At 37.6% G+C, this 72,089-nt stretch overlaps 3 protein-coding genes across 3 annotated transcripts; 1 reads left to right on the top strand and 2 right to left on the bottom strand.

The window, feature by feature from the left end:
* Window positions 1-24,934: 24,934 nt before the first annotated feature.
* Window positions 24,935-42,105, bottom strand: LOC134671447 (cytochrome b5-like). Its single transcript, XM_063529304.1, has 4 exons — window positions 41,896-42,105; window positions 41,645-41,733; window positions 39,081-39,152; window positions 24,935-26,852 (listed from the first exon to the last, which is right to left on the bottom strand). The coding sequence occupies exons 1-4, from the start codon at window positions 42,001-42,003 to the stop codon at window positions 26,771-26,773; spliced, it is 351 nt and encodes a 116-aa protein (XP_063385374.1). The 5' UTR covers window positions 42,004-42,105; the 3' UTR covers window positions 24,935-26,770.
* Window positions 42,106-43,458: 1,353 nt separating this feature from the next.
* LOC134671445 (probable methyltransferase-like protein 25) lies at window positions 43,459-56,227 on the top strand. Its single transcript, XM_063529303.1, has 9 exons — window positions 43,459-43,600; window positions 43,929-44,152; window positions 44,827-44,999; window positions 45,820-45,928; window positions 46,335-46,414; window positions 46,527-46,683; window positions 48,427-48,615; window positions 55,319-55,428; window positions 55,861-56,227. The coding sequence occupies exons 2-9, from the start codon at window positions 43,939-43,941 to the stop codon at window positions 56,209-56,211; spliced, it is 1,383 nt and encodes a 460-aa protein (XP_063385373.1). The 5' UTR covers window positions 43,459-43,600; window positions 43,929-43,938; the 3' UTR covers window positions 56,212-56,227.
* On the bottom strand, window positions 53,730-54,810 carry LOC134671541 (uncharacterized). The gene has a single exon (XM_063529401.1). The coding sequence runs from the start codon at window positions 54,564-54,566 to the stop codon at window positions 53,730-53,732; it is 837 nt and encodes a 278-aa protein (XP_063385471.1). The 5' UTR covers window positions 54,567-54,810.
* Window positions 56,228-72,089: the final 15,862 nt, after the last annotated feature.

The raw sequence follows: 72,089 nt of genomic DNA, 5'->3' as shown, positions 1-72,089 counted from the left end.
ACATCGGTGGGGTTTCACTTTTCTCCCAGATGGGGTCACACTCTGCTGTGAAGACCTGTAATAAATAAACACAATAAATACGAGTACGGTATAATTACGTACGTAATTTACGTACGTAAGTCACGTGTTATATCCCAAAAGTAGGTGATGATGATGGTACCTACTTGGAATCGCCACTCTTGACAGAGTGGACGGATGATGCCACGGAGCCCCGACGTATATCTCTGCGAAAAAAAATATTTTTTTAAATTCTAGAATTTTATTGTCTAATAATGTGTCACGCAACACAATTACAATTAAATGCAAATTGTATTAATGTAACATTTTTTTAATATGAAGTAAGATACCTTTTCAGAGATGCCTAATATAATGAAATATCTCAAAAGTAGGTAAGTACCTATTAAGTATCTCTCGCGTCGAATGATGGGGTCTATCAGTTTATTTTTAGGGTTCCGTACTCAAAGGGTAAAAACGGGAGTATATTACTAAGACTCCTCTATCCGTATGTCTGTCATCAAGCTGTATCTCATGAACCGTGATAGCTATTAGACAGTTGAAATTTTCACAGTTGATTTATTTTTGTTGCCGCTATAACAAAAACTATTAAAACAGAATAAAATAAATATTTCAATGAGGCTCCTATACAACAAATGTGATTTTTATTGCTGTTCGTAATGGTACGGAACCCTTCGTGCGCGAGTCCGACTCACAAGTAGTTTTTTAAATTTGCCTCCTTTTTCTACTGACAAATGGACTGTGCCATAGTATAAATTTAAAGCGGAATTAAAATTATCTCGTTATATTGTATCTTTTAATTCTATAATTCTCGTGTTTTGTTAAAGTATGCAAATTGCATAATTCTATAATAATTGTCTAATAGTCATGGAATGTAAAATGCAAGGGGGTGGAACGACTAAGGGCGGCGGGGAAGGTGCGGGCGGCAGGCGTACCGCGCAGGCGAGGACTCATTTAAGCTGTCCGTCTATAATGTTAGGTATTTTTTTTTTAATGAAGATACATCTTCAGAGATGCCTAAGAAATAAAATATAATTATATACCTATCCCAAAAGTAGGTGATGGTAGGTACCTACTTCGAATCGCCACTCTTGACAGAGTGGACGGATGATGCCACGGATGAACGAGGTGTATCTCTGCGAAAAAATGTTTTATTTAATTCTAGAATTTTCTAATATAGTGTGTCACGCAATGCTAAATTACAATTAAATTCAAATTGTATTAATGTTACATTTTTTTAATATGAAGTAAGATACCTTTACAGAGATGCCTAATATAATGAAATACCTATCTCAAAAGTAGGTACCTATTAAGTATCTCTCGCGTCGAATGATGGGGTCTATCAGTTTATTTTTAGGGTTCCGTACTCAAAGGGTAAAAACAGGAGCATAATTATTACTAAGACTCCACTGTCCGTCTGTCTTTATGAGTTACCAGGCTGTACGAGTATCTGTGTCACCGTGACAGCTGTTGAAATTTTCACAGATGATGGTATTTCTGTTGCCGCTATAACAACAAATACTAAAAGTACGGAACCCTCGGTGGGCAAGTCCGAGTAGCACTTGTCCGTTTTTTTTAACTAAGCCTAACCAAAGGAGATTAGTTACTGTTATACGAACCTTCATTCGAGGTACTAGTAGTTATTAAATAAAATAAACAAACCTTGAACTTTTGCCGGAAAATATATTTCCCATCCTGAAGGCCAAGGCACACTGAGAAAAAAACGGGTTTATTTAACATTTATTCCTCCGTTAGAAAAAGAAATCAAATAAAAAAGAAATCAAGAAACATTAGAATAGAAGCAATACAATGATCTCCACACTATTACTTTATAGGCTCAGCCTGTATCGTGGGAATCTAGATTCTAAATCTGAGAGCCTATCGCGAACACCGTCTCGCCATCTCTCACTCTGTCATTCTAGATAAGTACATCTTAAAATTGGAGCAAAAAAGAGAAATGTCCGCAATTTGCGAACTTCGGTTTTCGTGGTACTTGCCATAAGTACACAGTCGTCAAAAGCCTCGCGCAGAGTCTGGAAATGAAACCGACCTAATCGGAGAAGAGCGGTACGAGACGAGTAAAACGAGGAAGGAGCAGTGTGTACACTCTCATTCTCGGCCTGTCTCGGGGTCGCTCGACGAGTGTGTACAGCCGGCATAAAAGTAAAGAAAAGATAATATTGCGATCCACAAAACGTTATAAATTAAAACTTCATGCGGGATCTACACACGCGTTGAAAGACCCCGAGACAGGCCGAGAACGAGCATGCTGTACACACATGCTGTTCTTTTCTCGCCTCGCCGTTACTCATATCGTCTCCCCCTTCTGCGATTGGATCGGAGTGGTGCTGAGACTCTCAGCTAGAGGCTTTCGAAGAGTGTGTAATAGCCGACATTACATTTTAATTTTGAAAAATTGGTGGCTACTTCCAGCCACACACTCGTCCTCACAACGATGATGACAGAACGGTGGGGAGCGACCCGCTACAGCCGTCGCAGCCGGAAGGCCGACACGGCCTCTCATTCCTCCCTTAAATGGGAGGTATCGAACGACATCCATCATCATGGTGGCTACTTACAAATGTGTCCTTTTGGCGCTTGCGAAGGTATACTTTATAATTTATTCCGATACATACTTATATTATTTTAATCACTTTTTTGTATACATGTTTATTTCGGTAACATTTTCGTTTTTTACTTCAATTTTGCCATATTTGGTCGATTCCAAACTTTGATATTGTTAGTTTTTGTAAAAATTTATGTTATCGATATTATATCATTTTCTTGTCACTGTCAAGCAGATTGTCATAGCGTTTTGATTGTGCTTTTGCTCAATCAAAAAATTGCATACCTAATTTTTTATAGTTGGTCAAGCAAATCTTGTCAGTAGCAATGTACCTACTGGTACCTACACCTACAGCAAAGTAAAGTAGGGCAACACTCAAAGAGCAGTAAAATGAGCTAAGAAAAGCAGCAATTTGGCAGCAATGTATATTGAGCCAAAATATGTAATTATCATATCCTCAAATTTTACAAATAGAAATAGAATACGATCAACAAGCACGACTTTATATTGTAGGCACCTTTACTTTGCTTAAGTTCATGCACAATCTTTAATATATTGGTATTTAAAGGTGACAGCAGAAATTTCTCTTGAAATAGCAACGATTCAGGAGGGGGCTGTTATAGTTCGTAGGTTTCTAAATTTTCTAATAGAGCCCGACGGCTAATCCTATTGTCTATTATTTTTAAGTAAAACCGCTCGTGCCACGTGCCACAACCACCTGCATAAAAAAAGCGGGCAAGTGCGAGTCGGACTCGCCCATGAAGGGTTCCGTAGGAGGAAGTAACTTAATAAAATTGCGGTTTACGATTTATGACGATTAAAAAAAAACTACTTACTAGATCTCGTTCAAACTATTTTTTTTTACATTTCGGTGGAAGTTTGCATGGTAATATAAGTAAAGCCTAACAAGTTCCTTTTTAGCCCTCGCCACGTTGCGGATTTTCGATGGAACTAATTTATTTTAATGGCAATTATTTTGTTTGACATCCGACATTGAAAGTCATTGAATGTCACCGATGTAAACAAATCGAAAATGATTGTAAATATTTCAGGATAATAATAGATTTTGCAATCAAAATGCCCAAAAAAATTCACACCGATGCTAAACAAATAATTTTAAATACATTAAAATACTTGCGACAGAAAAAGGATACGGGATTCAGTAGCATTCCATTAAACAATGTTGTGAAATTATTTGTTGACATGACGGGTACTGATTTTCATAGTGAGTTTGTAATAAACTGGTTAGTTTTGTACTAAATATGAATATTAATTATTAAATTATTATTTTTCTCATTTAAGGCGTCTTTAGTGCTATAATCAAAAATATTTATTATAAGAATGAGCCATTACCACCACGAGTGACTGAATCTGGTAAATATATACCGGGTGTGGCCTGTAACACGAGCAAATAATTAAAACATAGATTGTACTCCTCAAACGGTGACACTTTTGTTCAACAACTTTTAAAAATTATGAAGTATTTAGACTCGCTATTTTTCATACAAACTAAATATAATTTTCAATGGACGCCATCGCCACGCCATATCATTGTGATTGACGTTGCTTGTCACTCCTTAAACATAACAAAATTCGCAATACATCGCGTCTTAGAATAAACTTTAAAGTGTATTAAAAATCAAACCACAAGTTATTTTTAAAAGTCGCTGAACAAACGTTGGTCAGTATGAAGAGTACAGCCTACAGTTTAATTTTTTGCTCATATTACAGGCCACACCCGGTATACGGAGGTCGAATATTTAGAATCAAATTATGGCGGATAGGTAAATTATTCATACTTAATTATCAACTAAACATGCTCTTTCGATTGGGAAACATACTTCTACAACTCACATGTACATAATTGTATACCCCACTCGCTCTTGCACGATGCCAATACACACTGTCCCGACTATTCATGACGTACACGTATTGTTGCTATATGTAAGCTGTTTGTAGCGACATTATATCAGGGCTAAAAAAGAACTTGTCAGGCTATATCATATATTTTTTTTCGTTTTATCATTCTCTTATTTTAGAAGTTACAGGGGGGGGGGGCACACATTTTACCACTTTGGAAGTGTCTCTCGCGCAGACTATTCAGTTGAGAAAAAAATGACATTAGGAACCTCAATATCATCTTTGAAGACCTATCCGTAGAGAGAGATACCTCACACGTATGCGTTTGATGAAAAAATAATTTTTAAGTTTCAGTTCTAAGTATGGGTTCTTTCACCAAAATTTATTGTTTTTCTTTTTCTATTTTTGTGTGCGGTTCACAGAATACCAAAAACTTGTTTCAAAATCCAAAACATGCCAGCCTTATTTGAAATTCCCGCCAATTCTCAGGCCGAGATTACAAACTGTATTCTTGGCGAAATAAGGTCTAAATAAAAAAAAACTACTTCTCTTCAAATACATTTTAAATTTGTAGCTGAGCGCAGATGCTCTACAAAATTCAAGGATGCATTGGACCGACCTCAAAACAGCTGCTGGAACTGGAGCAGCGGGGAGTGACCCCTCCTATCCCCGGGAAGCTGGCTGCTGACCTGGTTGGAGCCGGCCAGTGCAGATGGAGTGGGACAGATCCCACAGCATTTTAAAAGTTCCAAACATCTTCAAAATAAATTTCATAAGAAATCGAAAGCTCTTAAAACATCTTGAAACATCTAGAAGCATCGAAAGCTTCTAGAAACATCCCGGCTCCTGTAAACCAAGAAATGGATACATTAGCCGACGCCTTAACCTGTCGGATCCCAAGACTCAAATCTGAGCCACAAAGGTTAGTGACCTTTCATACAAACAACATTTTTTTTGTATGAAAAGTCACTAACCTTTTGTGGCTCAGATTTCAGCCGTGGGATCCGACAGGTTAATGGCCGCTAAAGAAAATATGAAACAATTGGAAATTTAGCTCACCGCACTGGAAGTTGTTAGGACTTCTCGCGGAGCACTCCAACCCTCGAGCAGGAGTCAACTCTGTAAAGAACCAAAACCTGGTTAAGAAAAAACCCACAACGTTTCGCGCCATTGTGGAATCGATCACAACTAAATTCCATTTATACTTACTCAGTGGAACACACCGAAGGACTCGAACTGCTTCCACCATTTTGACCACCACGTGGAATGTGTGGTCTTAAATCTAATAATGTTTCATTCCAGAGCCACTTTGTCAGTCTGTAATTTCTATGTTTTGTTTTACATCAATATTATTTTTTATCTAAAAAAGTCATACCTAAATCATACAAAGTTTTCCTGGAGTGACAACATAAATATCTCAAGTTTTACTTATTTTTACCTATATGACAACCCCGACAACAGATAAGCATCAAAAGGTGCATCTGAATGCAACAGATTATGCAAAGAAGTGCAATCAATCGAGTTAGTTTGGGATATTGTTAAAAACGTTGAAATAAGAAAAGGAATTCAACCAAAAAATATTAATTAAAAATCTAAGAAAATGTCTACGTTACAATCTACTTACCAAGTTTCAACAGTATAGTTCTTATAGTTTCGGAAAAAAGTGGCTGTGACATACGGACGGACAGACAGATAGACAGACATGACGAATCTATAAGGGTTCCGTTTGTTGCCATTTGACTACGGAACCCTAAAAAGTACAGTACTTTGGTTACTGAGTTTCGGCGAGTCGAACGCTACAGAACCAGTCGAAATGTGTCATCGAGATGCGTAACAAAGGCGCATTATCGGAGAGCCCACCTACACTGGTTTTTGGAGCGTTGGACTAGCCCGCGCTCAGGTGCCAAATATAATAATTAAGACCCTTTTTTGCAGGTAAGTACTAAGTAGCACGTGCGGTTTTACTTAACAATAGACCATAGGATTAGCCGTCGGGCTCTATTAGAAACCTACGAACTATACCTATTATACTTACTATACTCTTTGGGTTATAGCCCGAGACCAGCATACCAACCTAAATTTTATTCATTCGGGTTCATTGTTGTCTACTTGTCTACCAATACAGCCGATACGTCTATCGTTTCTATAGGTACTTGAGGGCATTTTGGGGATCAGTTATCTTTTTAGCAGTCTATATAATACTAATTTTGAATAATTTTACGGTTTAGACTCACTTGTTTTCTCGGCGCGCGCGCAGTGTGCGACGCGACGAGCTGCAGTGCGCGATACACGGCCGTCGTGAACGCTGCTCGCACTGTTAGTGCTTGAGAAAGGAGACCTAAGCTCTCCGAAACATGTCGCGCGAGTGACTAAAAAAAACACGTGAGTCTAAACCGTAAAATTATTCAATGTTAGTATGTCTCACAACAGTTTAAATTCGATCTATACTAATTGTTCTTTGTTTGAGGACTACACTTAGGCGAGGGAAGAAAATTTTCCTTGCATCAATTCCTACAGTTCCGAAAGCTTTTTCTAATCAATATTTAGGGTTTACTCGTCCACGGTACGATAACCCCCAGTGCCGTAATTTAACTCTTTAGGAAATTAATGGGTTTAATGACCCTAGGGTCAATATCTAGAACGCTATACTGACAAAGTTCTTTTTTATATACAGGGCGCCTGCACACTTAAAGGTCGGGCGAAGCGCGATATTCAGCGCGCGGTCTTACATATAGGGTGCCTGCGGCGCCCCTCACACTTAAAAATCGGGCGAAGTAAAATAATTTCGAAATAAAAAATAGGGTATTATCACTAGACATAAAATTATGCAAAAACTCAGATATATTTTTTTATTGATTTTCGCTTATATATATATTCATTAGTTATTATTTTGATTCCATCTTAAAAGTACATATAAGAAAATAATTGTAAAATAAAAATAAATATAAAGTTCATTCTGGACCCTGAATTATGTAGTTCGATAATTTTTAAATATGTATAATGAAATTCTATTGCACTATACATATAAGTATTATAGGTATAGCCTGTCCTATATTCATAATTATTTCTTGACTTAATCGCGTAAAACATAAAACAGTACATTTCATGTATACTGATTGTGACGAAACGAGACAGGAATGGTTCATTAGGGCCAGCACAACCACTTTTTCATGCCACGAATATATTACATAAGAAAAAAACTTCATGAATTGATTTTGTGCAAAAAGTCGGTGGAATATAACTATTTACACTGATTATATCGCGTATAATGAATTTAATCGCATCAGAAATGATGCCATCCGCAGCAGAACCAAAGTAACCGATGTAGCCCTCCGAATCGCTAAACTTAAGTGGCAGTGGGCGGGACACATTGCCCGTAGAACCGATGGCCGTTGGGGTGGAAAGGTTCTCGAGTGGCGGCCACGTACCGGAAGGCGCAGCGTGGGTAGAACCCCCACAAAGTGGACTGACGACCTGGTAAAGGTCGCGGGAGTCTGCTGGATGCGGGTGGCGCAAGACCGGTCATTGTGGCACTCTCTGGGGGAGGCCTATGTCCAGCAGTGGACGTCCTCTGGCTGATGTGATGATGATGATGAATGAATTTAAAATACATCCCGACTTTTCAAGCCCTTTACTCATACCATCGTTCGTGGTCAACGGGTAGATTGAAAAAATTTGATAATAAGTATTTGTAGGTATTACAATGCCTAGTGACAAAAAGTTCGAATGCTTAGTTGGCAAAATGTTCGCTTTCTAGAAGAGTTTGCTTTAGAGAAAGAGATGACTCCGCCTGTGGCGATATACAGTTGTGCTAGCTTATAGCTGTAACAGACGACCGTACCGGACCGTCTTGGTGAGGTACGACGTCTGTTCGACCGAGTGAAAGGTCCGCAGGTCCGTAGGTCCGTAGGTACGTTAAAGAAGCAGCTACAAGTAGGAGGGAGAAAGAAATATGCAGACCGAATCGTCCGTCCGATAATGCCCGTCTGTTACAGCTTTTAGATGTTTATGAGCTCTTCTTATACGCCACAGCGCCCACAGCTATAGCGCCGATTATGAGTGCTGCGAGAGCGTACCATTTCTTTTTGCTGAAAGCAAAAACAGTCAATTAGTACACTCGAATACTATTTCTAAATGGATACTTTTGGGAATAAATTCGGGAAAATCCGAATAACGGACCTACACCAAATATGAATGTAACATTAGGTACGATCGAAAGAGCTCGTTATTCTGAGTAGAAATAACACAAAAGTGGCAAAAAAAGGTCACAATACTCACAATATTGATATTACACGGTAGCTAATAAGCTAGTCAGTTCACGTCGAGCCAACCCACATTAGCGTCTTCTGAGCGTCGGCGTCTAGTCAACTCTATGGGTGCTGCTCGACGCAACGGGGGAGTTACGAGGTTTGCGACTATAAGTATTGTTGTCCAAGGTAGCAATTACTAATTTCCTTGAAATGAAGATACGAGGTTTGCGACTTGGGCCGACGGTACGTCAATGCGCTGACTAGACGCGCCGACGGTAGAATAGTGTGAGGGTCAAAGAGCTAATTAGAGGTATAGTTAGGTATATAAAAGAACCTGGCTGGCTCGCGACGCGGCGGAGGCGCCGGTAAAGGCGATGGTATTTCATCTGCAGGCGATTTGGGTTCACATCGGTGGGGGGTCACTTGGGGGGGTTGCTCAGGCCTGTAAGTAATAATAAATTATGGTATATTTACTAGAGATTATTCAATATGGAACGGGCGCAGGCAGGTGCCATTGTTAGATAGTAATTTTTTGCCAAATATTTCATTTTTGGTACAATTTTCATTCCACAGGCAATTACTTATTACTAGGGATGTACCGACTAGTCGCCGACTAGTCGCCGACTAGTCGGGAAAGCCGACTATCCGGCCACATTTGTAGTCGGCGATTAGTCGGCGACTAGTCGGCAAAAATGGCCGATTAGTCGGCACTTTATTAGTGAAAGAAAAACAGAAAAAAAAGAAACCAACAGTCAATATTTACCATATGTTTTATGTCTATTGTACTAAAATACTTCTTCAGGGTGCATACAAAAACTTTTGTTCAATATAATTGACCGTTTGATCGTTATTTTATGGCCGATGCACACTGGAACCCGCCCATACATTGCTGTGTTTAAAACTCAACTTAGCAATTATGGGTATTTTGTACTGAAATTGAAATATATGTATGACCAGGGAAGTATTGTACCTCATTGCAGCAAAATACCTTCATTATCAGTTGTCATTACGTAGTTGCATTATGTCAAAGGTCTAAGATTTCATATATCACGTTCAGTGGTAATTAGCATCGATTATTAAATAAACTTGTTTCAAGTTATAGCAGGAATAATAACTCAAAATCCGCAATGTCTCATCTTGAGCAAGGTATGTTGATTACGTTTTACGTATTTTATATTCTAAAAACACTTTTGTGTTTGTGATATTTGGACAATAATAACTTATATTGTAATTTAATAAAAATGGTCATAATTCCTATAATGGAAAACATCTTTTGATACTTTTTAGGCACGATAGCTAAAAAAGTGGTCGTTATTATTATTCTTTATTCGAAAGCAAAAGATGTTGTCCATTTTTCGAAAACGGACGAAATTTTTTGCTCTGACTATTTGATCAGGCGTTTTTACTGTAGCGAAAATGTAACTTTTTCGCACTAAAACAATGATTTAGTGCGTAATATTTTACCCTAAGGTTACTTCTATTCATTTCGACGGTTTCAGATGAGAAAAGCGATTCAATTTTACTTCAACGACGAGAATTGTGCAACACGATATTTAAAAGTAAATACAAAACAATGAAAAACAAATTTGAAGACCTTTATAAATTTAAGCGAGGAATAAGGATTTTAAAAACTATCGAGAGAGATTTAGTCGTAAAACTTCCAGAATCGACAACATGACGGATGTTTTTAATAGGCTCTTGGTTTCCTCTGATCCCCTCATCACCAGCATACGACCTCTGCCAATTATGAATACAAAAATATTTCACCCGGAAGCTGTCGATATGTTTATCGATGAATATGTACCTTTATCATAGGAATATTTTTTTTATACAAATATAATGTAAATAATAATTATTATAAGCACTACTTGACATTACGAATGCAGAATGGTACTTTTTTTGCTTAATTTTACTTTTTGTAGTTTTGAGCACAGCAATGTATGGGCGGGTTCCAGTGTGCGATGTTTGAAATTCGGCCACTCAATTTCGTGTATTTCGTTAAATGATATCTCCACTACTAGGCGTTTAAATTCTAGTAATAGAATTGAAATCGAGTGGCCAATACCACTAGAATCACTAGATTCCAAATTTCGATGGCTCGTATTTCAAAATATTGCATTTCGCGGTTTTCCACCGATTTTCGAGTGACGAAATCGAGCGATCGAAATTCAAAAATCGGCCCCCAGGTCGATCTCAATTCATTCTCGTGTAATTTCATGGCCAAGTTCGATAGTTAAATGATTTTATTATTATTCAGTTTTTTTTAATGGTGGAGACATGGAAAACTCTTCATGTTATTGCAAAATTGGTATCGTCTTGGGTCGTCCCATTCGTTTTTCGTCAAGTTCTTAAATTAGTCCTATTCTGCTTTCGTCACTCATTCTATATTGAAAGCCACCGACGATTGTGACGAATGTAGCATGAGTGACGAAAGCAGAATAGGACTAATTTAAGAACTTGACGAAAAACGAATGGGACGACTCAAGACGATACCGCAAAATTTAGAGACTTAGTTAGGGCACGTTGTTCGTAAAGACGCTGACCACAGGTTATTAACTGGCGACTACGTACGGGAAATAGAGCCTTGGAAATACCTCCTACAAGCTGTACTGACAGTCTGCTCAGGATCCCAAATAAAAGAAAGACAGAAATTGAACGAGGATTCTTGTAATAGGTCTTTGAACCTGTAGAGAATACCCTTTAGCTAATATGATGAATAGCGCAACCAAAGGAGCAAAACTATTGTTTTTCACCTGAACTATATCACCATATAGACTTGTTTAAATCATATAAAACTGTAAATAACTATGTACCTACTATTGTGTGACTTTACAGGGTGTCATGAACTGGCCTTTTAATTTGTAACACCTAATTACGTACATGACAATGCAATATTGAATAAATTACTAAATGACTAAACTTATACGAATGATCTGGCCGACTAGCCGACTAGTCGGCCGACTAATCGGCCATTCGAGCGCCGATTAGTCGGCTAGTCGGCCAAATCAATAGTCGGTACATCACTACTTATTACTCATCGTGCCAATTCTAAAAACCACAAACACAATAAAATTAGGTTGCGTTGTTTTAACATAGAGTTCCTACGGCTACCTCGTGTCTCCATCATCAGATCAGCTCTATGGTAGGTACCATAATATTGCATTGTCATCTGAATTGCATGTGTAAATTATCAGCTTCAATATTAGCTATAATCTAAAATTAGAATTTTAATAAATATACAACGCGCTTAGTCGTAAATGTACAAAGATTGATATTATACGCTAGTCAGTTGTTGTCGAGCCAACCCACACTAGCGTCTTCTGAGCGTCGGCGTCTAGTCAACTACATATATGGCTGCTGTCGACGCAACGTTGGCGCCACTGCGCAGCGATGTCTTTTCCATAGCGCTGCTGCATTTCGCTAGACGCCGACATTCAAAACACGCTAGTGTAAGGTGGCTTTAAAAATGTTTGCTGCTGCTCAAGGCAACAAAGTGCACAAAGACCCCATTTCCACAGCGCTGACTAGACGCGCCGACGCTAGAATAGTGTGAGGGTGTCAAAGAGCTAGTTAGAGGTATAGATATATCAAACCATTTGTATGAAGACGGCCGAGGCGTTGGTATTTTGTCTGCAGGCGATCTGAGATCACATCGGTGGGGGGTCACTGGTTGCCCATATGGGGTCATACCCAGCCGCGGAGCCCTGTAATAAATAATAATATTTACTAGAAATCTTTTGATCAAGTATGACATTCTGTCTCTGGAGGACCGATGAGCCGTTGCTGACGCAATGATGCTGCGTAGCCGATGTAGACTGCCCGCAGCTCCTCGCGGCCCTACAGTTCCGCACTCCGCAGAAGTTGACCAGGTCCAAACACTTATTTAGTTTCCCGATTACGCGTTCCAACGCAGGCAAACGGGCTCCCATACATAGAATTTGCGACCACCACAACAAGCTACTCTCTAATGTTGATTTATTCTCATGCTCCCGCACCTCATTCAAGGCTGCTGTCACAAAATTGTACGAAAAAAACAATAAGTAAACAGTAAGATAGATAATTATAGATCGTAACTTTCATACATACCTAATATAAATTATTATGTTTAACTGTAAATTAAAGTAGTTTTAGTAATTGTTGTTAAAATAGTTAAAGTGTTTGTCCCATTAAAGAACTAAATAAAATAACAACATAAAATAATAACATAAAATAATTCTTTCAATATTAGGCGCGAGTGCCGCCTTGTCCTGCTGACAAAGTGGCTGTGCCATCATAGTTTTGTGGCGAAATTGTCCCTTTACATATATTGTTTTATTTAATTCTAAAATTGTCTAAGTGTGTCATGGAATGAAAAATTCAATTTCAATTCAATATTTTGTTTTGCTTACTACCTATTATAGTTAGGTTTGGTATAGGTCCTATACCTACTTACTAATTGTATTAATGTTTTTTTTTTTTAAATTAAGTAAGTTACTTCTTCAGAGATGGCTAAGAAATAATTAAATATCCTAAAAGTAGGTGACAGTACGTACCTGGAATCGCTGCTGTGGACGGATGCCGTGGCAGGAGTAACATTACTGCGAAAAAATTGGTTTATTTAGTTGTAGAATTTTCTAATAATGTGTACACCTACATTACGCAATGCAAAATTATAATTAAAAGCAAATTTTATTAATGTTACATTTTTTAAAAACCGGGCAAGTGCGAGTCGGACTCGCGCACGAAGGGTTCCGTACCATAAAGCAAAAAAAAAAACGGAAAAAATGCAAAATGAAAACGGTCACTCATCCAAGTACTGACCACGCCCGACGTTGCTTAACTTTGGTAAAAAATCACGTTTGCTGTATGGGAGCCCCACTTAAATCTTTATTTTATTCTGTTTTTAGTATTTGTTGTTATAGCGGCAACAGAAATACATCATCTGTGAAAATTTCAACTGTCTAGCTATCACGGTTCGTGAGATACAGCCTGGTGACAGACGGACGGACGGACGGACGGACGGACGGACAGTGAAGTCTTAGTAATAGGGTCCCGTTTTACCCTTTGGGTGTGGAACGTCACATATATCGCCACGGCACTGTCAACGATTTGGTCCGTCCTTTCCACCGTCTCTGTGCCTGCAGTTAAACCAGTGGGCATGGCTAGAGACGACGACCAGCATCCCAACGGAGCCACATTAGTGCCGTATAAATTAGGAAGAGCCCTGGTGTGGGACGCGACGTGTGTTGACACCCTTGCACAGTCCCACATCGGGGCGAACCGCATCCACGCTGGCGCTGCGACTGACCAGGTCCAGGCATTTTTCTCTGTCACTCTAATTACGCCTTCATTGGAGTAAAAGAGAAAGATCCCAGCAATTTGCGAATTTCGGTTTTCGCGGTAGCCCCTCTGATTCTCAAGTGCCGCAAATACTCGACCTTAGTTATCGACTATGAGTTTGCGGCGCTTGCAGTTGAGAGTCTGGGACGTTGGTCATCCGACATGAAGGCATTTACGAGTATGAAGGCTTTGTCGGCGCGGCTGGTCGACTCCACAGGGGACCGTAGGGCTGGCGCGTACCTCTCTCAGCGTATCGCCCTAGCGGTACAGAGAGGTAACGCCGCCAGTGTAATGGGGTCCATGCCGCAGGCCGAACTGTTGGACGGGGCATTTCTTTTATGATTGGGCCCTTTATAGGTTTTTTATACTGTATTTATATGTATACTAATTTATTTAATTTTTTAATTCTAATGTTGTTTAATGTAATTTAATATAAGAATAAGAATAATTTATAAGAATAATTTATTGAGAAAACCTTATTGCTAATGTTGCATTATGCGTGAACTTTTACATATGAATACAGTTTTCACATTTAGAAATAATTAAATATCCCAAAAGTGGGTGAAAGTACCTACCTGGAATCGCCAGTGTGGGCAGAAGCGAACGATACCGTGGCAGGAGTAACATCTCTGCGAAAAATTTTTACTGGAATGGTCTAAAAGTGAAATTTTAATACTGGAATGGTCTACAAGTGTCTCACGAAATGCAAAATTATGATTAAATACAAACTGTATTATTGTTACATTTTTTGAAAATGATGCAAGATAGGTATCTACATCTTCAGAGATGCCTAAGAAATAATCAAATATCCCAAAAATAGGTAATGGTAATTGAAGTAAGATACTTCTTCAGAGATGCGTAAGAAGTAATTAAATATCCCAAAAATAGGTAATAGTAATTAAAGTAAGATACTTCTTCAGAGATGCCTAAGAAGTAATTAAATATCCCAAAAGTAAGTAATAGTAGGTACCTACCTGGAATCGGCAGTCCGGATGGTTACAATGACACGAGCACCATCTCTGCGAAAACAATTGTTTTATTTAATTCTATAATTGTCTAATAGTGTGTCACGAAATGCAAAATTATAATTAAATGCAAATTGTATTAATGTAACATTTTTTGAAAATGATGTAAGGTACCTTCTTAAAGCACGCAAAGCTCTTTATGCAAGGAGTAGACTCCGGTTGGAGCAAAAGCTTTGGAAACTTAGCAAAAGACAACTCCAAATCATAACGGGGGTGTTTACTGGCCATTACGGGGTCAAAGGAGTTCTGGCCAAGATGGGACACTCTGACAACACCGACAGTCGTATGTGTAGTGGTACTGGTGGTATTTAAAACGCTACCCATGAGCTCCATCATTCGACACATGGATATGGTGGGAAAAGCTCTTGAGTAGCTGACGGATCTTTTCTAGGGGGTAATTGCACAAAAGATCCCTATGGGTCGAAGTGTATCCGCAAGGTCCCCCGAAAACAATAAGATAAGATATGATACTTCTTCAGAGATGCCTAAGAAATAATTAAATATCCCAAAAGTAGGTAATAGTAGGTACCTACCTGGATTCGCAAGTCTGGACGGATACAGTGGCACGAGTAGCATTTCTGCGAAAAAAGTGTTTTATTTAATTCTAGAATTGTCTATCAGTGTGGTGTGTCATGCAATGCTAAATAATAATTAAATGTATTTTTTTTTTATATGAAGTAAGGTACTTCTTCAGAGATGCCTAAGAAATAATTTAATAATCCCAAAATTAGGTAGCTATCTCGAATCGCCAGTGTGGGTGGATTCAGTGGTACGAGTAGCATCACTGCAAAAAAAAATTTATTTAATTCTAGAATTGTCCAACAGTGTGTCACGCAATGCTAAATTACCTAAAGGGTGAGTACTATTAAATTGTCGCAATTTGAATAAAATTTTATACAATAAAATAATATACAATAAAATTCAAAAATGTTTATTATTGGTAAGTTTATGATAAAATAGGCGAGCTAAAACCGTTTTATTGTTTGTCTAGAGCACGACGTGAGAATTCTCGGACTTTACTCTTGACCCGACTCATAGAATTTTGCACGGAATCATTTGTGATAAGTTTAGTACATTTAATCCACTTCCTTTTGAAATCGGGCAATGATGTGGCCGGTTGGCATGTTTTCCGCAATTTTGTTTTTATATTTGCCCAGTATTTTTCTATCGGCCGTAATTCTGGGCAATTTGGCGGATTTAATCCCTTTGGTACAACATCGACAGAATTCAAATTATACCAATCCATAGCTCTAGATGAATAATGGCAACTTGCCAAATCCGGCCAAAATAATGTCGAACAATTGTGCTTTTTAATAAGTGGCAACAACCTTTTCTTTAGGCATTCGGATATATAAATATCTGTGTTAATTGTGCCAGTGGTTACAAAAGGCGAACTTCTCATACCGCACTGGCATATCGCTTGCCACACGAGGAACTTTTTGGCAAATTTCTCGACTGGAATCACTTTTTCTGATTCAGGCAGACCCGAGACGTTGCGGGAAGAAAAGTATTGATTGCCTGGTATTGAATTGAAATCAGCCTTTACATACGTTTCGTCATCAATGATTAAGCAACCTGCTGTATTTTGAACAAACAAGGCGTACAATAATCTAGAACGTCGAACTGCTCGATTATACTGATCAACCGTTCTTTTCGGAGCTTTTTGTTTTTTGTATGTAACAATACCGCAGTTTTTTTTTATTTTTTGTACATTGCTTTGGCTTGTTCCAACTTTTTTGGACACATCTCGGGACGAAATAGCCGGATTCTGATCAAACAGCTTACACACCTTTGATTCCAACTTTTTGTTCCGTTTTCTTGTCGGATGACCCTCTCGCTGCTTTCTTTCAGTAGTTTTACCTCGTTTTAGCTTTTTTATGGTCCTTTGCACTGTTCTCCGAGTTGTATTGCACGATTTTGCAAGTTCCAAAGTAGATATATAGGGATTCATAGTAAATTTTTGCAAAATTAAATCGCGCACGCTTTTTTCTTTTGACGACATCTTGAAAGACAAATACAAGTAAATGTTTTTTTTTAAGAATAAAAGATGCCTATACATTCTAATTTTGATATATATAATAAGTTTTACCAAAAAGGTTGAGAGTCTAGAAAAAAAACGGAATATGTTAGCGACAATTTAATAGTACTCACCCTTTACATATAATTAAATGCAAATTGTATTAATATTACATTTTTTGAAAACGAAGTAAGATACTTCTTCAGAGATGCCTAAGAAATAATAAAATATCCCAAAAGTAGGTACCTACCTGGAATCGCAAATGCGGGCGGAATCAGTGGGACAAGATGTAACTCTGCGAATAAAAATTTTAATTTAATTCTAGAATTGTCTAATTGTGTATCACGCAATGCTAAATTACCTATATAGAATTAAATGCAAATTGTATTAATGTTATTTTTTGAAAACGAAGTAAGATACTTCTTCAGAGATGCCTAAGAAATAATTAAATAACCCAAAAGTAGGTACCTACCTGGAATCGACAGTGTGGGCGGAATCAGTGGTACGAGTAGCAACTCTGCGAAAAAAAATATTTTATCTTATTTTAGAATTGTCTAATAGTGTGTCACGCAATGCTAACTTATAGTCTGTTCGAGATCCTGAAAACGGTGAAAAATAAAGATAAAGCTCCTAAAAATACGTGTGATACCTCATTAGATTCGTCATGATGTCTAGAAAAATGTATACTAAGCGTGTATTAGCACACAAGAAATATCAAAAGTTATAAGCAAAAAAAGGGAGAAAAAAGAAAATATTGGTTATTTCCCCAATATCTCAAAAAGTATTCATATTTAAGGAACGAAAATTCATATTATTAAAGACGAGGATATTTCCAATAAAACATTCCATACTTGCAGAACTGTATCTCCATTATTTATACTTTTTATTCACCGCTGAACACTGCCCTCCACGCTCCATTTTCGGGAAACGCGCGCGACGCGGTTACGTATTATTAAATATAATTTAAAAAGTATTAAATATTCATTGAAAAATTAAAAAAAAATACGGTGTATTAAAAACATAGTAACAAATGTAGTTCTTTTAGAAATTTATCAAAATTATATTTTCAACAAGTTGGGCAATTGTTAATTACCAAAATTTTCTCAAACTTCCGGCTTTATTCAAAACGACAAAAAATGTATAAATAACTTATCGTAAAATTTTGATTTTGAGCCCTTCTCATATAAATGTTTAATAAGATCACATTTTAAAAGTTTTAATAAAGTTAATACTTTGCTTAAAATAAGTTTTAGAATAACATAGAAAAAACAACATTATAACCAAACTATTATTTTTTTTTAACTTTTATAACGTAATCTTATTAAGCATGTATATGAGAAGAGCTCTATAAGGCGACAAAATTTTACGATAGTTATTTGTACATTTTTTGTCGTTTTCAATAAAGAAGGAAGTTTGAGAAAATTTATAAAAAAAATATATTTAAGATACATTTCTACGAGTATTACATTTGTTGACATGTTATAAATACACTTTATTTTTAATTTTTTAATGCATATTTAATACCTTTAAAATTATATTTAATGTTACGTAATCGCTTTTTCATGCTGCGCTCGTTTCCCGAATATGAGGCGCGAAGGGCTGTGTTCAGCGGTGAATAAAAAGTATAAATAATGGAGATACAGTTCTGCAAGTATTGAATGTTTTATTGGAAATATCCTCGTCTTTAATAATATGAATTTTCGTTCCTTAAATATGAATACTTTTTGAGATATTGGGGAAATAAAAAATATTTACTTCTTTTCTCCCTTTTTTTGCTTATAACTTTTGATATTTCTTGTGTGCTAATACGCGCTTAGAATACAGACATCATGACGAATCTAATGAGGTACCACACGTATTTTTAGGAGCTTTATCTTTATTTTTCACCGTTTTCAGGATCTCGAACAGACTATTACACATAATTAAATGCAAATTGTATTAATGTTACATTATTTGAAAACGAAGTAAGATACTTCTTCAGAGATACCTAAGAAATAAGTTAATATCCCAATAGAAGGTACCTACCTCGAATCGCCAGTGTGGGAGGAATCAGTGGCACCAGCAGTAACTCTGAGAAAAAAATATTTTATTTTATTCTAGAATTGTCTAATAGTGTGTCACGCAATGATAAGTTACACATAATTAAATGCAAATTGTATTACTTAATGTTACATTTTTTGAAAACGAAGATACTTCTTCAGAGATGCCTAAGAAATAATTAAATATCCCAAAAGTAGGTACCTACCTCGAATCGCCAGTGTGGGAAGAATCAGTGGCACTAGTAAATCTGAGAAAAAAATATTTAAATTAATTCTAGAATTGTCTAATATTGTGTCACGCAATACTAAATTATAATTAAATGCAAATTGTATTAATGTTACATTTTTGGAAAAAGAAGTAAAATACCTTTTCAGAGATGTCTTATTCAGCATCTCTCGCGTCGTATGATGGTCCCTATCAGTTTATTTTTAGGATCCCGTACTAAAAGGGTAAAAACGGGACATTATTACTAAGACTCCACTGTCCATCTGTCCAGGCTGTATCTCATGAACCGTGATAGCTGTTGAAAGTTTCACAGATGATGTATTTCTGTTGCCGCTATAACAACAAATACTAAAACAGTACGGAACCCTCGGTGGGGGAGTGCGACTCGCACGTGTCCGTTTTTTTTTTTAAATTAAGTCTAACCAAAAGAGCTTACTTACTGTCTTAGGGACTATTATTCGACGCGAGAGGTCCTAGTAGGTATTAAATAAATAAACAAACCCTGAATTACTGCCGAAAAATATATTTCCCATCCTGAAGGCCAAGGCACACTGAGAAACAAACCAAATAAAAAAATATTTCAAATAACATTACAATAGAAAAGCAATACAATGATCTCCACACTAGGCTCAGTCTGTATCGTGGGAATCTAGATTCTAGATCTGAGGGCCTACCGCGAACACTGAAGTTCCCAAATTGCGGGCATCTCTCTCTCTGTCACTCTACTTACGTCTTAGTTAGATTACAAGAGAAAAATGTCCGCAATTTGCGAACATCGGTTTTCGTGGTACTACACAGTTGCCAAGAGCCTCGCACCGAGTCTCGAAAAAAACCGAACTAATTGGAGAAAAGCGAGACGAGACGAGTAAAACGAGAAAGAAGCAGTATGTACACTCTCATTCTCGGCCTGTCTCGGGGTCTCTCGACGAGTCTGTACATAATACAGCTGGCATAAAAGTAAAGCAAACAAGAAGATATATTGCGGTCCACTCGGAAGCCGGTGTTGCTCGAAGGGTCCACTAAACGTTTTAAAAATAAAATTTCATGCGGGCTCTACACACGCCTAGAAAGACCCCGTAACAGGCCGAGAACGAGTGTACATGCTGTTCTCTTCTCGTCTCGCCGTTACTCGTCTCGTCTCGCCCTTCGGCGATTGGATCGAAGCGGTGTCGAGACTCGGCGAGAGGCTCTCGACGAGTGTGTATAGCCGACATCCAATTTTAATTTTAACTGGCTACTTACACAGCCTAAGCTGCCAATTGCCTTCACTGCGGCCCCGCTCAAACGGTATCACTAGGCTACCAGGCTACCAGGGGTCGGGGGGTTTGGATAACGGCCGGTAGTGACAAAGCAGGCCCACACCAAAGGGCCTACCGCGAACCACGTTCGACGAGCTGCCTCTCTGTCGCACTTGTAAACGTTTTAAAAATAAAATTTCATGCGGGCTCTACACTCGCGTTGAAAGACCCCAAGACAGGCCGACAACGAGTGTATATGCTGTTTCCTTCTCGCCTCGCCGTTACTCGTCTCGTCTCGCCCTTCGGCGATTGGATCGAAGCGGTGTCGAGACTCTCGGCGAGAGGCTCTCGACGAGTGTGTCTAGCCGACATCCAATTTCAATTTTAACTGGCTACTTACACAGCCAGCCTAAGCTGCCGGTGGCCTTCACTGCGGCCCCGAAACCTGAACGGCTACCACGAAAACCGAAATTCGCAAAGGGGATCTTAAGTAAATATGTAGCTACACCCACTGGGTAAAATTGTATTGATTCTCACTGTATTGCCTAACATCAACATGTACACATACAATTTATGGCTTATGAATTAAAAAAAAAAAAAAAATCTTTCTCTTTTACTCCAACGAAGGCGTATTTAGAGTGACAGAGAAAAATCCCCGCAATTTGCGAACTTCGAATTTCGCGGTTATAGCCCTGGCCCCGCTCAAACGGTATCACCAGGCTAGGGGTCGGGGGGTTGGATAACGGCCGGTAGTGACAAAGCTGGCCCACACCAAAGGGCCTACCGCGAACCACGTTCGATCGATCGATCGTGGTTCGCGGAGGCTCTCAGACAAACAGCCGTCCCCAATACGACGCGCGAACGACCGCTCCATAAGGTGGGGCGCAATTAGAAGCCGGCTCAGCAGCAGGTATGAAGAGGTTGGAAGAGCCCCCTCACACCCCCCCTCAAAAGGGTGTCGAACAACTACACTACTAAGTACTTACATGTATCCTTTGGCGCTTGCGAAGGTATACTTTATATTTTTTTCCGATACATACTTATATTATTTTAATTCCTTTATTTCACATGTTTGTTTCGGTAACATTTTCAGTTTTTTACTTAAATTTGGTCATATTTGGCCGTTTCCAAAATTTGATATTGTTGTTTTTTGGAGAAATTGATGTTATCTATGTATCATTTTCTTGTCACTGTCAAGCAGATTGTCACAGCGTTTTGATTGTGCTTTTGCTCAGAGAAAATGATAACAGACAAAAAACGTCTGCAGCGGATTTGATAGCCCACGCAGTGCAAGTGTTATTTATACGTCATAATTTCATAGAAGTTTGACGTTTAAAATAACACTTGCACTGTGTGGGTTATCCAATCCGCTGCAGACTTTTCTTCGTCTTCTTTTCTCTTTGGGCTACGCTACGGGCTATTGAGTATTATACTCTTTGGCTCAAAAGTAGGTATAGAGTTGCCATACGTGTGAATAAATAATAGTACTATAAGTTAAGAAACAGAAGACTCACTCTCTAACAAAACGCGTCTGTTACGATTAGGACAGATATGACCGCTAGGTGGCGCAAGCGTCACACGCGGCTTCTAGCCACGAAAATTGGCGTGATATGAGACGGATGTACTTGTAGCTACTTGTTGCGATACGACGAAATCGCGGAGTGAACCACGCCTGGTGAGGGGCAGAGCAAAGAGTAGGTAACATCAGTATAATAGCTAGGTCAGAGGTTCAGAGGGTTTTACACCAATGAAGGCGTAATTAGAGTGACAGAGAAAGATGCCCGCAATTTACGAACTTCGGTTTTCACGGTTATAGCCCCAACATTATGCAATGAAATGAAATCAGAAATACGTTTTAAAATTCGTGACTACACTGACAACATAACTAATAAACTACCTAATTAATTCGAGTTTCAAAATTTCTAACTCTACCAATACGTCTATCGTTTCTATACATGGGGGTCAGTTCGTCAGGTCACAAGTGTCAGGTTCGCATCCCGATACATTTTTACTTTTCGTTTGGCGTTTTTCGATGTACGATTGTCATCTTGGAAAGCCCCCCTCGGCCATCTTGTTTGCACAGCACCGTCGATCTCCGTCATCCACCACTTGGTTCTAATCTTAAATAGGATGGCCAAAAAATACGTTAACATTTTTTTTTGTAGAAAAATCGGCAAATTAAAAAAATATAGGCACAAGGTTATGATTTCATAGAAAATTTGTTTTCGCGCCTTTTTCTACTGACAAAGTTGTTTGAAAGACTATAATTTTAAGACATTTTGTAAGACTTGTGAGTAAAACAAATATCGCAAAAAAATTTTTGTTAATGTATTTTTTGGACCAACCTGTGTTTTAGAAATTCATTCGGATGACATCCGAAAATTATAAAGATCTGTCAAACAACTTCGGATGTTATAGGTAAACCAAAGATTGAATACATGTTGAATACAAATAAAAAAAAACTGGTCAAGTGCGAGTCGGACTCGCCTTTCAAGGGTTCCGTACATCACAGAATTTTTAACATTTTTTTTGTACGTGAAATGTCTTGAAAAACCCGAATGGGTCAATCAAAAACCAGATGTAACATGAAGTTTTCTGGCGTGGTGGCTTATATCTTTACATCTCTGAAGATTAAATGCCGAACAATAGTACAAGTGTCCAAATGCGTAGAGCTGAAAACAGTGAAAACTCGAGCGTCCGGGTCGGGAACGGGTCGCGCTTCCTACAACTTCCGAAAGTGTTTTAAAAGCGAAGGCCGAAGAGAGATAATACCTACAGGGTGGCCAAAAATAAAAGTATATTTCCGTAGCCAGGGAGGTTTTGGGATTATACTGAGCAACTTTTAGGGACCAACCCCGAAATCGCGAAAAAAGAAGTATCCTCCCATAGAAAACGGACCAGCCTAAATGTATGAAACAGCCAAATTTTTCCTCGCGATTTCAGGGTTGCACGTTGGCAACGGGAATACACTTAGTTTATTTTTTAGCCACCCCGTATACCTAGTGCTTTTTAAAACACGTAACAATAGTAACCTAATCAATCAGTAAAGTCAGCAACAGAAGTTGCTAAGTGGGTGAGTGGTTTAAAATGATCTGGACGCGACTTTATAGTTAAGACAATAAGAGCATGTCAAGGTAATTTTGAACACCTCGCCCGCTTAGCAACTTCTGCTGTTGACTGTACTACAAGTACCATTGCGGCTATGTGCCAGTTACAGCCTAGTCGAATTTTTTGTCTTCAGTCCGACTCACGCTTGAAGCTAAAGGCACGCCACTTTGGGACGCTTCGGGCCTTCGGCCTTTTGCGGATATGGGCCTATGGCCTTCGCAATAGCTGTCTACATCACGTTTCACTTAAACCATTGCGGCTGTGTCCCTAAAAAAATGTTAACCGCATTTATGTTCTTAAATCCGACTCACGCTTGACTCTAGATTTCTAATAGGTTTTCCTGTCATCTTTAGGTAAAGGACTATTTTATGTATTTTTTTCAGAATTTTAGACCCAGTAGTTTCGGAGATAGAGGGGGGGAATGGTCATTTTTTGTCTATTTTCTTGAATAACTTCTAAACTTTTTATCCTAAATTTATAACAACAATATATTTGAGATTCTCAAAATGAGCTCTTTCGTTTGATATGTAACACGATATAGTTTTAAAAACTTTGTTTTTTAATTTTATCGTTTACCCCCCAAAAGTAGCCCCTATGTTTAAAATTCATTTGTTGACGTTACATATTCGTCTTTGGGTCACAGACTTACATATGTGTACCAAATTTCAACTTAATTGGGCCTGTAGTTTCGGAGCAAATTGGCTGTGACAGACGGACAGACAGACGCACGAGTGATCCTATAAGGGTTCCGTTTTTTCCTTTTGAGGTACGGAACCCTAAAAAATCGGGCAAGTGCGAGTCGGACTCGCGCACGAAGGGTTCCGTACCATAAAGCAAAAAAAAAACGGAAAAAATGCAAAAAGAAAACGGTCACCCATCCAAGTACTGACCACGCCCGACGTTGCTTAACTTTGGTCAAAAATCACGTTTGCTGTATGGGAGCCCCACTTAAATCTTTATTTTATTGTTTTTAGTATTTGTTGTTATAGCGGCAACAGAAATACATCATCTGTGAAAATTTCAACTGTCTACCTATCACGGTTCGTGAGATACAGCCTGGTGACAGACAGACGGACAGACGGACGGACAGCGAAGTCTTAGTAATAGGGTCCCGTTTTACTCTTTGGGTACGGAACCCTAAAAATCAGGTTAATTTTGTTTATTGTCACATTCAGACGATCTAGTTGCATCACATTTCTACTGAGTAGACTGAGGATTATAATTACGTAATTATAAGCTCCATGTAAGTACCTATTGTGATTATTAGTATAAAATACGAGTAAATTCTCTTTAATTGTACCAAACTTATCGTGCCGTCGAAAATTTACTCAAATTGAGAAAATAACAACAATATTTAATTACACAAACGGGTCTACCGCGCTATACTTTCATCGGAAACGTCGGAATTTGAGGTAAAAGTAATGAAAGTACGGTACACCCGTTTGTGTAATTAAATGTCTACAAAACAGGAAAGTTTAAAGTGTTATAATTGAAAAATTTGTAATATGTCCAATGAAAAATTTCTTTATCTCATATCTTTGTATAAGGTGTATTCGGGTAATACCGAATGTCGGATACTTAGTTCCGAAATACAGATGAAAATCACCCTTAATTCCATCATAATAAAAGTCTCTTTTCGGAATTATCCGACAGTTTTCGACATTCGGAACTACCCGAGTAAACCTTACCTATCAAAATAAAAGTTTCTTTTGTTTTGTGCGCATTTTTCCTAAAAAGTTTTGAGATCTTTTTCAACCTTTTGGAAAATTTTCGCACATTCACGTCTATAGCGATGAGTAAAAATAAAAATAAAATAGCCAAATAACATCGAAATAAAAAATATCCCTATCACTAGATATCAAATTATACAAAAAGTCAGATATAATTTTTTTTATTGATTTTCGCTTATAAATATTCATAAGTAAATACTAATTATTTTGCTTCCATCTTAAAAGTATAAGAAAAAAATTGAGCGTATGACAATTGTAAAATAATAAATAAATATGTTGATTCTGGGCCCTGACTTATGTAGATCGATATTTTTAAATATAATGAAATCCTATTGCACTATACATATAAGTATTATAGGTATAGCCTGTCCATAAATAATTATTTCTTTACTTAATCGTGTAAAACATAAAACAGTACATTTTATGTACTGATTGTGACGTAACGAGACTGGAATGGTTTATTGAGGCCAATGAGGCCAGCACAACCACTTTTTCATGCCACGAATATAATATATTACATAAGAAAAAAAAACTCCATTAATTAATTTTGTGAAAAAAGTCGGTGGAATATGTATTACAATGATATTTGTATTTAAAATGTTATTATATACTAGTTAATCTGTATATTTTAAATTCAATATACGTTTACGCAAACAAGCAAATTCGCCTAGTGGTAAGCAATTACCACCGCCCATGGACACCCGCAACACCTAATGGCTCCTCTAAACAATGGGCCAGCGCCGGCCACTCCAAGGGATGTAGCCATGCGGTAGAATGAGATAGCAATATCATTTGCTCCCTCTAACGCATAAATGCGTCCCTTGGAGTGGCCGGCGCTGGGCCATCGTGTAGAGGAGCCATGAGGGATTGGAAGTGCGTTGCCGGCCTTTAAAATATGAGTACGTTGTTGTCTTGAAGGAAGGTAGGTTAAATGTCATATCATCTGGTCTCCACGTCCTTCCTATACTATTATTTTATTGCGATTAATCAAATTAATTTATTCACAAGGCAGGTTAGAATTAAACTAACTTTTGGCCTCTTTTTGCGTTTTTTCCCAACTAATCATCAAAACAATCTAGCGTCATGGAGGCTTGAACTCAGAACTTTTTGCGTTTTAAAGGGTTGCAGTATCAACTATTTGTGAGAAAGAAAAGAATCTACCTGTGGCGATATAGACAGTTGTGCTAGCTTATAGCTGTAACAGACGGGCGTACCAGACCTTGGTCCGGTACGAAGCCTGTTTGACCGAGTGGAATGTCCAACGCCGTACGTCTGTTAAAGATTTTAAAGAAGCAGCTACAAGTAGGAGGGAGAAAGAAATATGCAGACCGAAACAAGTCCGTCCGGTAATGCCCGTTTGTTACAGCTTTTAGATGTTTATGAGCTCTTCTTATACGCCACAGCGCCCACAGCTATAGCGCCGATTATGAGTGCTGCGAGAGCGTACCACTTCCAAGAGCTGAAAGCAAAAACAGTCAATTAGTACACACGAATACTATGGGATACTTTTGGGAGTATATTCGGGTAATTCCGAATAACGTACTGCATCGAATAAGACATGGCTAACGTCCAAAATTTTGTACTAAAGTCCACATGCTCCAACCATGGGTAAGCCACTAACTCCGAGGTAACCGTTAACCCAGGGTTAAATGTACTGAAACTTCTAGTTTATCCGGTTACCCCGAGTTAGTGGCTAACCCTGGTGGCTCAAGTGGCCCGAAGTGTGAATGGGTTCAAATTTTGCTTCAATGTCCGCTAGTATACTCATTCGATTTTTAGCTGCCCCCGAACGGCCAATCCTTGTCTATTGTCAAGTAAAAGTGCCTGCATCGGTCACTTAAACCGGTTATTGAATTACAACTCCAATAGAAATTGGAATAAGATTCAATATGAACAAAAGAGGGACCAAGTGGCAAATTATTTAACCGTAGAGTCTACGGTTACTGAGTGCCGGTGAGACAAGCGCTTCGGAACTTATCTAAAATGTGTCATCCAGTGTTGGCCGAAAGGTTTAAGGTTCAATTTATAGTGGTTTATGGCCAGCATTTTCAATTCGCATTAACTTTCGGCCAACACTGGTGTCATCGAGATGCGTAACAAAGGCGCGTTATCGGAGGGCGCAAGTACACTAGTTTTTTGAGCGTTTGACTAGCCTGCGCTTAGGTACCAACTACTAATTGAAATTTATACGACCCTTTTTTGCAGGTAATGGCACGTGCGGTTTTACTTAACAATAGACAAAGGATTAGCCGTTCGGGGCCAGCTACAAATGGAACAACTATACCATAGACAAAACTGCAAGTAAAATTAAAAAAAACAATGGGCCTTATTTGGGCTAGGTGCCTGCAGAATGTCGGGTACTTAAATCAGAAAATCGCTCTTAAATCCATCAATTATAGTTTATTTTCGGAATTAACAGACAATTTTTCGTGTCCGTAAATACCCGAATACACTTTAACTTTTTGACTTGACACCTGCTTGCAATTAAGGCCAATTATTCTGGTCAATAAAATGTGGCTTTCCATAAGAAAAGGGTACCTCTGCACATAAGGACTCGTTCTAAAGGAAAGCCAAAAATGGTTAATAGATAGTTCCCTATTCTATAAAAGAAGTACAATGACATATACAATTTAGTTCACTTAATTATTTCTCTATAAAAATCATATATTTCAGTGGGTAGGTATCTCTAAAATTAACTAAAAAAACTACAAAGCTAAATAAATTAACTATAATATGTATTTTAAAACGATAGCAATGTTTTGTATTTAAACTACAAAGATAAGAGAAGTATACATATTTCTATTTTACGATCAACACACCTAAATCATAGTCTTGTACTACCTTATAAAATACTTATAGCTTTTAAATAGGTGACCTACCCCAATATGCATATATAAGGCTAGATCACCCAGCTCGGTTTTTAAAATACAATTGTAATATTCATAAATATACAGGCCTCTAAAATCCGATATGCTTTAAAAAATGAATGTGAAAATATTGACTAAAAATATAATTTACCAAATTTAGATGAAAAATTAATTAAGTAACTGTCATCCAACTTTAACGAGCCGCGATTGTTGAGCCATTTAGGGTTCTAGCCACGGTGTAAGGAGATGGCAAGTGGGCGTTCCCATGTATTCTACATATTGTCGTGGCCGACTCTATACACACTATGATCACTAGTTCTGTTTACTACATACTTGAATGACGTTCATGTGACACGTATGTATATGTAAAAAAATTGTTTATTCAATTTAAAATGCCGCAATGTACAGTATTCAGCTGAAGAAATAGTTATATAAAAAAATCTATTCACGCGGAGGTATTCTTTGACCAGAAAATATTATTTTAGAATATAATCTGATAAACACAATTTACGAAAGTATAACTACCTACTTTAATAAAATTCTATTTTATTTCTTACAACTTAAGAGTTTATACTCTTTTGTCATTGTTCTTTATAATTGTCTAGAATATTCGATATCCTAAATGTCAAATAACTTACGCTACTCAAATGCTACGGCGACGACTCAACAATCGCGGAGCGTGATGGTACATTTACCTTTCAGAACTTAGGTCGCAGGGATAACCACGCTTCCGACGTTCCCTGTCACACCTTGCAAACAAATCGGACTTAAATTTAATGCAATAGAACCACCGTTAGCGTAGCAAACAGGAATAGGAGCCCCGCGGGAGCGGGGCTTCGTCGACATCGCTAACGTAAAGATAAAACGACGTAAAATTAGGCATAGCACAGGTTTAGAATGACGATTAAGATAAATTAAGCGTGCAAAAGTGCAAACTGGTCCGAGTCTTTCAAGCCTCTTACAATAAAATGAATTATCTGTAAGGTTGATACCTGCACCAAATGCCCAGTTTTAAAGCGTGTTAACTTTTAAAATTTCATACGTTTATAAGTGTGAATGGGTTCAAATTTTGCGTCTACTAGTACCCTAGACAAAACTGCAAGTTCATACTAAACTTAAGAAAAATTAAAGATAAAAAAATACGATGGGCCTTATTTGGTGCAGGTTTCTTATGTGATACACCTGTTAAAATGTCAAAATTTATAGCATGACAGATTTTATGAATTTCACCGAGCGATATTGGAACATACTGGAAATCCTAAGGGTACGTACTCTTTTCTTTTCCTCTTTTTTGTTTGCACAGTTCGGCTAAAATAAAAAGAAAAGTTAAATTTTAATATCACCTAGTGCAAACTAGATTTTGAGTGATATAACAACTAACAAGGTATTATTGTCCCAGGAAAGCAAATATAAACCTTTAAAGCATGGCATTGCTTTGAGCGCATTAGGTACAATTAGATTACAAATTTAGCTAAAAAAAACTCTATAATTTTGTTCCTTCGAAACAAAAAAACTCATAATTTTATTAAAAATAAGTTAATTGTCAAATGACTTCCTCAATATGTTACAGTAATAAGATAATATACATACGTATAGGATATGATAACATAATTATTTGGAAAGGGCTGCTATTTAACTGATCACCAGATTTAATAAAATTTAATACCAAAAAAATCTATTTTACCACCCTAAAATAATGAATGATCACCAAAATTACAACACCATTTTAATGTGAAATGATTACCAATTTTATTACATTTTACTATCCTTTTAAAGGAAATCACACCAAACTAATCATTATTAACCCAAAAATAGTAAATCATTACCAAATTACAAACCCCATTTTAATGAAATGATAACCAAATTTTTACATCTTGCTAGGATAGCAAGATGTAAAAATTTAAATAAAATGACACCAAAATAATCATTGTAAACCCAAAAATTGTAAATGACCACCAAAATTAGAACTCCATTTTAATGTAAAATGATAACCAAATTTTTAAATCTTGCTATCCTATTAAAGCAAATGACTCCAAAATAATCACTGTAAACCCAAAAATAGTAAATGAACACCATAATTGTAACCACATTTTAATTAAAAATGTGCAAATATTTAATATATCGTTATCCTATTAAATTAATTAATCCACTTCGTCACCTTTTTCTAGTAGCATTTTATTTCTGTAACATTCGCAGTTCTAACCTTTTTTTTTCCGCAGTTCTAAGCTAACCTAACCCAGTTTTCTAGTAGCATTTCGTTTCTGTAAGGGTCGCAGTTCAAACCTAACCTAACCCACTTTTCTACTAGCATTTCTTTTCTGCAAGGGTCGCAGTTCAAACCTAACCTAACCCACTTTTCTAGTAACATTTGTTTTCTGTAAGGGTCGCAGTTCAAACCTAACCTAACCCACTTTTCTAGTAGCATTTCTGTTCTGCAAGGGTCGCAGTTCAAACCTAACCTAACCCACTTTTCTAGTAGCATTTCGTTTCTGTAAAGGTCGCAGTTCAAACCTAACCTAACCCACTTTTCTAGTAGCATTTCGTATCTGTATGGGTAGCAGTTGAAACATAACCTAACCTATTTTTCTAGTACCATTTCGTTTCTGTAAGGGTCGCAGTGCTACCCTAACCTAACCCACTTAACTGATAGCAATTTAACTTTTCTAGCAGCACAACGAAATGCTACTAGAAAAGTAGATTAGGTTCAGGTATGCGGTGCGGGCTACGGGGGGTTGAGCGGGAGGGGCTAGTAATTTTGGCATCAGTTTACTTTATTTGGTAATAATATGTATAAATTTTTTGGTAATCATAGTGGTTTATTTAGGTGAAAATATCGCATTAATTTGGTCTTCAAGATTTGGTGATCATTGATGATTTTTGGTGATCATTCAATATATTTGGTATTTGAATACAATTTGAAGTGCAGTCGTAATTAAAATGGTGGTACTTTTGTATTTTTAGGGCTTATTTTTTTGGTGTTCTGTAATTTTTTTTGGTAAGCATGATTTTTTTATTTACCAAACCAAACCAAAGTATGGGTACCAAAGTATTTTTTGGTGGTCATTATATTTGTAGCCTTTGGAAAGCTTTTCGAAGTGATTTGGTGTCAAAAATGGAACATTAAAAAGATAACCTGTCGGTAGCCACGCATTTTTTGCCGGCGGACGTCGACGTGTGTTCATCATCGAATTTGTCTGGCGGCACCACGACGGGGGTGGCCTTAGAACTCCTGGTGATGAGAGTGCTGCCCCAACATGGTAATATAGTCATCATTAGTTCAGTGTAAACGCACAATCCCTTTGACACTTTCAGACTTTGAAAGATTTTACTACTTTGTATTTGTCAAATGCCAACAAGTCCACCGAGGGAGTTTTATGTGACTGCAACGAAACGGCCAATCCGTACTGTTTGTTTGTTTGGCTTTATACAGATAGAGCTTATAAAGTTAGGACTTACAGAGTAAAAGTATTGGTATCTGCTAAGGGATCTGATAACTTTTTAGTGTATAAGCTTTACCCTAGTCTTGGCAACACTTTACATTGAAATATTTTTGCTGGGTTTTCATTATTTTTTGTAAGAGTTTAAATACCAGCTAGAAATGAAAAAGTGGTTTATAGAACCTAATAGGGTCATATAAACAGGCTCAGTTTTTCTCTCCGAACTACTTAAGGGTCTGCTGCTGGCTTCAGACTTAAATACGACTACACACACCACACAATACCATCTAAGGGGTTGTGCACAAATCACGTGAGGTGTTTTCGGCTACTTTTTGATTTTGTCCAAACTGCACAGAATTAGGAGCCCCGCGGCAGCAGGGCTTCGTCGACATCGCTAACGTAAAGATAAAACGACGGAAAATGATGTAGGCATTTTGCGTTCTGGACCGTTCGCGATGTGGACTAAGAGCGATATAGGCAAAATGTTACACTAGTCATTTTGCGTTCTAGTCTAGACCGTCCGCGAATAACCCTTAGTATAACTCAACCATAAAAAAGTTTGCACAATTGTGCAAGTTTTTCGGTAGAGGGGTAAGCTCTTAAAGGCGACCCCAGTTATTAAATGCTCTAAGGATATAACCCGCTAATTCTCAACATACATAGGTATGAAATTTAGTATAGATAAATGCAAAAGTCACTCAACCCATAGAGGACAAACGCAAAATAATACATACACTTTAGAAACAGGATAATAAATCGAACACATGACTGATAGGGACTCATACAAATACTTAGGTGTGCAACAATCCAGGCAGATACACCAAAACAAACAAAAACCGAACTTATCCGAATATATACATAGACTTAATATTTATTAAACATATGCCGCTCATCTACTATATATGACAAACTTTAATATTTACCAATGTTTTATTATACTTGGCCATGGCCCGTATAATAGACTGGTCATATTTTTCATCAAAACGATTTCGACTGGCAAAGCATATTACTTTTTGGCAACCGGGTTTTTTAACCTAATTAGACCCCGCTGAATCCGAATTTGCCGGTTGCTCGATCGAAATCTTGACCGGAAGTGAGATATTTGACATTAAAGGTCCCTTTTTTTAGTTTTTCGTAAATAACTCTTAAACGGAGGCGCATAGCAAAAAATGTTCTATTACATAAGTAATTTAATTGCCTACAAGAAAGATTCAGTACAATTTTTCGCTAGGATCAATATTTAAAGAGATTTTAACACGGGAAATTTAATTATAATCACTTCTAAGGTCCCGTTTTTTAGTTTTTCGTAAATAATTCATAAACGGTGGCCACTATCAAAAAATGCTGTTAGACGTTAATAATTTACACAAAAATTTGAACAAAAAAGATTCAGTACACTTTTCGCGGGGATCAATATTTAAAAAGATAATAAAGAGGGAAAGTTAATTATAATAAATTCTCAGTTTCCTTGTTTTTATTTATTCGTTAATAATTTGAAAAGTATGACTCATAGCAAAAGAAAACTTATACGTAAATAATAAACATAAAATATCCTACAAGAAACATGTAGAACACTTTTCGCTAGGATCAATATTTAAAAAGACAAAGCAGCGGGTAAGTTAATTATAAATAATTTTAAAGTCCCTTTTTAGTTATTTGTAAATAACTCAAGAACGGTGTCCCATAACAAAATAGGTTTTTAAGAATAAATTATCTACATAAAATTTTCTTCAAAAAACATCTTGAACACTTTTCTCTAGGATCAATATTTAAAGCCATATTAATGGAAGAAAGTTAGTTACAATCAGTTCACAGGACACTTTTTATTAGTTTTTCGTAAATAACTCGTAAACGGTGGCCCTTTGCAAAATAATATTCTACATAAATATTAAACATAAAATTGTCCACAAAAAAGGTTCTGGCCGCGTAGCCAAGATGCCAATCGCTAACGCTCCGTAGCGATCGAAACGCAACTGTCACTGTCACACCAATGGGGAAGAGTGATAGAGATACATAATGCTTTTCGTTGTCGAAGCGATAGCGATTGTAACCTTGGCTAGGCGGCCTGTACACTTTTTCGCTACGTTGAATATTTAAAGAGGTATTAAAGGGTGTAAGTTAATTATAATCAATTTCCAGGTCCATATTTTTAGGTTTTCGTAAATGACTCGTAAAATAAGGCTCATAGCAAAATAAGTTCTTAATGTTCTTGTAAATAAAAAATTGGCATACAATTTTCTACGAAAACATAATGAATACTTTTCTCTGGGATCAATATTTGAAACGATATTAAAGAAAGTTCGAAATTCGGATTCAGCGGGGTCTAATTAGGTTAAAAAACCCGGTTGCCAAAAAGTAATACGATTTGCCAGTCGCATTAAGAAGGAGAGCGATTTTGAATTTTTTTGTCTAGTCTATAATAAACAAACCTCCCTTGAAAAAGGAGAAATATGAAACAAAAAATATAAATAGTAATAATTCAGCCTGTATACGTCCCACTGCTGGATACAGGCCTCCTCTCATGCACGATTTGATGAACACGAAGACGATCCTTAATAGAGAATAAATAACCTTTCACCTAGGGAGATACTTTGGCGATGTAGATAAGATTAAAAATAATACTTTTCGATTATTGAAAATACCTCCACGTGAAAGTTTTATTTCTGCAGCTTAATACTGCACAATACGGCAATTTTAATTGAATTAACAATACATATTTTATTATATGAGCATACGAGTCACATGAACGCGAGTCAATCGAATGTAATGTAAACCTACCTTACCTAGTTTATAAAAACAACACATTTTCCAAAATGTACTAATCTACTGAGACTTGAACATGAGCCTAGTCTACGGATTGCTAGTACATAACAGAGATTAAATGGCCGGGCCATTAAAATGTGTGTTTAGTATTCCACCATTAATGCTATACTAACGGATTATTCGGATGGATCGGATGGGATCGGCTTTCCCGTGGTGGCAGTGATGGACTACAAAAAACAATAACTGTATTCAGTTCAAGAAATATAGGATACATAGAAATATCTTAATTTCTCGATAATATTCTGTAAAAACCAAAGTTATCAAGTGTTATTAATTAGGATCAAGAATGAACCAGGAAGCAGCCAACATCAGCAGAGGCCTCTGCCAGCAGCAGACCCGAAAGCGTCGGTAAGCCAAGTTAGATTCTTTTGGGTTAGTATAGGTATAGTCGCGGACGGTCTAGAACGCAAAATGACTAGTGTAATATTTTGCCTAAGATATCGCTTTTAGTCTACATCGCGAACGGTCTAGAACGCACAATTACCACTTTTTTATATCACACGTAGGTTAAGTTCGTTAGTTATCTTCAAATGGCCGAAGGCCAAACTGCACAGAATAGGAGCCCCGCGGCAGCGGGGCTTCGTCGACATCGCTAACGTAAAGATAAAACGAAGGCAAATGATGTAGGCATTTTGCGTTCTGGACCGTTCGCGATGTAGACTAAGAGCAATATAGGCCAAATGTTACACTAGTTATTTTGCGTTCTAATCTAGACCGTCCGCGAGTAACCCTTAGTATAGCTCAACCACTAATTAAGTACCAGACCACTGGCTTTAAACAAACCACAGTGTGCAATTGTGCATTGGTCATTGAAACATTTGAAACACACGTCATCATCATCTTCTTCGCGTTGTTCCGGCATTTTGCCTCGGCTCATGGGAGCCTGGGGTCCGCTTGGCAACTAATCCCAAGAATTGGCGTAGGCAGTAGTTTTTACGACAGCGACTGCCATTTGACCTTCCAACCGAGAGGTGAAACTAGGCCTTATTGGGATTAGTCCGGTCCGGTTTCCTCACGATGATTTCCTTCACCGAAAGGCGACTGGTAAATATCAAATGATATTTCGTGCATACGAGTAAGTTCCGAAAAACTGATTGGTACGAGCCGGGGTTTGAACCCGCGACCTCCAGATTGAAAGTCGCACGCTCTTACCGCTAGGTCACCAACGCTCCCACGTAACCATCATTATATTTTTCTATGTAAATTGACACTCCACTTTTCTACTGTAAAAAAATAAGATATTTTATCTACAATAAATCATTGTTAAGTACCTGTCTTCGCATTTTTGATCATCGAAATTCCGCCAAGTTTTAGAAACTTTATTCTTCGGTGCAACACAACTAAGACAAACAGTTTACCATGTTGAAAATTAAAAATAAATAGAAATCATTTAAATAAAATATGTATATTAAAAATCAAATATATACCTTGTAACAGAGTTACATCTAGAACATGAACTTTTTCTGCGGAAAAAAATATTAATATTAATAATTCACAATATTAAAAGTACCTACATATTAGTTGCTTATCGCATTCAATAAAAATGAGTGTAGAAAAATAAACTACATTTGGGTGCAATAAGTACATTTGGTCTGAATCTGTTTAGGGTCCTGCTTATGCACGTACATTTTTTATTAACTTTATTGTACCTTTACCTTTAGAAGGTACAGCCATAAAAACTCATTGGGCAAGTCAAAAACTTGTGAGTAACGTATCATTATAACCACCAGTGTAGGAAATAAGTATGATTACGCTTTTAAAAATTGAACTAAGTACCTATTGTAAGTAGTGGGCCGGTAGGAGATTAAAATTATTATTTTAATAAAAAAAAAATTAAGTGTTCTTTTAACTCTACAAATAGCCTAACGACCGAGGCATAAACCTACTGACTACCCTAAATGCCTATCACGCATATGTAGCGTCGAATTTACGATATGGTATAATACATTGGGGAAATGTCGCTGCAACACATATTGTTTTTATTTAAAATACAGTAAAAAAAAATGTTACAGACCCAATTGAAGTAGCGCTTTTTAACTTGCGATCTCTCTTGGCCATTCTGTATTCGGTCAAGCAGCTAAAACATAGGTAATAATTAAAAAACTAAATTAACTAAATACCTAATTATAAAAAGTCAGTACTTTACAAAATAACAAAATAAAATATATACCTTTTACTAGATGCACATAATCGATCCTTTCTGTGGAAAAGTGATTATAATTTAGAACTTTCTCATATTCTAAATTACGCAGTCACATTTTACTGTAAGAATTCTAAATGGGTATATAGGTAGTACAGTAAGATATTTATCTACGATATTATTCTTCTAGGGTTTTGTATATCAAAATAGTACCGGAGCATTTCTTAAGCATTCTTTATATAGCAGATATGTACAATAATTCGTATCTGGCGCTATTCGTATCTAGACAAATATTTTAGCAATAAGTTACATTAACAACTAAAGCTTCTTCTGTGTGTTTTGTCTTTTAAATGAAAAACGTTTAAATAAAAATCAGTAACTATTATTATATGAAAGCAGCAGGATATAAATGATCGTATTAGATTCGTAATTGTTACATATTTGCCGTGGCTTATTTTTAAAGTGTTTTTCGATTAAAAGACACGTCAAGATTGTTAACCTTTTTTCTAATGCTAAAAATCGAACTTATATATTATGATATGATAAGATTTGCCAGTGATACCAAATAACTACGGGATGTCTAGATTGTCTAGGTAGGTATTATAAAATAAAATACTAGCATGAAAGAGAATTTGAAATAGAGAAATATTGTCAAAGTAAATTATGCAGTCAGTACATTAACTGCCATCTTTCGACACAAATGATTAAAACTTTTTAAACGCCATTTGACTATGATCCTTATTTTTTCACTGATATGTGTTAAATTTGTTAAATACCAAAAAGTATCGCCATCTACTCGAAAGTAGGCCAAAGGTATGGTGCCATCTTTTCGAGCGATGTTTTAATCATTTGTGTCGAAAGATGGCAGTGAATGTACTGACTACATAATTTACTTTGACAATATTCCTCTAGTTTAAGTTCTCTTTGCTAGTATAAAATATAATATTTTTCATGTGACCAATAAAACTCTCCCTCGGATGGTAAAGAATCTACACAGTACTGTAGTTTTTTAAGTAAATGGTATATATAAATGAAAATAAAAACCTTGGGCATTGTGGTCGTTTACAACTGAAAATAAAATTAAATAAAGGTTTTAGGATTAGGAAAGGAAAGGGCTATTATAAAAATACATAAGACTATCCATATAAATACATAACTTATGTGTCTGTTGGATCAAAGTTTACAAACAATACCAGGACAATTTTGTAACACACAAAGCAAAAACAAAAGTAGGTAGGTATATGTTGATCGCAAAGTAGAAGGCATAAAATTTTTGAAAGTTTTTCCTCAGGAAATCAATGTAAAGAAGTCTGATAAAACTGAAGTTTGCTAAGGTTGGTATTTCACCTGTCCAACTTCTGTGTCCAAAGTGTATTTTCATCTCGCATTTTGCTTAGTAAGAGAGTTTTTGCTTAGTGTGACGCAATGCACATTGGACCAAGATATTTGACAGGTGGAATATCAATCAACACAAGAGAATGGAAAAAAAAAGTTAAATCATTTAATATTTGGCTATCTTTTGTGTATCATATGAATTGTGTATCAAAGCCATCTATGAAAGTGCTACTTTTTAGATTATTTTGAGAATGATATAAAAATATTATTTGTGTGACATCATTTATTTGAGACTTTCAAAATCAAGCCATGAATTATCATCAGACTCTTATGTTTCATAAGTTAAAATGTAGCATTAACACTCGTGAAATGGTACTGAATATTGTTTCCTGAATATTAATCAAGCGACCATGAATAAGGCAGGGGTTCCCAGACTGTGCGCCGTGGACAGTAAAGAGGGCCAAGAGGGGCGCCGTGAGGCAATCCTCCTCATTATATTACCTCTACTTCGAATAGCCTAGCTAGGTTAGGACGCCGAGATTAAATTGTAAACTTACAAGTGCGCCGCGGACTGAAAAAGATTGGCAACCCCTGTCTTAAGGGGATTCTACAAAAATGTCTACTTTATTAGAAATGTGATGTATAAGGCAGCTACCTTAATAACCTGCAGATATCAATATTATATAGCAGGGGCCTCCAAACCCCGGCACGCAGGCCAAATCCGGCCCGCGACGCGTTCAAATCTGACCCGCCGACCCCAAAGGGAGTGCCCACTGTCAGGCCCGCGGGAACCAGGCTCCAGGGTTTCGACATTCATTGAGAGTGGAACTGTTCCTAACAGCATCAACTGACACCCTCCCCCGGCGCAAAAACCGACGGTGGCCCGCGCGAAAGTTTCTGAGGCGCAACCTGAGGGCCCTCAGGTAAAAAAATTTGGAAACGCCTGTTATATAGCATTGAATTTAACGCTAAGTTATCACATATTATCATGCCAATTGGCTTTTTAGGTTTATTAAAAAGTTGAAAAAATAGCGTCACATGTCTGACACTTCTCTGGAATGCCCTGAGAAATTTGTATGACTTACCAAGGAGGAACAGGTTTCGGTGATTTTTCGTCATCTGGCAGGGTTCCGATTTTATACTGCTTCAGCAACTCTCTGAAACATGATTATTTTATGTTGTAGAGACCATTATAGACCGACCGCTTAAATGAGTCCTCGCCTGCGCGGTACGGGGGCGACGGAGTAGGACGACTAAGGGCGGCGGGGAAGGTGCGGGCGGCAGGCGTACGGCGCCCGCACCTTACTCATTCTCTCACTCATTTAAGCGGTCGGTCTATAGACAAGTGTGTGGTTCCATGCAGAGGGCAGCCCACACAATCCTTGATCGAGAGCCCCTCAAATTCTATAATCAAGCCAGCATCCTCAGCACCATACCAAAGGCACCCAAATTTTTAGATATATTTTAGTTGTATTTAAATAAGCAAGTATATAACTGTGGCCCTAGTATCAAATATCAAATATCAAATATCAACATTTATTCAGCAAATAGGCCACAAGGGCACTTTTACACGTCAACATTGAACTTACATAAAAGCAAAAATAATAACATCAACAATTTTATAAATTAAAACTAACAATTCAATCTAACGTATTACAAAAGTAGTGAAAAAGGGTACAAGTCCCGAGCAGCTTAGGTGTAAAAGGGCTTAAGTCAGTGGTTCTTAACCTTTTCAGTCCGGTCACCCCTATGACTAACTAGGGAACCTGATTTTACCCCTCCTCCCAATGGTAATAAAAAATAAAACGTGTACGTTTGTTGTATTGTTATATTAGGTTAGCTTATTACCCCCGTAAAATACCAGTTTTACCCCCACGGGGGTAATTACCCCCAGGTTAAGAACCACTGGCTTAAGTGTTACTTGGAACTTACGCCCTTTTACAACTGCGCTGTCCGAGACTTGTACCCTTATTCACCAGGGCCACAGAATTAAATCTTATAAAGTTATTTTACGTTATTTTTTTACCTGTAATAAACTGCTATAGAATTGTTGTGATGTCATAATTATATTCAGCGCATCATCATCTTTATTACATTTGAAAGCTGTTGATTATTTCCAAAATTTCAATATGTTTGCTACATGATTGCTGATACAAAAAATTTTAACCAATAATTATTGGGTTTTCAAATGACAAGCCAAAACCAATATTGACAACTTTATTTTGACAGGGCCTATGACAGAATAATTATCATAATAAAGAAACCTGCCTTGAGTTAAGAAAAGGTAGTTTGTCTGAGCTAACATAGCACCAACCTCAACAGACCTCCCTCAACACAACAAAGTGTGAGAGTGTCTTTATAAAATGTGACATTCACAACATTTAGTCATTGCAAATGCCATGCAAACTTAGCTTGGTCACCAAAGAATATAATACTTTGGTCACACTCATGCAAAACATCATGTAACCAATAAAAAATAAACAAAATTATCTTTAGACCTGCATGACTCACACCAAAGAGTATGTGTATAATATATCTGACTTACACTATCTAAATTTTGTATATTTGTCATACTTTCCAGCATAAAGTGTGTGTTCATTAAAAATATAAATATTTAACATTATTATCAGCCCCATGTATATGTCCCACTAGTCTAGGCCTAGCACATGGTTGGTGCGATAGTATCTTGTGGCGAGATAGAATACCCGTCTTTTACTATGTTAACCACTTGACCGTCCGACGATAGCATAGTATCCGAAAAAAATATGCTCTTAACCGTCCGCGGGAACCTTACTATCCAAAGGGGTGGAAGAAAGAATTGATTTCAGAGCCATCTAAGGGAATATTTAGGCATTATTTACTAATTCTCTTGATGCGATAACGTAGCCTAACTAAATAGTTAGCTCTAAAAAAATTTAGATGGCAGTGTAGTAATAATTTTTGTAGAAAATTGTGAAAGCGCTGCGCGGGGCGTGCGTCGCTAAAAAAACCCGGACGGTTGACAGGAAAACAGTCTCGCAGGCCGGACGGTTGAGTGGTTAATTAAAGAGGGATGGGTAGTGTATCTCGCCGTGAGAAACTGTCGCGCCAATCATGTGCTAGACCAGCTGGGGCCTACGTTCCTCTCATAACAAAAGATGGTTTCATCCACTTTTGATGACCGGTCTGGCATTGTTGGGAGTGACCCTGCCTTTGAAGCAAATGGTTGTGGCTAACCCGGCTAACCCGGTAAGGGCATATAATTAACTGTGTGATGAGCATACATCAGTTTTCAGTGCGGGAATGATTTCATGTATTTACAACTTTGTTTATTGTAAAATAATTACCAACCTATGAATCAAATGTAGGTAGTAAGGTGCAAATGTGCTTAGAAATGTTAAAGTAGTATCGCGTTTTACAGTTTTTACCTGTTGTTTGGCTAGTGTAAAACATTCCCGCACCAAAAACCTTGATGTATGGTGATGAGCTTAGATATGTGTTCATGAAATGTGGATATTTTTTATGTTATTAGTATACCTATTATATTGTTGTTTGAGTACCAAAAACACAAGCCTTCTTGAGCTTACTTTGAAGCTTAGTCAATCTGTGTAAAAATGTCCTATAATAATTTCCATTGATCTGACAATATTAAAATGAATTAAAACATCACCTTGCATCTTCACTGTGGCCAACATCTTCAAAAGCTTGAGTGGCATCTGAGCCCGCAGCGTCCAGAAGGGTGTCCTCGCCTCCAGGGTGCTAAAATAAGATACATCACAATAATTTACTTATATTTAATGCTGTAACAGATAAAATCGTCTTTAAAAGTGTTTTAAGACATTAAAACTTTATCGAGAACATGATGAAGTTAATCTAACTTGATTGTTACGTCATCATAATAGTAAATAGTTAACTATTTACCTCTTCTAAAAATTTAGTAACATCATACACATCGTCATGTATTATTAGCCACGGCTTGTTCCTGTGCCGGTTTTTCTTCACTTCGGCTCTGGTTATAACTTCAGTCATTGTTACAAATTTAAAAATAGAGTATTTTCATTCAATTTAACTTGTTACACGTGAATTTTAAGTTTTTTATAGCAAATTGGTGGTGTGGCTGTGGTTGCCACTCACCACTCAGCTGGCACTTGTCACTGTCATTTTGTCATGTCTGTTGAAGGACGTTCAAAAACAAAGAGAAGGGGTTACATGAATATGTTTATTTAACATTAAAAATACATATAGAAAAAGTGAAAAAAACTTCAACTTTTCATTATGTTATATGTAATTTAGCTTTTTGATTATTAAAATATGGAAATGCATCGTACATATTTGATATTTCAAATCTGATTGTTTTTTCTCACTATTTATGAACATTCTCATATTAGTGTAGTGTCACTGTCAATGTCAAAATCATGCTTAATGTGGCTTAATTGTGTTGGATTATTGGATTCGTTGGTTTGTCCTTGCTGTTTATATTTTATAAAAACAGTTAAAATACAATTTGTACCTCCATCTATCATTTGATTGAGTGTAAAACTAACTGTAGTCTTTCTTTCCTAGCACAATTACAATTTAAGTAAATTCATGTTTATTTTGTTTGATAACCTCCTACTAACCTCTTAATCACAAAAAAAATATTTGAATTTCATGGGATCATTGGGAACTACCAGGAACTATACATCATCTCGAAATACTTTATACTATGATAAAAACTATTCTGTAACGACTATATCTTGTAAATGGCTGTTGAACGTGATTTTAACGACGTTTTAGACGATATTTTTGTGCATGAGGAAACTTCGCATAAAAATAGTTTTGAAGAGGGATTCAAGGCTGGTAAGGAGGCAGGGAACCCTGAAGGGTACCACTTGGGCTACCACAGAGGTGCTGAATTGGGGAGAGAACTAGGTAAGTGGTTTTTTTTTACCATTGATATACTTGATATTAGGACCGGGCTGTAAAAAATACTAGCTAATTAAAACCTGATATTAGAACTTAGTGGTGACAATCTTATCTCTCACACACATCTCATCATCTCAATCATCATGGTAATGCACATGTAAAAATTTCTATATATAAATATGAAATAGCTATAAGAAACAACACATGATTTAATGATATATAGAACTATGCCAAATAGTTAAATAGAAAGCTTATCATTATGACGATAGGTATTTTATTAAAAACAAGTACAGCAACAATAAGGTAAAAATGACAAACTAAAATTAATAACTAAACTTAAAAATTAATAAAAACTAAACTTAAAAATTACTATAAATCGCTGTCTATTGGCAGCATATTGTATCATTATTCTATTTTATTTACTGGTCTTGAACTCTATTCTAAAAATAATTTTATTCTTACACAGGATATTACTTAGGCACAGTGACACATCATTTAAATATAAACGAGAACTCAGAAACTAAGTATTCTGACAAAATATTGAACCAGCTGACCAAAGTAAAGGAACTCATTGACGCATTCCCTCACACTAACTCCGAGGACCATGATATATTGGACATGGCAGAGAAGATAAGGGCACAGTATAAGAAGACGTGTGCACTCTTGAAGATACCGTCGAATAATCCTTATGACGCTGGTGTATCGTTTTAGAATAATTTAGGTGAGTAATACTTGATTTGGAATTAGAATGCAGAAAAAATTATAAGTTATATCACATTGTTAGGATTCAATTAAAAAAATTGTTCCAAATTGTTAATTCCATGCAGACTAAGTCACAGGCAAAAGCTAGCTAGTTGTACAAAACTTAGAAATGGCACATATGCATAAACCCTCAGAGAGGCATACAAGAGGGATTTAAATAAAACAGGGCTCTACAAACTATGAGACTGCCAGTTTGGCCCAGAAATAGACACAAATACCATCCATGCAGCCCTTATATCAAAAAGATTGAAGTCTCCAGACTCAAATAATTGTATTTATTAATTCAGATTCATCGTCATGGACCCAACCATGCTAAAACTCCGCAACCACATAGACTCACTACTCTCCTACTTAACCCCCCTACTGCCGCTTGCCAACTGCCACATGGTTGAGTTCCTGACTCACAACCATTGGGAGACGCTCGTCCCGAAGGGGTTGAGGGAAACCCTGGATGATATGGACTTGGACCGGGCTGTTGGGGAGTTTTGGAATGTGCAGAGTGATGGGAGTGGTAAGTGTACAACAATTTATAATGAAAAACTACTGTTATACCACCAATTTTTCATTAAAACTAAAGACAAATTATATATTAGCCCCCTTATTCATAAACGTTTACTAAAGTTGACAAGCCGTTAATAATCGATTGTCCCTTTCCGACGTATTATGTTGTATGATGGAAAGGGACAAACAATTATTATCGGCTTGTCAACTTTAGTGAACGTTTATGAATAAGGGGGTAGGTATATGCAAAAGACTTCAATGAAGTAGAGTTAGACCAACAAAAGTCTGCAGCGATTTTGATACCCCACGCAGTGCAAGTGTTATTTACACGCCATTTCATAGAAGTTTGACGTTTAAAATGACACTTGCACTGCGTGGGCTATCAAAATCGCTCCAGACTTTTCTCGGTCTGACTCTAACAGATTGTTGTTTTCTGTTTAGTTACCACAAATGTCAAATAAAATAGTTGCCTTTGTAAAACAATAAAAAAAGAAACTAAATTAATCCTAGTTTCAAGTCTGAATGTTAGAAATTCACCATTTTTTTGGGTTTTAAAATTACGGGTTCGCAGACCATTCCACCGTGTCATCCCCCCCCGCAGGATTGGACACCATGCATTGTTATGGAAAACTCAACATTTTTGTAAACGTAATCATGATATATTATTCTTTGATAACTTTCCAGACAAATCACCTCTTGGTCTGTGGGTACTTACGGCACGCAAGCACTGTCTGTCAGTGAACGGCGATTACTGCTTGTCAGTAGAGCAACTAGAACAACGCATCAGAGACAGAGGCGGAGTGCTACCGCAGGAGATCCCGGTTAAGGAGTTCATGAACCCTAAGAAGAGTTATGAGGTTTGTTACATAATACAGATGTAGTGCATAATTGTTGTCCATCGTATTTTCTCGGAAACATTCGTATTTTTGAACAGCCTCCTAGCCTAGTCGATAGTGACCCTGCCTGCGAGGCAGGAGGTCCCGGGTTTGTATCCTGGTAAGGCCACTTATGTGTGTGTTCATCACAAATATTTGTTCCTGAGTTATGGATGTTTTCTATGTATATATGTACGTATTTACATATATGTGTATATTATATGTATCGTCGTCTAGTACCCACAACACAGGCCTCATTGAGATTGTGTTGCGGGTGCTAGATCCACAGGACTAGGTCGATCTGTGTAAAGATTGTGTTATAATATTTATTTATTGTTTTTTTGTCATGCTACTTCAGTCAACCTCAGTATTTTTTGTACCTAGACTGACTGAAATAACAAGACACGTTCGTACGTTTCCGTGAAAATACGATGGAAAACAAGTAATTATGTACCCGTTGTTATGAAAGCTTAAGCAAGTAGCGCTGTACTTTACGCGCCTATCCATTCCTGTCCAATTGCTTGGTCCAATATGCATTGCGTCTCACTCTCTCACTAATCAAAGTGTGAGACGCAAATAAACGACAAAGTTGAATACCATTGGTTAGACAAGTGGAATGCCACCCTAAATGCTCATTTAAATGATGCAAGAACTCGCATGCGAGTTTCATTACATTGCGGGTTTTGATCGGTCGGTTGAACAGGACGTAACCAACAGTCCGCAATGTAACTACAATCGCATGCGAGTTCGCGCAACGTCTAAATCAGCCCTTACTAAGATTTTTCTATCATTTATATTTCAGGTTCGCATTATGTCCCGCCTACTAGCCTCCTTACATAATATGGTGTCAGCTTCGTGCTCGGTAGAGGCCGGTGGAGGCCGCGGCCATCTACTGGTGACTGCCAGCCATGGTTGGTAATACTAGGGTTTTTATGGGACAATTATAACCTTGTAACCACTATAGAATTTTTAATCGAGCGTGCTCGTGTTGCCGGCGGTACAAAGTTACACGATTTATTGTCTTTATTTATTTATCAGACTGGCGAAATGAGATGGATATTGTATGACTGTATATCTTATATGTATATCAGACTACGTCGATTAAAAGGTTAAAACATGTGGTAGTTTCATCTTATGCACATCAGCATCACACAGTCGTAAATATTCGGGCTTGCAAATTCGGGAAATTTTAAAAACAACGCTAAATCGTGATAAACTGAATTATGCCAAAACATAAGGCGTTATATACAAAGTACATGTAGTGTGATGTAGTTGAGAAAAATGTATTTTTGGTATGAAAATATTGATACATTACAGGTTACAAGCTGCGCTGCCTCACGGTAGACTGCGACAGAACTAGTCTAGCCAGTGCTGAGGCGAGGGGCAAAATTATTCAGGTTTGTAACTCTAATACTGGCCTGAATAAAAAAATCCCTTTTGTAAACTGTCATGAAGAAAATTTAACATCTTGGCGACGGTTGTTAATTCAAAAATTTTTTATATACCCAGAAACAATGGCACGCCATATCCAACACGGGTTCCCGCGGCACGGAGCACCTCCACCGGTTCGCCCAACTATTCGTCACAGAGAACACTGATCTGGCGACAGTTGTGAAGGAAAGCTTTCCTGAGATCGCTCACAAGGATGTCAATGTGATGCTTACAGGTACAAACGTTGCATTATTATTTATTTATGTTGTACATTGAAACAATGGCCCGCCATATCCAACACCGGTTCCCGCGGCACGGAGCACCTCCACCGGTTCGCCCAACTGTTCGTCACAGAGAACACTGATCTGGCGACAGTTGTGAAGGAAAGCTTTCCTGAGATCGCACAAGAAGATGTCAATGTGATGCTTACAGGTATGAATGTTGGGTTATTATTTATGTTGTACATTGAAACAATAGCATGCCATATCTAACACCGGTTCCCGCGGCACGGAGCATCTCCACCGGTTCGCCCAGCTATTCGTCACAGAGAACACTGATCTGGCGACAGTTGTGAAGGAAAGCTTTCCTGAGATCGCTCACAAGGATGTCATTGTGATTCTTACAGGTATGAGTGTTGGGTTATTATTTATGTTGTACATTGTAACAATGGCACGCCATATCCAGCACCGGTTCCCGCGGCACTGAGCACCGCCACCGGTTCGCCCAACTATTCGTCACCGAGAACACTGATCTGGCGACAGTTGTGAAGGAAAGCTTTCCTGAGATCGCTCACAAGGATGTCAATGTGATGCTTACAGGTATGAAAGTTTGGTTGTGTGATGTCAGATCATTTATGGAGATATTTACCAATGTGAAACTACGAGTATCTGGAAAAGTAACTATTAAAATAAAAATCTTCTATATCTATTTATAAATAAAGAAATTTCAACATCAAAAGTAAATTATTAAAATTAATTTATGATTATTTCTTAGTTGTTGAAATAATTTACGTCCAAAAACAAAATCGAAGAGACAAGTTTTGTTTTCATCGTGTCATTTATCTGCCCGGCGACGTTATCAGGGCCTCTTTATCGTCTGTCGCCATGCCTATCACGTTCTAACAAGTTTGCAAGTGCGAAAGTTGACGCATGACAGGCGATAAAAACGTGACAATGCTATTGACGTCTTTAAAAACACAACTTTTTCTGTTTGTACGTATATACCGGGTGTGGCCTGTAACACGAGCAAATAATTAAAACATAGATTGTACTCCTCAAACGGTGACAATTTTGTTCAACAACTTTTAAAAATTATGAAGTATTTAGACTGCCTATTTTTCATACAAAATAAATATTTTCTTCAATGGACGCCATCGCCACGCCATATCATTGTGATTGACGTTGCTTGTCAAGTCTTAAACATAACAAAATTCGCAATACATTGCGTCTTAGAATAAACTTTAAAGTGTATTAAAAATCAAACCACAAGTTATTTTTAAAAGTCGCTGAACAAATGTTGGTCAGTATGAGGAGTACAACCTATAGTTTAATTGTTTGCTCATATTACAGGCCACACCCGGTAAATAAATAAAATAAATATTATAAGGACATTCTTATACAAATTGACTAAGCTCCACGGTAAGCTCAAGAAGGCTTGTGTTGTATGTCCCTACTATCCGTCGGAACAATAAATACAATTTGTCTGTATATGTGACATTTTCAAGCAAATTGTTGCTTACCTTATGGACGAAATTTGCATATATCTTCAAACGAAAACCTGTCAGAGCGTCCTAGGGGCCCACTGATTAACAGTCCGCCGGACGGTATCGGCCTGTCAGTTAGAACAAAATTTAGACAGTTCCGAACAACTGACAGGCCGATACCGTCCGGCGGACTGTTAATCAGTGGGTCCCTTTGGCTTGCCATTTGCGACCTTTTGCTTGAAAACGACACATAACCCTATCTGTCTACTTGTTTAGGCCTCCACACCTGCGGCGACCTAGGCCCGTCCTCCCTGCGAATATTCGCGTGCCAACCAACCACGAGTGCTGTATTCAACGTGCCATGTTGCTACCACCTCCTCAGCGAAGAGATAAAAGAGTCAACCTTATTCGATGACTTCCAGGGTGCAAGCGGAGCGGGGTTCCCCATGTCAGAGCATCTTAGAGGTATTTGATACTTAAGCCGACCACTGACTAACAGGCCACCGGACGGTATCAGCCTGTCAGTTGTTCGGAACTGTCAAAATTTTGTTCTAACTGACAGGCCGATACTGTCCGGCGGACTGTTAATCAGTGGGCCCCTTTATATCAGTGTTTTTAAACTGTAGATTGTGGGGGGTTGCGAAGCCTCTGCTAGCCTTAAAACAATGCGTAAGCGAAAAATTTCGTTCGTACTAAGGGGCTCACGCGATGTAAAAATTTGAAGGTATCGTCTTGGGTCGTCCCATTTGTTTTTCGTCAAGTTCTTAAAATAGTCCTATTTTGCTTTCGTCACTCGTTCGTTTCGCACTACATTCGTCACAATCGTCGGTGGCTTTCAATGTAGAATGAATGGCGAAAGCAGAATAGGACTAATTTAAGAACTTGATGAAAAACGAATGGGAGGACCCAAGACGATACCAATTTGAAAACACTGCTTATATGACAAGTACGACGTAACATTCGCTAGCGTGTGCGTAACTTAGTTCCTGTGCACCTCGCTTGTAGAATATGAGTGGGGTTAATAAAATAAATAGTTTTATCACGGAAAGAAGTTCTATAAGATTCTTACATACGGGTCACATAAGGGGTCAGTTTAGGTAATAGGTCCATGGTGTGCCTTTCGGCATATGTACTAAAATCAAAATACCGAAGAGTATCTATATATTGTATGTGTTAAAATAATAATAATAACAATATAGCTACACTTAACCATGCATCAAAGTAATATAAAAAATTAAAATATTATCCCGTAAGGCTCAAGGTCCTACCTATAGTACTTATTCAGTTCAATGAAATTTAAATCATATTCGATTGGAACAGAATTACTTTTGCTTTGTTTCGTTCAGTTTTTGAACAACGCAAAATCAACTCTATTTCCTACATTGTAGGTTCAAATTTCTGTGGCAAATTGTGCATTTTTCATTTATATGGCTAGGCCTTAGTAGGATACATCATTCAATACATAGAATAAGAATAATAATTATTTATATCCACACACATACAAGAAAACAAAAACGATAAAATAAAACAAACATAGTTTGACATTAATCGTTCTTATGTTATAAAACTTATAACATATGTACATACAAGTTTAGTACATAGAAGCGCTGGTGGCCTAGCAGTAAGAGTGTGCGACTTGCAATCTGGAGGTCGCGGGTTCAAACCCCGGCTCGTACCAGTGAGTTTTTCGGAACTTATGTACGAAATATCATTTGATATTTACCAGTCGTTTTTCGGTGAAGGAAAACATCGTGAGGAAACCGGACTAATCCCAATAAGGCCTAGTTTACCCTCTGGGTTGGAAGGTCAGATGGCAGTCGCTTTCGTAAAACTGGTGCCTACGTCAAATCATGGGATTAGTTGTCAAGCGGACCTCAGGCTCCCATGAGCCGTGGCAGAATGCCGGGATAACGCGAGGAAGGAGAGATGTTATAAAACTTATAAACAACCAATAGTGTGACAATAGGGATGGACTCAGCATTTGCTGTGTTACAGACAAGCTGTCACAGCGCTGGTTTTCAGTTCACCCCTAATTATACAGGGTCATTTTTGGACCGTTAGGCACTGATCCCACCGCGAGCTAGTAAGCTATGAGCTATCGGCTATAAACACGAACAAAAGATAAGCACTCCCGTGTAAACAAAAAAGAGACACGGCGATTTTTATAGTTACTCGCCCAGCGGTGAGCTATAAATATCGCCGTGTCTCTTTTATTTACACGGAAGTGCTTATCTTTTGTTCGTGTTTATAGCCGATAGCTCATAGCTTACTAGCTCGCGGTGGGACCAGTGCCTTAGCCATACATCAGGTTTAAGAATCTTTATTTCTCAAGAAGATATAACAAAACTTCACTTAAATGAGAAATTAATAAATTATACATGCATAATTAACATATTGTCACTATATTTAAAATATTGGCAACGCGCATGCGACACCTCTGGAGTTGCGGGCGCCGATAAAATACGGCAGCCGATTACTAAAGGGGGTTGCAAGCTGGCGTGTTATTATATAATAATACCTAATATAAAGGAATAAATAACATTCTATTCTTATATTGATAAAGTCTCGCAAATATGACACTTAAGCTTTTTTTTAAAGATGTTCAATGATGCTGAGTTACGTATTTCTATTGGTAGACTATTGTAGAGCTTCGGTCCTTCCCGAGTAAAATTTTTCTGACCAAACTGACTTGTTCGCGCTTTTGATAAGGCTAAATTGTTTGAGCGACGGCTGTCCCGTAGGCCTTTTTCGCTGTTAGTTAAGAATGTTATTTGTGAGTGTACTTTTTTATTTATTATTTTATAAATTAAGACACAGGTTTTATAAATATAGTTTTGTTTTAGTGTAAGTATTTTAGTATCGCTATATATTTTAGTTGTAGGTGTAAGATAATCATAATTGAATAATGTTTTTATTAATTTGTTTTGAGTTCGTTGTAATTTTTCTAAGTTGGTCTTAGCTGCACTTCCCCATATCTCTATAAGGTAGTCTAAGTGTGGTTGAATAAGGGCATTATACACTTGTTGACGGATTCGTCGTGGGACACAACCAGCCATTCGTCGCAGAGCACCTGTTAGCGAAATAATTTTGGTTTTTATTTTTTGTATATGTGATTGCCATGTTAGGCCGCTATCTAGTATGAGTCCTAAGTATTTTTCCTCTTTACTTTCCTTTAAAACCTAGCCGTTAATTGATAAGGAAATATTTCTTTTTATGTTTTTATTTTTGGCTGAGAAAACCATATAAGAAGTTTTTCCAGTATTAATAGTGAGTAAGTTGGCTTCAAACCACATGCTCAACGTATCCAGGTCAGATTGTGCCTGTATCAGGGTATCCTCGATTGAATTGCCATAGTAAAAAAGGCAGGTGTCATCGGCATATAAAGTAATGTCAGCTATTAGTCCGGCATCAGTTAAATCGTTAATATAGATTGTAAATAATAAAGGGCCTAAAATGGACCCTTGTGGCACTCCATAATTTAAGCTTCGGGATTTGCTGATGATATTTCCTAATTTGACTACCTGTTGTCTATCTGTTAGATATGATTCAAACATTTTATGGGCTGGACCTTTAATACCTATTCTATCTAATTTTTTTAACAGCAACGAATGGCTGACTGTGTCAAACGCCTTTTTTAGGTCTATAAAGACTCCAAGCACTATTTTCTTTTCATCAATATTACTTTTAATTTTTGTTATTAGGTCTACAGTAGCAGTCAATGTGTTGGATTTTTCTCGGAAGCCATATTGTTTGTCACTTATGTAGTTTATTGATTTTAAGTAGTTATTAAGGCGAGAATATAGAAGTTTTTCAACTATTTTAGACATGACTGGGAGGACCGATATAGGACGATAATTTTCTGATTCAGATTTCTTTCCCGATTTGTAAATCGGTGTAACTTTTGCAACTTTTAGTGTGTTAGGAAACTCTCCGATTTCAAAGCAGGCATTGAAACAGTCCTTCAGAAAATCTAAGATAAGTGGTTTAATACATTTAATAGTTTTAGTGTTAATGCCATCTATGCCCGCGCTAACATTTGAGTCTAGGTTGTCTATAATTATACTAATTTCTTTACTTGTGCAGGGGGGAATTACAGTCAGTTGTCTATCATTATTAGTTGTTAAAATATTTTGCAATAAGATAGTAGGTTTATCGTTATTTTTACTTATTATTTTTTCAGCCAAAGAGCTGCCTACTGTCGAAAAATACAGATTAAAATATTCACATATTTCTTTTCTATCAGAGATTGTGTTGTTATCTACGATTAACTTTGTCGGGCCTTCATTACATTTTATTTTGTTTAAAGCTAAGGTGTTAATTAGTTTCCACATGGTTTTGGGTTTTCCGTGACACTTTTGAAATTCTTTATAGTAATATTTGTTTTTTGCTGATTTGATGGCTGCACTTGTTCGGTTTCTCGCTTGCTTAAATTCATTCTTCAGGGCCTCGTTTTCTGGATCATTTTTTAGGGCGCTCCATAGCGAATTTCGTTTCGATATTCCGGTAATGATGTCTTTCCTAATCCAATCCTCCTGAGGTAGATTCTGTATTTTCTTCTTTATTATTTTATTTTGGTTTATGTTCTGAATTAAGTAGTCTTCTAGCACAGGATACTTATTTGGTGGGTTCATTAGCATGGAGTTTTGAAGACTCTTGTAAAGGTTTCCATAGTTGATGGCTTCATATTCTTCTGTTTTCTTTGGAACTGGTGCAGATTTTTTTAATTCAAGGTATAGTTGCCGATGGTCAGACAGTGAAGATTTAATTACTGCTACATGGAATTTTCGGTTTCTTAGATTTGTGCAGATGTGATCCAGGATTGTTTCCGTGGTGGGCGACTTGCGTGTGCAGTGTTCAGTATCCATTTTGTTTAGAAACTCATATCCAGTTTCTTCAATCATCTCTCTGTAAGCGGTAGTGGTAGCGTTTGTCTTGAGGATGTCGATGTTAAAGTCGCCAATCACGATTGCGTTGCGCATTTCCTCCAACTGCGTTGAATAGGCCTCTAGAAAATCATCCAGTCTGGTATCTCCTGGTTTGTATATGACTCCGATGTCAAGTGACATTTTATTCAGATGGATCCACAGGTAGTTATTCCCTCCATGGTAAAGGTTTTTTGTGACAGTGTATTGTAGAGAGTTAGATACGTATATTAAGACTCCTCCACCTCTGTGGTCATTTCTGTAGTTACAGATGTGGGTATAGTTGGGCAGGTGCAGTATATTGACATCGTCTTCCGTTCTGATCCAGGTCTCTGTCAGTAGTATTAGATGCACAGTTTTAGGTATAATTTGTAGAATGCATTTTAGTTCTTCGAATTTCCCTGGTGCCATAATACTGCGCATGTTTGCATAAAAAATGTTTAGTGAAGGTGAGGTGCTCGGTAAACTGCTGTAATCACTTGTTAGTTGGTATGATATTGGGTTGGCTTCATCGTTATGAATAGCTTGTGTTTCACATGTCTTAGGTTCTTGTCTCTCATGCTGCTGTATGATTTTTATCTTGGCTTTTTGTTGTAAAGTAGTTTGGTCATCCTTGCAAAAATTTTTTTTCATAGAGTTCGGGAAGGTTGATAATTGCTATAGATCTGTGTCTTTATTTTCCAGTCTATTTGTGTTTTTGTTTATTAAAAAATTTAATATTCCTGGTTTTACAACTCCTTCTGAACTATTCGATATTTTGTGTGGCGGTAATTGTGTAGCACGAGTTTTGTTTTTCTTTGCTGCTTGTGCTATGTGGTCAGGTTTGTTCTGTGAGTCGCTTTCTGGTGACATATACAGGTTTCTTTTTTTACTGTTGGTAGCGTCTGTTTTTTGACCGAGTATTATTAGTTTATCATACTTTATGATAGCTTTGTTACCTTTGTCTTTTTCAATTTTTAACTGTTCCTGCAGCTCCCTCCTCTTCTCTAAGATATTTTTTGGAAAGTCTTCCTTGATGTAATATTGTGTGTCATTGAGCATTCTTTTATTTTTGAGCAATTTAATCTTTGTGCCGAGCGTTGTAAAGGTTACAACTATGGGACGAGGTCTGTCCTTCTTTATACCTAGTCGTTTGACTACTTGAATGTCCTTGGAGCCCAGCTGAAGGTCCAGGTGTTCTTCTATAAACTGAATAATCTTGTTCTCTAGTTCCAAATATGATTTTTCATTTTCATCCATTCCGAAAAATACTAAGTTTCTTTCTCTGAACTGTTTTTCGAGGATATATAATCTTTTCTCCTGAGTATCCACTGTTTCCTTTAGAAGGTCATATTTTCCCTCCAATAGGTCCAGTTTTTCATCGAGAATTTTGTTGAAATTTTGCGTTACCTGCTCGGTTACTTTTGCTCCATTGTTTTCGATCGTTGCTTTTTGCTCGCTGAGTTCAGTTTGTATATTGTTAAGTTTTTCCAGTATTTCATTCATTTTTTCCATTTTTAGCTTGTTTTTTGTTTACCAAAATAGATTGATAAGGAATTGACACGGCGGCGTTTACATAGACGGTGGCGTCATATGCGGCAAGCAGCAGAACTAACTTGTAGGAACTGTCACTACGATGTTTGTCGAATGCAGCGAGTAGCGGAAACCATTTCACGTAGACAGTAGTGACGCTGGTGGTTTTTGCCGAAACTAGTTTCACGTAGACAGAGGCGACCTTTGTGGTTAATTAGAGCTGTCGGTAAAGCAGGAGGTACTACTTCTACTCTCCACCAGATGTCGGTGCAATTTCCCGTTATTTTGTTTGTATGAGTTGATAGTTTTTATGTAGATTTCTAGGTTATTACTATGCTTGATCCCTTTATTGGACACTTTAGGATGCTAAGTTCAATTGTTATCGATAAGGCAGGAGATTTTATTGCGTAATGTTGGCACTTCACTGCACTATAACACCTTGTTAGCTTATAATAGTCACTGTAAACTTGGAAGGTTATTTGTTTATGTCCGCACTAATCCTTGGTTTTCACTTTGTACTGTTAATTTATTTTGTCCATTGTGGTCCACTTTCAGCTTTTAACACCATTTTGATCGTAAAAACGTGAGAAATCTATTTAAAACTTATAGTAAAACAGGGAGCTGTTGTTGACAGCGGCACTGCTAGTGTTGCCAAAAATATAAAATACATTCATTCATTCTTCAGTTGTTGACTTTGACTATGGCTGTGGTTTGACTGTTGTCTTTAATTCTAGGTTTCACGCTGGGCCGTAACGCGCGTATGTTGTCCGCGCAGTCTTTAGAGCGGGTGGCAGCGAAGCGACAACTGCCGGCACGCAGCTTATTATACCGCGCTATGTTGCAGGTAAGTCCTATAGTAGGAACGTAAAAATAAAAATAAAAAATGTTCATTTCCACAAGGTTTTCTTTTTAATTCGCTTGTCTCGCCCGGGAATCGAACACTAGATTTTTTTTTTTATTTTTTTTTTCTTAGACCAATTTTTTATTCAAGAGATTTTATCCTGAATAGTTACCCCATCAATTAGTGGAATAAAACAGTGAGTATTTATTTTTGAATTTAATCGGTGGGATTCCCTGGCGAAATTTTGAATGCAGTTTTGTTTCTTTAAGAAAAAAAAATGTTTCCTTTAAATAAAATGAGCTAACTTTAGGTTTTAAGGCACTTTTCATACAGGGCCCATACATTTTTCCACATTGTATGTTGTCAGTAAAGATGTATGATTTATCTTATCTTTATTACAAGATTAACGCAAAATTATCCTATTTTTTGTTCCAGGCAATAATAAAGAAGCATAAACCCGACTTCGTATTAACAGAAGGCAGACTGAAGCGAGTAGGAGCTAAAAGCCGAAACTTCGAAGAGTACTTCAAAATAGCCGATTCCATCTTGAAATTAGACCTTGTTCACACTTTGCCCGCAGATTCTTTGACAGTAGCGGATTGTCAGTGGAAGCATATGGTTTTATTTTATTTAATAAGATTATGTTTAGCTCAGGTAATAGAGAGTTTGATATTATTCGATAGATTACTGTTTTTGAAAGAGAATGGTTTTAATAATACGTTTTTGGTTAAGCTGTTTGATCCTGTGTTGTCGCCGCGATGTCATAGTATTGTAGCTATCAGATGAAATATATATTTTTATTATAAATGAGTATTATTATTTTTCTCTAACGTTAAATTATAATCTGAAAATAATACGACAATAAGACAAACTCAGCTTCCTCACCGCCAATAGAGTGCATCAGGATTTCTGGTAAGGATCATCAGAAATACAAAAGAGATGCACGAGATGTAGTACATACATGATGTGCCGACATGTTGTGCCGACCCCACATAACGTGGGATACGGGCAGGGAGAAGAAGAAGAGAGTACATAATAGTGTTGGTATGGCTAGATTGGAAGTAACTACTACGTAAGCTGAGCGAAAAAATACCTCTAATAATTAACTAATGAAAATAAAAATAAAACCTTTATGTGTGGCCCATAGATAAAGACCTTAAAAATAAATGTTGTAACTATGAACGTATAAGCTCCCGATGAGTCTACTCGGTACGGAGTGAAACATGTCGAGCGATTTTCACCTTAAAATACGTGAGTGACCAGTTTTAATACATGTCATATTAAATAATACGTCTGTGTCTCACTAAAGTTTTGTTAGTAGAGGGTTTGTTCAGATGTAAAAGTATGTGTATACAGATGTAGTGCATAATTGTTTTCCATCGTATTTTCTCGGAAACGTTCGTATTTGTCATGCTTCTTCAATCAACCTCTTTACTTTTTGTACCAAGACTGACTGAAATATCAAGACAAGTTCGTAAGTTTCCGTGAAAATATGGTACAGAACCTTGCCCACTTCGATATATATAATATATAAGGTGGCGACTGTGATTGTGAATTAAATATTTAATCACGTACGCTGTATGTTATAGCAAACTGTTGTTTGCGTATATAGGGCAGCAAATTGGCTGGTAAATGCCGGTGAACGATAGGTCAACCACTTGTAATGATGGGCAACATAAAACATTTACGTTTGGCATTTTACCAAACATGAGTTTCTGTTGAAGTTGATATGGGTTTTGTATCTGTAAAACAAGGTTTAAAACTAAAATACATATTCACAATGGAGGGATAAAGTCTCTCGAGATCAAAAAGATCCTACAGCTGTTTGAGGTTGCAAGTTTGTATCGAGAGTTGTAGTAGGTGGCGATCACAATAGATCAGGAATGGTTGCAGTGATACATAGACTATTGAGTAGAGATGCAACGGATAGTTGTTTGGCCGGATACCGGATATTCGGCCTGACCATCGGCCGAATATCCGGTATCCGGCCGCCGAATATTCGGCCAGCTGAACTATACCTACATTTCGGTTTTTCAGGTGCGCATTCTGCAGGTTTGACCTGTTTCCTAGTGAACGTTCGCGCGGACTCATTTCTAGGTTCGAAATGAGTGCGCGTGCAAGTCAGTGGAATGATTAAATTGTTTTAAAATATTAAACAAGTACGATTAAGACCGTGTCTGTTTTTTTAATCCAATTTGTTTACTTCGTAATCAAGCAATGTTACTATCCGGTCCCGGCCGGATAGTAGGTCACTATCCGGTTTCCGGCCGGATAGTAAAATAATGGCCGGATAGGCCGGATACCGGATAGTAACCGGATATCCGGTGCATCTCTACTATTGAGCCTTATATAGCCCCTAACAAGAAGAATGGAGGGTTTCATATGAAAATACGTCGCTAAGAAAAAACTAATTACTTTTTGGCACACCATGGGGTTGATCTAAAACTTTTCCTCGCGCTATGAGAGGAGAATCATCAATTTAATCGGAATGATAATATAAATGAATATTTAGAAGGTTGACTGGTAGACAATGTCTCACGAGTTAAAATTAAATTGACCTAAAATGCCATTCTATGGAACTTGCTATATAAACAAAAGTCACTAGTAAATTGACATTCAGAGACAATTTTAATATGGCGGTTTGTTTACATAGTTAGAAAGTTCCATAGAATGACACTTTAAGTAGTTAGGTAAATACTTCCCGGTTTCCGATGAAGCTGAAATTTTGCATGAATAAGTAAGTCGGGTGACAATGCAATATTATGGTATCTACCATCGAGCTGATTAATGATGGAGACAGGAGGTGATAAAACAACGCAACTTAATTGTGTTTGGGGTTGTTAGAATTCTCCCGATGACTTTACTTGCCTGTGAAAAGAAAAACACAATCATCGCAGCGATAAAAGATTGTATCAAAGTGAAAGTGTTGCTAAATATGATTTATTTACATTATGTTTTTCTTTATTGCAATTAAATTTAAATAAATAACTCGCTGCTAGAAGAGCGGGGTCTCCTGTCATAAGTATTGATATACTTGCTAGGAGGTCCCAACCCTTTCTCAATTTGTAACACAATGAGAGTGACCAATAAGCGATTTTTCTTTTTTTTTCACGTACCTCTATTGCGTTGCAGGCTTGACCCCTATTCGACAAGCAACGTTTGACGTATCGTGTTGATCTCCCGTTGATGTGGGAAAAATCATAAGTTCTCGAATACGTACAATGTCAAAATTTGACATTAACAATCCACAGTTAGGGTGACAAGCAAACCAAACTTAACCACCCTTTGTTTAGAGTTGAGTTTTGGCTGTACCAAATGATATTATCCACCGTTGATGGAATCAACACTCAGTATGCAATAAAATCAACTGTTGATTTGAGGTGGATGCGAAATCTGACAGTTGTACATGTCGAATTTGGCCCAGTTTCGTGTATTGAGAGAGCGATCGATTTTCGTGTCACTTGCAAAAGGCTCGAGTTCACAAGAAGCCCTGCGGTTGCAAGACTTTTGTATAAACTTCCGAAACGTTAACAAACAGATGACAAATAAATCGGAATTGATGGTTGACTGTACCACGTGTAACAACCGTTAGAAGCAGTTTCAATTTGGACCTTATTGCACGAGAATATGGTCAACAATTGAATAAATTTTCAGGCCCCGTAGCTTCAGGCTGGTTCTCTCTCTCTCTCTCACTGAGCGTAAGCGTGAACGCGATATGACTGCCCTGGATCGCGAATTTCGCGCATTTTTTGAAGCAATTTTCTCAGTTTTGGGTTTTTAGGAAAAATTGTTACAGACCTTATGTACATACCTAAGTAAGGTACATTGGTAAGGTGGTAAGGAAACTTAACTCTGACACAAAAACAAATTAAGTAATCACATGACGTCGTTCTTTAGAATTTAACAGTTTCATGTCAAGCGCAAGCGAATCCTAGGTCTATGGTTTCATGAAACAGGTTTTCATGGGTTGACACGGTTACCTACAAGGTAGGTACCCTAACCCTAAGGTATAAATATTTTTAGGGTGTTACGTTTTTTCTACATATTTAATTGACGAATCCATGATTTTATATTTAGGATTTAAAAAAATCGTGTTCATAAAACTCAAATGAAAGTAAAATTTCCCTTTTTCTATTGCCAAGATGCCGCAAATGAATTAAACTCATGATTCTCATGAATCACCATAATCAACGCCATGCCTACACCACATGGTAGATTATACGGAAAAGTAAATTTCCTTCTAAGAATTGACCTCAATGTAAAATCCATTATCCCAGTAACTGAGTCACTGCTAAACTAATGGGAACTAAACAACCGTTCGTAATCGGCAAGCTTCGGATTTTACATTACATGGTAAGATGAAAGAAAACTATGGAGTCGATATTAAAACTAAAATTTAACTCATATTCATACTCATACTCATTCATTGAATTAATACCGAAATTAAGTTATAAATGACTTAAATAATTATAATTTAATTAAACTATATATTTTAAATAAAAAAATTAACTGCCACCTCCTACTAGATTAAGACCAAGAAAAGTCTGCAGTGGTTTTGATAGCCCATTCAGTGAAAGCTTCTATGAAATGATGACGCGTATAAATAACACTTGCACTGCGTGGACTATCAAAATCGCTGCAGACTTTTCTTGGTTTAACTCTACTAAGCTGACGGACCTTAAGGTTCCTCTTCACGTTGGGCCAACGCCAACGAGGGACGCATTTATGCGTTAGAGGGAGCAAGTGATATTGCTATCTCATTCTACCGCATGGCTGCGTCCCTCGTTGGCGTTGGCGTTGGCCCAACGTGAAGAGGAGCCTTTATACATATGTGATTCGGCTAGCGATTAGAATAACAACCCCGGACACGCAACCTAAAGATAAATCGAAAGATAGATACAACAATCTTAACTGGTCAACAATGAACCGTATGTCTTCACAATAAGGTGTACAATTTGCCACTAAGTGTCTAGGTACGTATAGATTACTTTGTATTGGGATCCGATGAAACCGATTATAGAGGCGGATCAAAGGATTGACACCTTTAAGGACATGCCTCGGGGGCTTTTTGGGGACCTTTTTGTGAATTTAAATTATTTTAATTCAGCAAGTCCCAGGATTATTTGGAATGACGTTTGTTGGGATTTCGTGTTATTTATGATTGCCTTTGTCAGCTACATTTTCTTGCATACCTAGAACCTAGTCAAGAAATGAAAGTAGTCATTATCATTAGTAGTAAGTCAGTATTACCTAGTCAAAAAAGGCAAGAAATACTGATAAAATATGCTTAAAGTTATAACTTTCTACCTAAAATAATTACCCATTTAAATATTATATGAAAATATTATCTAAGTACCGCGTTTTTAAGGGTTCCGTACCTCAAAAGGAAAAAAACGGAACCCTTATGGGATCATTTTGTAGTCTCCCCCTCCCTCCCCTAATTCCCCTAAACCCCCCCCCCCCCTATCCCTAACCCCCTAAGACCCCATACCTCGGGAAAAATTACAAACTAGTCATTTAACACTTTTTTTAATACCTAAGTAAAGTAGGTACATTTTTCAATATAATAGGTATTATCTAGACACGCGGCAGCGTGTCAAGCCAAGTTCAAGCAAAGGAACTGGCTAGCCAGCGCCGAGTGTAATATTACACGAACCACTTGGTGCCACTTTTGACCCTTCTATAACTCAAAACATCTTTGACGTAAACACATAAAACTACGTGTGTTTAATTATATCCATAAGGATATCTAGAAGCCCAAATTTCATGAAGCTAGCTCAAACGGTTATAAAGGTATGAAGGTCAAAAAGTCGTAAATTTTAAGACTGACTTATGACTTATAGTACCTAAACCTAACCTACTTCCAGATGACCTAGAAGGATGAAATTTGGAATCCAGCTCGGTTATTGTGTGTAAGCGTAGGAAAAAATCTAAAAATAAAAAAAAGTTAAAAAATAGGGGGGGTCCCCATACAAAAAAATATTTTTTTATTGTAGCGTTGGAACCGTTACAAGCAGATATTTGAAACTACCCCAATATATGTATTATTATATTTGCTATATTAAAATAAAGTTTAGTCAAAAAATAAGTGGTGTCCCCATACAAAAAACTTGTAATACGCTCTAAACAACCGGCCAACGGTGTGTCGTCGGCGGCGCGCGGCACCACATTATACAAAGAACAGAAGTAAAAACCATACAGCGGAAACACAAGAAAAAACATTAAATCTCAATACCTGCCTAGTTTTCTTTACAAAAAGTATTGATATCCCACCAAAAACATAAATGTAAAAAAGGAGAACCAAGTTCAATACAAAAATTATGCTTGGCTGTGGGGCTCGCCGCAAAAAGAATGGAGATCTAAATGAGTGCCACTGCCAAGTTCTATGCAAAATCCAAATATGTATTTATAGGAACAAAATAACATTATAAACAAGAATTAAACTCTATTTCATTGCTTTATTGGATACCTATAACAATTGCTGTTATTTAAAAAAAACGTGAGATCTTAAAGTAGGTTAGATTTGGCTTGGCCAGGTTTTATCAGAATTACAATATATATAAAATGATTGATATAATGAAAACTGGCCAAGTCAAATCTAACCTGCTTTAAGATCTCACATTTTTTTAAATAACAGCAATTGTTATAGGTATCCAATAAAGCAAAGAAATAGAGTTTAATTCTTGTTTATAATGTTATTTTGTTCCTATAAATACATATTTGGATTTTGCATAGAACTTGGCAGTGGCACTCATTTAGATCTCCATTCTTTTTGCGGCGAGCCCCACAGCCAAGCATAATTTTTGTATTGAACTTGGCTCTCCTTTTTACATTTATGTTTTTGGTGGTAAATAAATACTGGGAACGTTTGGGACAAGCATTTTTTTAGTACCTATAAGTTACGTTTTTGACCCATCTAAGCCGCTTAATTTACCCAATCTACTTTTTTACCCCTTCTAACTTTCTTAGAACTAGTGATAGTTATACGTAACCGAAACGGATACCGATAGCCCACCACGCCCCATTCGCGCGAAGCTTACCTTAGTTGTAACATAAATGTTACGTAACCTAGGTTAATCGTATGTAATTGTTTCTACGTTCATTAATATAAGTTGCATTATTTTATAAGTATGATATTTTAACACTTACCTAACATTTACTTGTTACCTACACTAATCTAGGGATTAAAGTAATAACGTGTAGTCTAATTCTAATCTCAACTTGTTATTTGTGCGACTGACTGTACTCGCCGCGCGAATCAGTACTTGGGCTACCGACCGGTTCCATGCCCCTCGCCGCGTTCCCCCCGCGCTGTCTGGCTGCCGCGCCGCGGTCCGTCCGGCGATCATTCCTTTCTGAGATTCAACGCAGGCGCACGTCGCTCTCTCGCAGCGTCCGTGCATGTTGCGCACTCGCAGCGCATACAATTTAATAAGGGCTATAATAATTGCCTGAGTTTCTGTACTCGTTTAGTACATGTAATAAAGGTTAGAGCCAGTGTAACCCCTTTGGGTAAGTGTTGAACATTTAAGACTGCTTTAGGGAGTAGTAAATTTGAATGTGTGTTCAACGGTTATTTACCGTTAAGCTGTAACGATCTTTTCTTTGTTTGATTTTGGAACTTCCTTAGCATAGTTTAATAGGTGCTTAGTTTCGCTTGCAAATCTTAAATGCTAGTGTTAACGTTTTTTCTTATTTAAAAGCAAGATTAAAATTGTAATCTATATATATTTTAAAACTTTATGCTTAACTGCTCATTTGTAAGCTCCGCCTGACTGTGACATTTTAACATCACCAAGGCATTCTCACGGCTATCACGCAGTACTTCCTCTTCCGCTTCTGCTCTTCTTCTTCAAGCCGGTTACAGTCAGGGGAGCCGTTTCGTGGGTTAATTACTAAGACGAGCTAAAATAATTCCAGGGTTCTATAGCACGGCTAGAAGGCCGACGGTGGCACGCTCGCGCTGACCCTGAGGACCTGGTGCTGACCCTGGTGCAACACGGCTGACGTCCCTCAGCCCCTCATCGCTCTCAGCTACACAGCGGGCCAGGGAAGTACTAGCGTGTGGGCAGCGACTACTTTCGTAAACCGGGAGTAAAAATCAGACGGTTAACGGACTTTGACCCTTCGACGATCTTATCGAATGCTAGCGACGTTTTAGCAGTGGCGCCCAACGTGGGGCGCCACTGCTACGTTTAAGCTGTGAGGTCTAAATAAAACAAGGAATCTCACTTAATAAGAATTTATTTATCGCTTAAAACGTCGCTAGCATTCGATAAGATCGTCGAAGGGTCAAAGTCCGTTAACCGTCTGATTTTTACTCCCGGTTTACGAAAGTAGTCGCTGCCCACACGCTAGTACTTCCCTGGCCCGCTGTGTAGCTGAGAGCGATGAAGGGCTGAGGGACGTCAGCCGTGTTGCACCAGGGTCAGCACCAGGTCCTCAGGGTCAGCGCGAGCGTGCCACCGTCCACAACATGAAACTGGTTATTAAAGTTAATAGGTAACTCTATGTAACCCTCACATCTATAAACGTACCCAACGTACGTATTGTACCCAAGCAACTTTGTGCTATCATCGTGAATGATGGTGCTCCGTCAGATTGGAGTGTCACCAAACCCGATCGTGAAACCTTCATTCAGGGATACGACAATTTGGATGATTCACAGAGACTATTGGCGGACAATGTAGTGAAACAGTTTGAAGATATTTCTTTTCGTAGTAAAGGTTTAGGCGTAACGAATTTAATTACACACCACATTGATACTGGCGATACGAGTCCAATTCGTCAGCGCTACTACCGGTTATCTCCTGAAAAGCAACGTATTTTGGTTGATCAGGTGGACGAGATGCTTTCTCTTGATGTAATTGAGCCTTGCGAGAGCGCTTGGTCTTCGCCTGTATTGATCGTCACCAAGAAGAACGGACAACCTAGATTTTGTCTCGATAGCCGTAAGCTTAATTCTGTGACAAAGCGTGACGCTTATAACTTGCCCTATATTTCCGAAATTCTAGATAACCTTAGGGATGCTCGTTATCTTTCTTGTATTGACTTGTCCAAAGCGTTCTGGCAAATTGAGATAGCTCCAGAGGATAGAAACAAGACGGCATTTTATGTTCCAGGTAGGGGTACCTTTCACTTTAAGCGAACTGCGTTCGGCCTGACTAACGCTCCTGCTACTCAACAAAGATTAGTGGACCTGTTATTCTCAGAGTTCGGTCTTAAAGTGTTCGCCTACATGGACGACATAATAGTGGTTTCCGAGGATTTCAATAGTCATGTAACATTACTCTTACGCGTTTTGGATAAGTTAAAGAAAGCTAACTTAACGGTTAACTTAGAAAAGTGTCGTTTCTTTAATAGCCAGCTTAGATATCTCGGTTATGTGGTTGATGGCTCTGGTTTGCGAACGGATCCAGAAAAAGTCGAGGCTATTTTAAATTATCCTACTCCAACTTGTCGCAAGGAGGTCAAGAGGTTTTTAGGGACTGCTACGTGGTACAGGCGTTTTGTACCTAATTTCAGTACAATTGCTGGTCCTTTAAATAAGCTTACTTCTTCAAAGAAGGGCTCTCCGCCGTTTGAATGGACCTCGGAGGCAGACTCTGCGTTCAGGGAGCTCAAGGAGCGACTTGTTTCTGCTCCGGTGCTTTGCTGTCCGGATTATTCTAGGCCGTTTGAGGTACACTGTGACGCCAGCAATTACGGGTTAGGTGCCATGTTGACCCAGACTATCGATGGTAAGGAGCACCCGATCGCGTACATGTCGAAGGCCTTGACCGCTGCTGAAAGGAACTACAGTATAACCGAACGCGAGGCTTTAGCTGTAGTGACTGCGTTGGAGTATTGGCGTTGCTACGTGGAAAATGGACAGCCTTTCACGGTCTACACTGATCACAGTGCACTTAAATGGTTCCTGTCTATTAACAATCCCACCGGTAGATTGGCTCGTTGGGGTGTTCGTCTCTCAGCATTTAACTTTGTTCTCAAACACCGCAGGGGAGTGGATAACGTCATTCCGGATGCGTTATCACGTGCGTCTGTTGGTGCTATTAGTACTTCAAATTCTCATCTGACCTCCAGAGATACTTGGTACACTAACATTTTTAACGGTTGCGTTCATAACCCGGTTGATTTTCCAAATTTCATGACTAAGGACAATTCTTTATACCGTTTGTCTAAAAATAAGCATGATCTTACGTCGGAATTTTCATGGAAGTTGGTTGTTCCTATGGAGTTACGTCAATCAACCATTTCCGATAATCATTCCGAACCTTCAGCAGGGCACATGGGCATTTTTAAAACTTACCGTAGACTTTGTTTACGTTACTATTGGCCCCGGATGTATCAGGACGTTGTTCAGTTTGTTGGTTCGTGCGACAAATGTCTGGCATATAAGGCTCAGAACCACCAAACTTTAGGGGTGATGGGTAGGCCAAAACAGTGTTCACGACCATTCCAGATGATCTCTATTGACTTGATGGGCCCGTTGCCAACTACGAGGAAAAGAAATAACTACATTTTAGTTGTCACGTGTTGTTTTTCGAAGTATTGTTTGATTTTCCCACTTAAACAGGCCACTGCGGAGGTGATTGTACGAATCTTAGAGGATTCTGTTTTTCTAGTGCACGGGGTACCACAAACGGTCCTAATGGACAATGGACCACAATTTGCGGGGAAAGTTATGGATAATTTTTTCAAATTTTATAATGTTCCTAACGTTTTTTTTACACCGAAATATAGTCCACAGGTCAATTTGGTGGAACGTTACAATCGTACGATCATTACTTGCATTTCCACCTTTGTTGAGGATGACCATAGGTCCTGGGACTTATTTATTCCCAGGGTTCAATTTGCCATAAATAGCGCCGTCAACGAAGTCACTAAGTATGCACCATCATTTCTAGTGTATGGTCGCGAGTTGGTACCTTGTGGGACACATTATACGGACAACGATATCGGACACGAGGTGTTGTTCCTACCACGCGATATCTACGCCGAAAACTTGGGTTGCCTTTCCGCTATTTTTGATGACGTGCAAAAGAAACTGTGGTATGCTCATGAAAGAAGTACTTCGCACTACAATCTTAGACGTCAACCTGTGGAATTTTCTGTGGGTGATATTGTTATGAAGCGCGCCTATTTCTTGAGTGACAAGGGCAAGCAATTCACAAAGAAACTGGCTCCTAAATTTATAAAGGCTAGGATCTTGGTACTTGGCATGTTAAGGATCTTAAGTTAGTGGGTCTTAATAAGTAGTAGTTATTATTTTTAGTTATTAATATGTTCTGTTGATCACACTTCGAATTTGATGTTGGAAATAATTATATTGCGCCTTGACATCTTTAAGTAGCGGTTCTTGTATGGTCTCCAGTTCTTGCAACGGGAAACCCGTATAATCTTTCTGGAATCGTGCGTTGTAATTAAGCCTATAGGGTAATTGCTAACGTGGTAGTGTAAGCGTGAAGTATGAAAGATGAGTAATGTCAGTGTAATTATTACAGGTACCAGGTTTCACGGAGTTCATTCCTTAAGGGTAATAAAATCCTTCATGGCGCGCCGGGGTACTGTAACATAAATGTTACGTAACCTAGGTTAATCGTATGTAATTGTTTCTACGTTCATTAATATAAGTTGCATTATTTTATAAGTATGATATTTTAACACTTACCTAACATTTACTTGTTACCTACACTAATCTAGGGATTAAAGTAATAACGTGTAGTCTAATTCTAATCTCAACTTGTTATTTGCGCGACTGACTGTACTCGCCGCGCGAATCAGTACTTGGGCTACCGACCGGTTCCATGCCCCTCGCCGCGTTCCCCCCGCGCTGTCTGGCTGCCGCGCCGCGGTCCGTCCGGCGATCATTCCTTTCTGAGATTCAACGCAGGCGCACGTCGCTCTCTCGCAGCGTCCGTGCATGTTGCGCACTCGCAGCGCATACAATTTAATAAGGGCTATAATAATTGCCTGAGTTTCTGTACTCGTTTAGTACATGTAATAAAGGTTAGAGCCAGTGTAACCCCTTTGGGTAAGTGTTGAACATTTAAGACTGCTTTAGGGAGTAGTAAATTTGAATGTGTGTTCAACGGTTATTTACCGTTAAGCTGTAACGATCTTTTCTTTGTTTGATTTTGGAACTTCCTTAGCATAGTTTAATAGGTGCTTAGTTTCGCTTGCAAATCTTAAATGCTAGTGTTAACGTTTTTTCTTATTTAAAAGCAAGATTAAAATTGTAATCTATATATATTTTAAAACTTTATGCTTAACTGCTCATTTGTAAGCTCCGCCTGACTGTGACATTTTAACATCACCAAGGCATTCTCACGGCTATCACGCAGTACTTCCTCTTCCGCTTCTGCTCTTCTTCTTCAAGCCGGTTACAGTCAGGGGAGCCGTTTCGTGGGTTAATTACTAAGACGAGCTAAAATAATTCCAGAGTTCTATAGCACGGCTAGAAGGCCGACGGTGGCACGCTCGCGCTGACCCTGAGGACCTGGTGCTGACCCTGGTGCAACACGGCTGACGTCCCTCAGCCCCTCATCGCTCTCAGCTACACAGCGGGCCAGGGAAGTACTAGCGTGTGGGCAGCGACTACTTTCGTAAACCGGGAGTAAAAATCAGACGGTTAACGGACTTTGACCCTTCGACGATCTTATCGAATGCTAGCGACGTTTTAAGCGATAAATAAATTCTTATTAAGTGAGATTCCTTGTTTTATTTAGACCTCACAGCTTAAACGTAGCATAGTTAATGATCGGTTTGTAAACTAATGTATTCTATACCATTTTCTTAGAACACTAGCATTACTAATACATTAGGATGGTGATTGAGGGTTATTTGTTTTTGGTTTTTATTGTGTTATTATGTCGCCTTTACGAGGCCTTTGCGCGTATAACTACGTATACGAGGAACCCAAAAGGTTATAAGTACATTTTTATCTAACATAGCTAATAATAGGGATGTAACGATACCGATACCGATACGATATATCGGCCGATATAATCGGCAGACCGATATATCGGCATCGCCGATTTAAATTCAGCCGATATTACAGTTTGAAAAGCGCGCGAAACGAATGACGCTGCTAATAATTTGAATACACTTTGTTTCCATAACAAATAACCCTCCTTTTGCGTTGCCGTAGTCGGGTAAAAACTACCTTAGGTGAACTATAGTTACTGAATTGGATTTATTTTTGCATTGATTGCTTGGTGGTTACCTAAATAAATGTTCTCTTTGATTTTGATTTGGCATTTTTCTTTATTAGTTTTACAGTTTTTCACACTTCACAAAATCGAGTGTCTATTAATACATATGTATGTTTTATGCATAATAAGTATATAATTCCTTATTTGTTATATCTATTAGCTAACTACTGTGCCATTGGTATCGGTATCTGTATCGGTATCGCCGATTATTTACTTCAAATATCGGTATCGGTATCGTATCGGCAAAATCATGTATCGTTACATCCCTAGCTAATAAGAATCACCGCAAGGAAACTCGCTTTCTCGTAAAAAACCGCATCGAAGAGCTACGATGCCACAGACAGTCATGGGCGTAAAACTACCTCCTAAGGCCCAGCATACAAAAAAAAATCCAATATTTTCCCTTGAATTTTTAACCTATAATTCAGGGAACTCAACTAGAGTTTATTTTGTTAGGAAATTGAACGAAACAAAACAATTGCAACTCTATTCCTATTTTAATATGACTTAAATTTCATCGAAATGATTAAGTACCATAGGTAGGACCTTGGACGTTAGGAGGATATTATTCTTAACATCCCTCTTTTGCGTCGGGGGTTAAAAAGCGGTCATTGTAGGTACTTAATTACGCTGCGTAGCATAACGTCAACATACAAATCCCTATATCCCAGTGTGGGCAGAAGATTTTCTTCGATTACCACCAGCGAAATGATATACATGGAAGTATTCTGTCCGCTCAATTATGACCCAACGCAAACTACCCCGCGATAGGCGGTACTTACAAACTGCTCGATTGGCAATCTCAGTACGCGACCCAAAGAGCATATAATCACTACGTTTTAAGAGTCGGCACTCTCGAACAATCCTCGAACCGAATTATGAACGTACATATCCCAACACACCAAATACAGGCTTAAAGATGTCGCATCCAGGCCATAATTGTTAAAAAAAGAAAAACCACACAATACTACCAACACAAAAAAAAAACAACGCTAGGGCTCGACACTTCCAGTACCTACTGTTTATCGATATCGATAAATGTGCGATACGTGCTGCTGTATTTACCTACTGTACTACCTATTAATAAAATAAAAGAACATTATATATATATAAACAATTTTATTTTACATGATAAAAATAACATAGTTTATTATTCAAGTAGGCATATTACAATATGCTGAATTCGCGCGCATTCTTTTTTAATCTGGTCCCTTTTTATTGAAGGCACTGGATGGAGAATGATTTCCACAAATGAACTTGTTTCCATTCAGCTTTTGAATAGGTAAATAAATACGCCAAATCCTCATTTCCTTTTCCTCAGCTTTGCCCATAATCGACATCTGAAATAAAGAGATTATCGATAAAATTGGTCGTACACTATTCGTGTCATAGGTTACTTAGTTTTTTACTTAAAAATACTTTATTCACAAAATATTTTCGTTTTAATCATGGATTGTACACGACTAAAACTAATTAAATTAGTAACTGTTAACGACTCAAAGTAAAAAATGAAAATATTGCATACAAACATCAGTTTACCGACCTGTTCGGATCAAGTTGGAAATTTGGCCAAAAATGCGTCAGTAGTTAGTCTTCTTACACACCCACTACAAACTTCACATTTCCTTAAAGATTTGGCCCCCATTTAAATAACAGCTAAAGTTATTTTACCAATTACAATAAAAAATAACCACGTATTTCCACGTTCACGACAATTCAAATGACGTTTGACGTTTTACTACCAATCATACCAACCTAAAGAAAAGTAAGTATAATACGTCTATGTTAAAAACAAGTATGGTATGTGCCACCAAAATGCAACAGCAGTCATTTTAATTCGATAAGATTATTTCTATGCCTCAATGTTGGTAACAAGGGCTTTCATAATTTATCAAAGTATGGGGTGTCGATGGGCTGACGCGACCGAGATGACAGTCAGTGACAAATGGCCAAATTGATTTATAAAAACAACGTTTTTGTAATAAAATTATATTCATGTGTCGTGAAGTGGTGCAGAAGTTATTTTAGTTCATACCAAGGACAATGGAATCACTTTTCACTTGTAGTAAACAGATAGCTTCAGTAAAATTTGGAAAAAACATGACGATTTGTTTTCAATACTACCGTGCTAAGCTAAAACGTAACAACTGCATACGACTTTCATAACAACATACGACTTTTTAAATTGCGAGGATAATAGGGATGGTGTTATGCCAAATGAAGTAGACTATTTTATTAACTTGTGTTTGGTTTAGGTATTTTCTATATAATTATAAATAAATTCCTTCTTACAGATTTGTATTTTACTTTTTTATTTCATGAGATGGAGCTATAAAAAAACTACCTAGTTATTTCAAATTAATAATCAAATTTGGTATTGCCATTTTACATTACTTTCCATTCAGATTCCCACAAGATGCTATTCGCAGAGAACTATGGAAAAAAGCGTCCAATTAGAGAGACATGAAATTGAGTGGATGCCTGGCAAGATATCTAGAATGGTGTACTTTCGTTTGGGCCAAATACATTTCGCCAAATTTCACTTCCCAACAAACTTATCGCAATAGTTTCATTTCCCAAAGAAACCTTTAGCAAAGTTACACTTCGCATATAATTTATTTGGTCAAATTATCATTTGGCATGATTTTACTTTGTCAAATGTTATTAGGACAAAAACTTATTTAGCAAACGTTTTTTATTGTCTAATATTATATTCCAAAAAGACATGCTGCGCCGACCCCAAGTGAATGGAACAAGGGCAAGAGAATGATGATTATATTACAATGAATAATTATAATTATTTATTATTTTTCAGTTGATGATTATATTCCAAAAAGATGTTTGGTCAAAATTGTCACTTCGCAAATTTGACAAATAAGCATATCTATTTAAAGTAATTTTTGTTATGTTAATATAGGTACGTTAAATTCTACGTAATTTGGGTGGGTTGGGTTAGGTTTAAACTGCGATCCTCACAAAACGGAACCACTATCAGAAAAGTGGGTTAGGTTAGTAGAACTGTGACCCTCACAAAATCGAAATGCTATTAGAAAAGTGGGTTAGGTTAGAACTGCCGTCCATACAGAAACGAAATACTGTGTACTAGAAAAAGGTCATCGAAGTGGATTAATTAATTTAATAGAATAACGAGATGTAAAAAAAATTGCATGTCATTTTAGACTAAAATGTGGTTTAAAAATTGGTAGTTATTTACAATTTTTGGGTTACAATTATTACTTTGGTGTTATTTGCTTTAATAGAATAGCAAGATGTAACAAATTTGGTTATCATTTTATATCTGTGCCTCCAGTGTAAAAGGGTTAAACTCGAGTTTGTCCAAATTACAAATTTTGCCAGTACAAGGTTTATTACATGAAACTACATCTTTTGTGCTGACACCCACGGCCCTACGACTTCTAATTGCTGAGATATCGATTGTGCAAAAGGGTT

The sequence above is a fragment of the Cydia fagiglandana genome, chromosome 15 (genome assembly GCF_963556715.1).
Source record: "Cydia fagiglandana chromosome 15, ilCydFagi1.1, whole genome shotgun sequence".
Classification (NCBI taxonomy): domain Eukaryota; kingdom Metazoa; phylum Arthropoda; class Insecta; order Lepidoptera; family Tortricidae; genus Cydia; species Cydia fagiglandana.
The sequence above is the reverse complement of the archived record's forward strand: the minus strand, read 5'-3'. Positions and strand labels throughout refer to the sequence as shown.

What these genes read in the sequence shown, in the direction of transcription:
- LOC134671447 (XM_063529304.1), bottom strand. Translation starts at nt 42,003, where the DNA reads ATGACTGAAGTTATAACCAGAGCCGAAGTGAAGAAAAACCGGCACAGG. An exon ending in GGCCACAGTGAAGATGCAAG is followed by an intron (nt 39,153 to 41,644) that starts GTGATGTTTTAA and finishes ATCATGTTTCAG; the next exon opens with AGAGTTGCTGAAGCAGTATA. An exon ending in CCGAAACCTGTTCCTCCTTG is followed by an intron (nt 26,853 to 39,080) that starts GTAAGTCATACA and finishes TTTTGCTTTCAG; the next exon opens with CTCTTGGAAGTGGTACGCTC.
- LOC134671445 (XM_063529303.1), top strand. Translation starts at nt 43,939, where the DNA reads ATGGACCCAACCATGCTAAAACTCCGCAACCACATAGACTCACTACTC. An exon ending in ACCCTAAGAAGAGTTATGAG is followed by an intron (nt 45,000 to 45,819) that starts GTTTGTTACATA and finishes TTTATATTTCAG; the next exon opens with GTTCGCATTATGTCCCGCCT. An exon ending in CGAGGGGCAAAATTATTCAG is followed by an intron (nt 46,415 to 46,526) that starts GTTTGTAACTCT and finishes TTATATACCCAG; the next exon opens with AAACAATGGCACGCCATATC.
- LOC134671541 (XM_063529401.1), bottom strand. Translation starts at nt 54,566, where the DNA reads ATGGAAAAAATGAATGAAATACTGGAAAAACTTAACAATATACAAACT.